The sequence below is a fragment of the Erigeron canadensis genome, chromosome 6 (genome assembly GCF_010389155.1).
Source record: "Erigeron canadensis isolate Cc75 chromosome 6, C_canadensis_v1, whole genome shotgun sequence".
NCBI classification, from domain to species: domain Eukaryota; kingdom Viridiplantae; phylum Streptophyta; class Magnoliopsida; order Asterales; family Asteraceae; genus Erigeron; species Erigeron canadensis.
The window spans coordinates 9499310-9571398 of NC_057766.1; the positions used below are offsets into that span (position 1 = coordinate 9499310).

General features: G+C 34.8%; 4 protein-coding genes and 1 pseudogene across 4 annotated transcripts; 3 read left to right on the top strand and 2 right to left on the bottom strand.

Moving 5' to 3' along the window:
• The first annotated feature begins 1142 nt into the window (after positions 1-1142).
• On the top strand, positions 1143-4294 carry LOC122604278 (beta-amyrin 28-monooxygenase-like). The gene is made up of 3 exons (XM_043777166.1): positions 1143-2094; positions 3493-3680; positions 3986-4294. Exons 1-3 carry the CDS (start codon positions 1143-1145, stop codon positions 4292-4294), a joined length of 1449 nt encoding a protein of 482 aa, XP_043633101.1.
• Positions 4295-12559: 8265 nt separating this feature from the next.
• Positions 12560-23422, top strand: LOC122604279 (annotated as a pseudogene).
• Positions 23423-43187: 19765 nt separating this feature from the next.
• Positions 43188-44129, top strand: LOC122604280. Its single transcript, XM_043777167.1, has 3 exons — positions 43188-43280; positions 43347-43581; positions 43657-44129. The coding sequence occupies exons 1-3, from the start codon at positions 43188-43190 to the stop codon at positions 44127-44129; spliced, it is 801 nt and encodes a 266-aa protein (XP_043633102.1).
• A 12990-nt stretch (positions 44130-57119) lies between these two features.
• LOC122604282 lies at positions 57120-58813 on the bottom strand. The gene is made up of 2 exons (XM_043777168.1): positions 58349-58813; positions 57120-58163 (listed from the first exon to the last, which is right to left on the bottom strand). Exons 1-2 carry the CDS (start codon positions 58811-58813, stop codon positions 57120-57122), a joined length of 1509 nt encoding a protein of 502 aa, XP_043633103.1.
• Positions 58814-65148: 6335 nt separating this feature from the next.
• LOC122605743 (NDR1/HIN1-like protein 13) lies at positions 65149-66191 on the bottom strand. Its single transcript, XM_043778699.1, has one exon. It carries the CDS (start codon positions 66033-66035, stop codon positions 65244-65246), a length of 792 nt encoding a protein of 263 aa, XP_043634634.1. The 5' UTR covers positions 66036-66191; the 3' UTR covers positions 65149-65243.
• Between the last annotated feature and the right edge of the window lie 5898 nt (positions 66192-72089).

Genomic DNA, 72089 nt, shown 5'->3' on the forward strand with positions numbered 1-72089 from the left:
GTTTTAAAAAGTTGGATTAAGTTTATTGATTAAAAAAAAAGTTGAATACTTTAAATTTAAAAAGTAACACACTTTACGTTCAGTTCAATCGCTGCTCACGGAATTGATACATATAGCTCGCCCTTATAGCTTATGGGGCACTTCACTCGCTCAACACTCGTTCAAAACATCCATTCTTTCTTCACTCGCTAGGGAAAGATAAAGGATAGATGACTGATAACTTTTTGTGCAATTTATCCTAAAATAACTATAATATCTTTTTTACGTGAATAACTTTCAATTTCGCCGTCACTACCAATCGCTGCCACCGGCGGCCACTACCACTTATTCATCACCATTATCTGTTACCGCCACTACATCACTTTGGTATTCTTCTAGCGAATATATACACATTAGCATACAAATGTCTCCATATTTTAGATTCAAACTTTATATGTTGAAGAGTTTATCATATTAAAATGCAAAACCATATAAAATTAGGAACAACATTTAATTTATTTTTACTGTTGCCCGACTCGATCGCCACTTCAAGATTAATTAAAGGACTTAACTATCGATCAAAAGTTAAACTAGATGACTCAAAAGCAAAAAAATCATTACAAAAGATAAGCTAAGTGGTTACAAATTAAACTTACAGTGTGTTGCTTTTGAAGTTTGAAATTCTCTCAAATAGTCAAAGTCGAAGCTAAACATAAATATGCAACATTGATGTCAAAAAACACGAGCTTAATTAGAAGGTAAATTATATACATTTAGAACTTAAAATAATTATAACATTATTTTTACGATCAAGTTTATAATGACCTCGATCATATGATGTCTTTGGAAGATATCGACGATGCTTTAGCAACGATATGTATATATATAATTAATGATAGAAAAAAAAGAAACACATAAATTAAGCTAAAATAGTAGTAGATAATACATAGTACTATATATTAATTAGCATCTTAAAACTTTTAAACTTCATATTATAAGTAACACTAGTTCATCATCATTATTTGTATGTGGTGTCAAAACCATATAAAATTTGAACAACATGCAATTTACAGCGCTGATAAAATTTATATTAGAGGCTCTATATATATATACTCTATACTTCAGGACTTTGCATTGTATCACAAACCACTCAAACAATAAATATGGATATGTTATATGCTTATCTCTTCTCCCTCTTGTTTGTTGCAGTGTCATTCACAATTCATATGATCTTCTTCATGTCTAAGCCACATGTAGTTTCAGTGAAGCTCCCACCGGGCAGAAAAGGTTGGCCGGTTGTTGGTGAGAGTATCGAGTTTCTAGCAACTGGCTGGAAAGGTCACCCTGAAAAGTTCATCTTTGATCGCATGGATAAATTCTCAAATCATGTCTTTAGGACCTCTCTCATGCTAGAAGATACTGCGGTTTTTTGTGGGTCAGCTGGGAACAAGTTCTTGTTTTCTAATGAGAACAAACTTGTCCAAGCATGGTGGCCAGCTTCTGTTGACAAGATCTTCCCTTCTTCAAACCAAACATCAAAGATAGAAGCGATCAAGATGCGGAAAATGCTTCCAAATTTCTTCAAGCCTGGGGCGTTGCAACGATACGTCCCAGAAATTGACAAGGTCACACAAAAACATTTTGAAACATTTTGGGAAGGCAAGGACCAAATTGTGACCTATGAGTGCACAAAAAATTTCACTTTTTGGCTTGCATGCAAAATCTTTGTTAGTATTGATGATCCCGAACGGGTCAGGTTTTTATGTGGCCCGTTCGAGAGCATTGGGAAAGGGATTCTGTCAATCCCTATAGACCTTCCTGGAACATCGTTCCGGAAAGGTATTAATTCAGCTAAATTCATTAGAAAAGAACTCATTGCAATCATACAACAAAGAAAGACAGATTTAGCAACTGGGAAGGCTTCACATACACAAGATATATTGTCACACATGCTAGTGTATAAGGATGAAGATGGGAAATCCATGGAGGAATACGATATCGCAGACAAGATACTCGGATTGTTGATTGGTGGCCATGACACTGCAAGTTCTGCTTGTGCCTTTGTTGTTAAGTATCTTGCTGAGTTGCCTGAGATTTATGAGGGAGTCTACAAAGGTACTATCTATACTATATTATAAAAGAAATAGCCCCTTTTATAATAGTCCCTTTTATTTATAGAAGTGTTGAAAATATGTAATATTTTCACTTAGCACCTTTAAAATATTTCAACATACACTACCCCATAACATTAATGATTAATTTACATTACCAATCCTTTATTTTTTAATATATTTTCATTAACCATTTCCATCAATTATCCACACCACTCGACACCGTCTCCACCACCAACACTCGGCCCCCCACTACAACGGCATTGTCACGACCACCGCCGCATTGCGCGGGTAACGTGCTAGTTATATTTAATCCACAAACTCTTCTATGAAAGATTTGAATGGTAAAAAATATTTTATGAAAAAGGAAAGAAAATTTAATTAGTACAGTATATGAGAGTATTTACGTGTTCATATAAAAATACTACGTAATTTGGATCTTTAAAGTTAGTTTTCAACTTAACTTTTATTAATTAGTAAAAAACATCTTGATTTTGGATAAAAATAATAAGTCATAAATTCAAAAATTACATTTGAATCTTAATTTTTGAATTCAATTCAAAGACTAATCACAACTTTTTATAGGGTAAATTCCAGAAAATAGAAATGTATTTCTTTTTGTTTCAGGGTAAGTAATGTATTCTATATGATGATTATTCAACCTTTTGAAAAAATTTCTGATATAAGTAATATGGTAATTGGTTATATGGACTTGATCGCTCAAGTGGTAACTTTCAAAATTTATACCACTTTTGATAATAAGCTTTTCTAAAACATATGGTTATAGGTGATAAATTTCAATTATTGGTAACATATATATTGTGTGTTTCTGGTGTCAACAATAAAATTAGTGAATGTTCAAATCAATAAATAAACGTACATAGAAAAAAGTATCCAAATGAAAGTACATTGCTATATTATGACTTTTACAGTTTACTCGATCATCTTTAATTGATCGAACTTGGAAAACTTTTTACAAAGATATTCGTACATAAAAAGGGTCAGACTAAGTTTCGAACTCACAAATGTAATACTGTCGAGAATTAAAATTCGTGATATAATTATGTATGTATTTTGGAGTAACAAGAATTTTTATTATATCGTTATCATTAATTAGAAGGCATAAGTTATTACTGTTTTAATTACTGTCTGTTTAATAAATTTTTATATAGTTCTTGTCAGAAGGTAACATGTTACGTACATGATATTAATGATAAACACGCTAGCTTATTCCATGTTATTCGTTTTTCTTCTATCATTATATATAGTTTATTGTCATGATTATTACTTTACAAGTTCAAGTTCAAGTTCGTAAGCTTTTTAAACAGAAGTTTAATTATCTATAAATCAACTATATATTTATTAAGAGATTAAGATTATGACAATTTTGAATTTTTGATAGAACAAACCGAAATTGCAAAACTAAAAAAACCGGGAGAATTGTTGAACTGGGAGGATTTGTCGAAGATGAAATATTCTTGGAACGTGGCATGTGAAGTTCTTAGATTAGCTCCACCGTTGCAAGGTGCATTTAGAGAGGCTAATACTGATTTTATGTACAATGGCTATGTAATTCCAAAGGGTTGGAAGGTAAATTGACAAATTCTACTCTTAATTAAGTAATTAAGATATATAGCTAATTTACATTTTGCAATTGGACAAGGGCTGTATCACATGGGGCGAAGAGGGTTTGAAATTTAGATTTTGTTTTCTACTTTTAAATTTTTCGTGAATTTTTTAAATTTTTTAGACGCCTTTAACATCTTACTTCCTTTTAAATTTATTATTCGTTAATTTTTTAATTTTGCTCCCTCTAAAATTTTTTTACTGATACCATCTATACTAATGGATAAGTTAACTATTATTGTACTCTGACATTAAATTTCCTTTTGTAGTTATATTGGAGTGCAAACTCAACTCATAAGAACGCTGAGTTTTTTCCCGAACCACAAACCTTTGATCCATTAAGATTTGATGGCAAAGGTCCAGCACCATACACATTCGTACCGTTTGGAGGAGGGCCTCGTATGTGCCCTGGAAAAGAGTATGCGCGGATCGAAATACTAATGTTCATGCATCATCTCGTAAGAAAGTTTAAGTGGGAGAAAGTAATTCCAGATGAGAAACTTGTTGTCAATCCAATGCCTAACCCGGCCAACGGGCTTCCAATTCGCTTATATCCTCATCAGGTCTCAAGCACATGATAATATATATATATATATATATATCTATACTATATTAATAAACACACTACCCCTCTTCTTTTTCAACTCTCTACCTTTAAAATACCCAAATTACCCTAAATTTCAACACAATCTTAACCCACACATTAAATCTACCCAATATATCCCTAATTTATTTTACACTCATATATAGCAAAACTATCTATCTCCTTATTAATTAATTTAAATATTTCTACCTAATATCTATATAATATTTTTAATAACATTATATACAAAAGATACATATTTTAACCATAAAATAACTACACTACCATTTACGTCAATTACTTTTAGAGTGATAACCACATCGTTACCACCACCGCCACTAGCACCACCTGTTGCCGCCACCGCTATCGCATTGCGCGGGTACTCATCTCATCTCGAATTTAAAGGTTCAACAGGTTATAAAGGGATAGTTGGATCGATACGGATATGTATTTTATGTGTAATTTTATTTCATATTATTGATCCCCCTCGCTGTATTTCTTTTTCTTTGACAATATAAATTTCAACAGTTTCTTATTTAGATTATTGGTTTAAATTCTACATGAAATGATCATTCATTTTCAATGTTACCGTATATATTTGGAAATCTCAAAAAATTTTAAATTACGAGAACCAACTTTAACTTTTGATTCTAAATTCACAAAATTATAAGTATTCAGATCCGTCAATTCTTAAATGTAAAAAATTATATGAATGTATTTAAAATGCTGCAATTTTTTTTAACTGAGGTCACTCGATATATTTTTAATGACTTTTAAAATGTTTGATGAGGTCATAATTTAAATTTGTAATTATAAGGATATATTTTCTGACTACACATACACACTCATTTAAGGGCATTGGACCATTCGTTTGTAGTACATTATGTATGTAAGTCCAAGATCATTTTCAAGGACGTACGCTTAGCAATAAAAAAGAATATGTAATTTATTATGAATAAATATTAAGTGAATGTCTATATATGATAACTAGATATTTAAATTGTATTAAGAGATTTGTTTATTGGAGAAGACTTTTTCTTTGTATTTATATAAATATATGTATTGGTGATATTAATAATAGAATTTTCTTGTGTTCTTTATTATACTATTTCTTTAATTTTACAACTCATGAGTCTTTCAAAAATTTAAAAAAAAAAAACGGCCGAACAAAGTTTTTGATGCATTCGGTCTTTTTGAAACATCTTATCAGTTTCATGATTTTCGCTTGATTAAACAAAGAATTTATTTATATATAACTAAAGGCATAAAGATAATTTTTCGATTCGAGTAATATTCGATTGTTCGGCCCATCAGTGAGAACACATTGATTGTTTTATATTCATTGTGGTTTTCATTCGCATAGTTATTTTTATACTTCGTATTTAAACTTTAATTTAATGATTGAAAATCATTCCTTTTTGCATAAAATTTTTTGTTTAAGTCTTGGAAAGTACAAATGAGAGATTGACTTGGGTATACTTATGTTCAAATCTGAGGAGGAAGGTTTACCCTTATTAATCGTCGTGCTTTCGGGCGGATTAGTAGTTCCCTCATCGGGTATTCAAAATAGGCATTTCTACTTTGAGGGAGCTCTCTAGCGCAAACTCGTTTAAGAAAACGTATGCTAGATCTCCCGCTATTAAATCGCGACACGAAACTTCCAACGAAATTCACCTTTAAAAAAAAAAGTTATTTTTATATTTTTGTATGTTCGTATTAATTAATGTTTGGCCAATTCGATTTTCTTTCTCTAATTATTTTTTAACAAATTTCATTAGTGTAAATAGACATGTCTTGGAAAATAGACATGTCTTGGAAGTGTGTAAGCTCATGTTTTATTTCAGTTGGAAATTGTGTGATTAAAGTAGACATTAGTTTTCCTAACATTAGGGGGAGAAGTTGTAATGGCCATACTCCTTTTAATTAAAAACGATTTTTTTTACTTCAGATGTAATCTCGCTGCCCTCGCCGAGATCAAAAGTCAGTGTGAAAACTTAAAGAACTCTTCAGACTTGATCTCGCTGAGGGGCATAACTGCCCTCGCCGAGATCAAAAGTCAGTGCTAAACCAAAACAACTGCAAAACCTAAATAAAATATCACTTTAACACTTCCGTTGCATCACAAAATCATATCATTTGACCTCCACAACTCAAATCAATTTACCAAACATTCAAAATGGACAAGTATTACACAACTTAACTTTCAAAAGCTTTGAATTCATCAAATGTACGTTTCATAACGAAACGGGTCATTAACCAAACCGAAAACCTAATTACTTCATCATGACATAATTATGAAATCCAATGACCCAAATTATGACCTATTTGTAGAAAATTACATATCAAACCATGTTTACCCAGAAGACTTGTATCAAGAGCCATGATAGTCAAAGGGATGATCAACCATATTTACCCAAGTCGCCAACCTTCAAAATCAATGATCTACAATCTTCAACCTTAGCTTCATCTGATCAATTCCTTTCCTTGCTACTACCACTACCTATAAAAAGGTCAAACAACTAAAATATAAGCAATGCTTAGTGAATGCATATACATATGATCATAATCAAGTTGCCAAATACTTCAAACATCATTTATAGCCTATCTTTTAATAGTCATTTCATTCATCACAATCATAAATATAAATCAACACAAACCACTTTTCTACATGGCCATGAGTTATGCTAGTAGGAGTTTACCCACCTACTAGTCTTTATCATACAGTTTCGCTAGTAGAAATTTACGCACCTACTAGCTCACATAATCAAATTGGCTAGTAGGAATTTACCCACATACTAGTCCTCATAATCAAAATCACATTATGCTAGTAGGACCTTACCCACCTACTAGCTTTCATTTATTAAATCAACATTTTGACTAGTAGGAATTTACCCACCTACTAGTCTTCATATTCAACAAACATATGGGTCATAGGAATTTACTCACCTATGACTTCTAATAACTAGAACATGATCATATGCATATAGACTCACCTTAAAGTTGGCTATTTGGCACTAAATGGCTATTAGGCTTAACAAGATGGTTTTCACCACCTACAAATAATGCAATATATATAATTATGAGTTCTATAAACTCACTTCTTTCACAAGCATCTAACTAATTTCACCATGAACTCTATCATTATGGTGTTTGGCTTCACAAAATCTTTCATCACAAATCTCATAGTCAATTTCATAATATAATTCTAGTCAAACGCCTAAAATACATTGTTTATTACTATGGAGTTTTACCATAAAAACTTCATTTTCATTAATCCCAAATTTTTCCTTTTTACTTTCCATTAGGGTTCATTTCAAAATCCCCAAAAAACAAAATTCCCAAATTCAATATTCAAGAACCCTAATTTTATAATTCAACCATTACGGATAATTCTTACCTCAAAGAAACAATAAAAGCAACTATAATTGAAAATCCTTCCTTTTCCCCTTATGAATTTCGGTCACTACCAAGCCAACACAAGCCCTCACTTTGCTTATTAATAACTTGAATTAGTTAGTTAAATTTAGGAGGATGAATTTCATATATCATTTTATGCAAATGGAAGATTGTGGAAGGATTAGAGGAAGACGGGTTTTTGAGAGAAAATAGCTAGTGAAATTGTGAATCAGCAACATCAAATGGCTGGACACTTCCCCCCTTTGCCACGTTTTCTTTTAATTTTAGTGGGTATTATACCCGCTAGTCACTAAGGTTCTAACTAAATTAAACCCTTATCTCAAAACAAAATACTAGGAAATTAATTAAATGTCAAAACTATGATAAAGATTAATTTTCTATTACCTTAAAATTTTGGGGTGTTACAGAATTTCCCAACATTAGGGAAAAATGGAAAGCATGTGAAATAAGTAGGAATGTATTATCAAAGATCCTCACATCGATGAATATTGAATTAAAGTTTGTGGAATAACTCATTTACTTGATTAGTAATTGTCTGCAATGTCAACTAACCAAAAAAGGCTAGCTGCTAATGCTCCTATTGGTAATTATGAGTCTACGCATATTTGAAAGTGGTAGAAAAGTCGATTCCAAATAAAAAGCCTTGAAAGAAAATGAGCATAAAATTAAGACGGTCAAACTAGACATGAAAGTTCTTGAGAAACCCTGGGTACCTGAAAATAATGAGATTTCAATGATTTGTGGACATGTCTAGAGACGTGTGGAATAAAAAATAAATAAAAACGACGACGAGATTGATTGAATATGATAGCGCTAAAAGTATGTAAAATGAGACCGTATTGATTATGTCGGGGTCCCACGAGATAACCAATTAGCCTTTAAGCAATTCGACACACAAACGTACATTTACGCTGTGATTGAAATGGGATGAGTTTTCGTATAAAATTCTATACTAGTTGATGATAAAACTATGTTAAAAACAACCCCTAATATGTATATTAAGTTAAGGTTATCAAATGAAAGTGTCATAAACTTGTTTTAGTTGATTTAAGAGTGTTTTTGTACAAAACTCGGAATTCGCTAAATAGCATTGACAAAAGTAACCTATTTTCTAAAAATTATAGTAAATGAACCGTTCATCGGATATTGACGAGGTCCCCTGAGATAACCAATTAGCCTTTAAGCAATTCGACTCACAAACGTACATTTACGCTGTTAGTGATTGAAATGGGATGAGTTTTGGTATAAAATTCTATACCAATTTGCATTAAAAAAAGAGGAGGTGAATACAGATAGATCAATATTAAATTCATTGGCGCGCCTATCTTTAGACTTTAATTAAGACGAGGGTTTAAAAGCCTGTGCTATGCACGCCGTGTTTGAAATATATTATATGCATGTATAATATTGTCGGTTTTTTAAATCCCTAATGAAACTTAATTGTGAGTCATTGATATAAAGGTATTGTTGCTGTATCCTGGCTCGGTTCTGTTCCCACCATATTTTTGCATGCATTTCTCCAAACTTGTCTCGGCTGTACATCAAATATGATAAACGATCATTTTAGTATAATATCTACGATATAGTAAACTACTAAAATGCAGAGGTTATCGCAAAATGCACGGCAGTGCACTATTTATCCGTTTTAAAAATAGATAAAAATACAATTTTTTTTGGTTAATCGTGTAATCAAAAGATTTGTTCTTGATTGATGCAATTCAGGAATTGAATCAAGTATGTGAAAAAGTGTGTTTTAGTGTGTGTATCGATGGAAAATAGGTATTAATGTAGAGAAAGATTTTATTGATATGAAAGCCTCACTTTACAAATGTGAAGGAATGAGTTATTTATACATGAAACTAATTAACATTAAAACCCCCTTCCACTAATGGAAAATTACAATCAACACCACTAAATTAATAAAGCCAACAATCTCCCCTTTGTGTTGAATTGTAAATTGTGCATCGTCTTCACTCTCTTAAACTTGGTGGGCCCTTTATGTTGAGGATCTTTGACGTTGAGTGACCTTGAACCTTTGAGTTGTTGGATCCTTAAACATTCTGTGTATACGAAGACTTGAGTTTCTTGTAACATGCGGAAGTTTGGTATAAATGCGGAAGCTTGGCTTGGCTTTGAGTGTGGATTTGGTATAAAAATGATTTGTCTTTTGCTCCCCCTCAAACACACAATTTTCTCAACAACAAACAATTAATCCAAAAATTGAATTTTCCTTTAAGCTCCCCCTCAAATTGTGCATAATCTACTGAGCAAACAATCAAACTGAGCATTGAGCTCTCCCTCTTTCTATATCTCACTAAATTAAGCTTTTCTCTGGCTTTTCTAACCTCTCAAATACTCAATTAAAATCCAGCTTTAACAAACGAACACACAAGAATAGATCATCTTCAACTTGACAACAAGTGCTCTTTCTTCCTGTCTTTCCTGTTTCATACTTACAATGAGCAGATTAAAGATTTACGAAAAGGATGAACAAAATGAAGAACAAGCAAGTTAAAGTAAGCAAAGACTACACTGAAGGTTCACGATCGAGAGAAGAATGTTTGTCCAGAAGAAACAAGTAAGTGATTCTGCAAAAGAATGGGTTTGAGATGGATTATGGTATTAAGTTAAATAAGGAAATGGGTTTTAGGAATTACAGTACTAAAACCGGTTTTCAAATCGAATAACAAATGTCGGTTTTCGAAATAAATAAGAAATACTAGCTTTAGAGTAAAAATTTTGGCAGAATCTCTTTTTGTGAAATGAAGAAGTAAAGAACTAATACCAGTTTTGGGGTAAATCAGGTATTTGATTTCACAGAACCAAAACCACACAACGTAAAGTCAAGAATGAGGTGAAAGCCGGTATTTAGTATGAAGGAGGAAAGCCGGTATACATATGGTAAACAGGAAAGCCGGTTTTTGTGTGTAAAAAGGAAAGCCGGTAAAGGAAAGTTTGAATACCGGTATTTGAACAGATATTCAAACGAAAGCAGCAACAGATGAAAGTTGGATGAAGAACATGGCAGCCGGAATCTCGCCGGAAAACTTAGAATTAAGATCTCGTCACCGATTCTTCGAATTAAGACTCAAAACCTACACCAGAATATCACTTGAGCATTGAGAAACACAAAAATGTTGACATTTTGGTAACAGTGAACACACACACATGCGTCGGCACACAAGTTGAAACAAAATTGGAAACTTAATTCACAACAAACATGAAAATTTACTCTGTAAACTTGAAATTGATTAATGATTCATGAAATTAAACACGAAAATAGGTAGGATGTGGCGCCATGGGCTCTGATACCAATTGTAATCAAAAGATTTGTTCTTGATTGATGCAATTTATGAATTAAATCAAGTGTGTGAAAAAGTGTGTTTTAGTGTGTGTATTGAGGGAAAATATGTATTAATGTAGAGAAAGATTTTATTGATATGAAAGCCTCACTTTACAAATGTGAAGGAAGGGGTTATTTATACATGAAACTAATTAACATTAAAACCCTCTTCCACTAATGGAAAATTACAATCAACACCACTAAATTAATAAAGCTAACAAATCGTAAATTTGAGGAAAATATGTGACAAAGGCTGGATGCATTTAACATCAAGTTTTAGCAGCTTGCAGCTAGTTTAATATGTATCCCCCCATTTGACCCGTTAATTTGTAGTTTGACCCGTTTGAGATAAAACAAAAACGATGTCAACTTATTCATAAGTGGTTTTCGCCAAGTCTGCTATATGTTTTAGACTTTAAGCTGCGTACCTGAATTGAACACGCCTAAGCCACGCCTATGCTCCCGTGTGTGACCAGGCAGTATTCACACTTGGCTCGTCCTGCTCAGTCCATTCATTTTCCAAATCGCATGCGTTGCTGAAATAAAGGTCTCCAGATTGATCAGCCTCTTGAGATGAACTACTTATTGAAGATGTTTCAGTTTTGGCAACACTAATGCTAGAGTGTTTAGGCTCTGAAGCAAGGTTGTGCTGGTCAGGAGAATCTGATGACGAATATCCCATTTTAGTTGGACGGTATAAGTTCCGAGGTGTGCGTTCTTTGCTAAGAAAAGTAGAAGATTATGCTACATTAAAAGGGTCGATTCATTCAAAAGGGTCAACTCAGTCATGTGTTATCTCTAGGTGGTCAATCGGGTTAACAAAGGGTGTTTGGCGTTTGGGTTCGCTAAACACAGGTGTGAGCAGTTTTCATTAAAACGTAAACGGCTCAAACTGGTCAAAAGTTGCCCGAAGTGTTTTTCTAGTGCACTTGCGTCATAGATATACATGCTTGAATCATAATTGACATACTATCTAATTATAAAAAAATTCAAAATTTTGACAACAAAGTGTTTGGGTCAACCCGGCCATCCTGTAGCATAATTACCTATGTTGATCAATGTTTTTTGCCCATTACTTGACGCACCTGATCCGTCATTTTGCCAATGCTACCTATGGTTACCATATAGTCTGCAAGAGTTGTATGAAAACTAATCTCATCTTCAGATCTTGGTTGAGATGGTAGTGGAACACCTTGCTTATTAAAGCACTGAACGTTGTACAACTCCATAATCTTTTCACAGTTTTCAGACCACCATCTTTGAGCTTGCCATTTATCAAACATCTTTCGACTAATAAGGCACACAAAGGTACCATTAAAATATACTCGTAATAGCATCATAATAGGTTGCATAGCCAGCTAATGTTCAACGATAACAAGTAACAGCTGGTATAAATGCCTTACGTCTAATGTTTGTGGTGTCAGCAAAGATATGAATTATATGTCACGTGATGCTCGACACTACAACAAACACATTACATATTTGAGTCTACACTACGCAATGGATAGAAACATTGGTAATACACAGTTACAGACCAAAAATGGTTAGACAATGCAATTATTTGGGGATCCTATCGAAAGGCTAACACTGCTACGCCTCAACGAAGCCAGATGCTTCCATCTAGCCACATCCCTTATCAATTTCAAAAAGTTACTAAAGCAGTAAAAGTCGATCATATTTAGCATATACCATAAAATAAGCATATAAACACTTGACAAGCAACCCCCGACATAATGCGTTATAAACCAAAACCAAACCGGGAACCAATTAAAAGGCATAATCTAAAACGATGAACATCTAATACTCATCAACGATAAGTCAATAACTTGATGACATATAGGGCATTGGTCAATCTTGATGGAGTATAATCACTCTATAAATACGTTTAAATAGCTATAACTCTTAATATACACACCCTTCATTTGATACTAACATGTAAACATCAATCAATTGCCAACTAATTTCTATTTTAACTGGTGGCCCGGCCCTATTCAACCTATACATTGTCAAAAAAAAATTAGCTTAATAAGGTGATTAAAAACTTAATGTGATTACCAAAAAGATTATGGTCCATGTAAAAAAGATTGGGCTCACAAAACATATGTATAGATGTCATTTTCTCTTACTTTGACTATTTTAAATTTTTTTTCCATACTTAAAATTAATAATCGTAGTAAAAAATAACACGCACATTTATCCAGATTGTAGTACCCGGGTTATTAAAATAAGGGGTCGTGAAGGTGCTCACATATGAACTACAACCTCAAGGCGATGTTACAGTTGATTTATTAAGCTAATGACGATGTATCATAACACAAAAGTTTCTAAAAAAGCTAGGAGATAAAGTGTTGGTACCATTTTGCTGATGATTTTGGCGTACTCTTTAGAGTTGCATAGTCAACATGGTAATGCCTGAACCTTATTGTGTACTCAAATAGCCACACCAAGTTGTCAAGCAATGACTAAGTAATGTAACCTCGAAGATATGCTCCTGCGCCTTTCCTGGTCGAATTGATATGCGAAGTAAATACATCATAAAGAAGATTTCCAAGTAAAGTTTTCATGCCAGTTTATTGAAGTTATATACACATTTTGTACAGTTTTAGTCCTTCTAGTTTCCAACTGTACAAAATGTGTATATAACTTCAATAGAGTTTGGTTGATACCATGCAAAATTCAGTAACAATAAAAACAAAAAATGAAAGAAAATATATAATTGAATCATTTTCAACAAAAGTTAAATGCTCGGCTAGCAGATTTATATTGAAAAGGTTTTATGAAGGTTGATATTTGTCTTGGGATACTATCGACATATCAAAGTTGTTATATATTAACAAAAATCATAAACGACTTAAATATATTTTTTTTTTCTTTTTTATGAAAATGATATTTTGTTTTCATTTCCTTTAAACAGTAAAAAAAAATCTATTGAAATAAAAGCTCATAAGACATTCATAAGAAAAAAAACTTGTAAAGACATAGAAGCTTTTAATTCGCTCATCTAAACCTAAACTCGATTTTTCTAATGGTATGACTATATAACTTAACCACTTGGTGATCAAGTGGTCAGTTGAGCCTCTTTTTAGAAAAATTAGCGAATGTTAGTTTACTTGGTGACCCGAGATCGATTATTCATTCAACGTGGTTTTTGGGTATTTACTTTTTGTGTATATGCATACTTGTTATCACTTTTATTTTGTACGAGTATGCAGTCTTCAAATTTCAACATATTGAGTCAGTGTAAAAGATCAATAGATCACATCATTCATTTATATATCAGTGACATGCACTAGCTATCTTTATATGCTACACAACAAGTCAACAACACAAGTAAAAAAAAAACCCATCAAATTAAATCGAAACTATGAACATTGTAAGTAGTGTCGGTCTTAACACATGCAATGTTCAGCAACGACCCCAAGCCACCCTGCAAATATAAAGAGTTCACATTTTGTTCCATTTTATAGCCATACTAGCCATCTTGTATTATAGATTTTCAAACTTACTCTTTGGCAATTTTCCAACTCTTCCATGGTCTCTAATGACCGCGGCTTAGTTCATTTTCTCAGTCATTTGGTTTTTCGGACAAGCCTTTAGATGGCGTCCGGTTATACGAAAAGTTTATTACACTGAAAACCTCCCAAAAGACCCTAATAAATTTCCGAAACTTGATGTGTTCATATGTACAGCTGATCCATCAAAGGAACCAACATTGGAGGTTATGAACACGGTTCTTTCGGTTATGGGACTTGATTATCCTATGGATAAGTTGAGTGTGTATTTGTCTGATGATGGTGGAGCTTCTTCAACCTTGTATGCTATGAAGGAAGCTTGTTCATTTGCTAAAATTTGGATACCTTTTTGCCGAAGATATGGGATCAAAAGTGTCTCACCCGAATGGTTTTTCTGTCCAATTGGTCATCATCATCAAGTCCTAATTAGCAGTAGTGATGAATTCCAAAAAGAAGAACAAAAGATGAAGGTAATAATTGATCGCCAAAACTTGTGTTTTTGTTTGCTTTGTAATTTTGTATCGAAATTCCAAATATTAGTTTTTCAAAAGATAATTAACTCATTAACTGGCCAAACTACTGTCAACGTCAAATCTCAAATTATTACTAATACATAACAAAATGGTATTTAAAATGCATATATTCACATGAGACCATATATACCAAAACAAAACCGAAACTTAAAAAGTTATACTTGTCCTGATATTATTCAACCTTGACAAAATATTATAAGAAAAAAAATAGTTGGAATGGCACTCAAGCTCATGACACAAATTTGGAAGTACTCGATCTCATGACACACAAATTTAAATAATCAAATACTACCACCGATTAGTACGAGAAATAAAAATTAATCGTATTTTAACAGTAAATAAAGACTTTCTTGCACCCCATAGTTATCTGACTCTTTATCTTTGACTTGATTTGAAACCAGATTTTTTATCTCGTGACTGAAAACATGACTGAAAACATGAGTTGGATTGACTTGTCCAACAAAACACGAATCATGTTACAACTCTGGAACAACGTCGAGTCATCATCCGACTAGCCTCGTTTATATTTTGTTTTGACTCGACTCGTATAAGTTGAATCATACAACGGTACAAGTTTGACAATTATGCTTGTACCTCTTTATTCCCGATTTAGTTTTTTTTTTGTTTTTTTCCTGATTATAGCTTGCAAGAAGTTTTAAGTGATATCCAGACTCAATGTAAGGTAATGCAAACTCACAGTCCAGAGTCAACTCAATCATTAGAGGGTGATATTTTACGACCCATTTTCTGATAATGACCCAAAATACTAGAAATGACTATGGAGCACCGACCATTTTTTATTATTACCAATTATTAATTTATTATCGTTACCGTTGCCATCAATGGGTTCTATTATAATTGAGATCAAAAAAGCTTAGGAAAATGCTAAATATAGCCCTACGTGCATAAAAAAACTTGTTCCTTCCATATAAAAGTCCGTTCCCTGATTTTCATGATAAATGTACAAACAATCTATACAACTTAAACACAACCCTAAAAGCTGTATTTAGCAAACCCCAAAACATTATAACAATTATAGTTTTTAGCTTGGTAGCTATTTTAATCATTTAATATAAAGATTTAAAAATTTCTCATTACCGATACCTTTGTTAAGAATAATCCTACCTAGCTTTATGTTCAAAGGAACGAACATAAAGCAAGAAGGTGAATATAGTTCATTAGTTTTTAGCTGTGTCTTATGCTGTATCTTGTTGCCTGGATAAAGCTTGATGGAAAGGCATTACATATTTACCTTTTTCATTAATTACGTGTGGTGATATACATTTTGAGTTTTCTAGCAAGTGATGAATTTGAAATCATTTGGTTATGATTGATGCGGAAATTAATTTTAAGAACTTTGGTGGTGGTTTCATGGTCTAATTCGAAGAAACAAGTGAGATATCGACATTTTATATTCTGTTCAGCAGCTTTGAGCATCGAATGCAATTCTGACAGAGACTTATTCCAACCTTGCATGTTATAGTTCATGACAAAGTTATCATACGACTTTGGTAGTGAAGCCAAAATGGTGTTCACAGCCAAAAGAGTCGGCATAGGAGTTCCAAGCTTTTCCAGCCTGTCAATGTAGCTTTTCATCTTCAAAGCATGAGAGCTCACTGACTGACCCTCCTCCATTTTGCATGTGTGAAGAAGCTTGTGAGTTTCATACAACTCTTGATTTTCCTGTTTCTGAAACATATTTTCCAGCTCAGTGATCATATCATATGCTGTGCGATCTTCCATTTCCTTCTGGAGTTCGGGAGTCATACTCGCAAGCATTATTAAAGCTATCTTCTCTTGCTCATCAAACAATTTTGAATAAGCATCTTGCTGAGCAATAGTATCTGTCTCGGCAGGAGGATCGGGCAAGGGTTCATCAATGGTTTTCACCTTCCCTTCATACTTGAGGACAATCCTCAAATTGCGATACCAGTCTAGAAAGTTAGTACCATTAAGTTTCTCCTTCTCCAGCAAATAACGGAGTGAATTTTGGTTTACGTTTTGATTGTTTGCCATCTACATTAAAAGTAAGGTTTATTTTAGTATTTTCGATATGAGAACTTTAATAAATTAACTACCCAAGTTTTAATATTATAAAACGATTAATTTATTAAAGTCTAAGATCCACATAGGGATTCCACAACTACATCTGTTGATCAGCTAGTAGTTATAGAGTCTATTGGTAGGTAGCGAGTACCAATTGCATTACAAGTGCAACTCTTAGATCTTTATGGGACCTCGAGATATGTGTAGTTCAACAAACTACTATTATCTACTGGCATGTTTATCCCATCCTTGCCTCGGATTCAGGTCTTACCGTGAACTCGATTAAGTCGTCCAATTTGTAAACTGTAGAAATTTAGCCTAGTCTCACTCAAAACTAAAAATCTACCTCGTGGCTACAATTTGATTAGGTCTTACCGTAACCAAAAAATAACGAGGAGTGTTCACAAGCTCATTGGATGGCATGACTTAAGTTTGAGGGGTATATTTTTTAAAAATTTGTGTTCATGAATATTTAATATGCCAACAATTCGTTTCACTATGTTAAAACTCATTTTAACCGTTTATTATATAGTTTCAAAAGAAAACTATTTGAAGTTTAACTTTTAAAATCATCAATTTTAAACTTTAAACTCATTTTATGTTTTTATTTAATGTTTCCATCAAAAACATTTTAGCATATTTTAATCAACAATTATATAAATAAAAAATATCCATGCATCAAACACTTATAGCTTAGTCCAAAGGAAAACTCCCACTTAATCCAAGAACTAAGTGAGATTTCGTGTAATAGCCCATTGTTTTTAACTTGATTCCAAGTCTATCTTTTAAGCCAAATTAAAAACCCTTTTTGTAAAATTTAATAACTACATTACTAAAAGTTATATATATGGCTTGTCCATCATTACAATGCATGAGTATAATGATAGATAAATTCAAATAAGCCATAATTAATAAATTCAAAATTTATAGAGGTGATTTATTTTTCGATCTTATTTGTGCGCCATGAGGTTAAATCTAAATCAATCAAGTTGATTCTAAAACCAAAAGGTTTTATTAAATACTAATATGCCACAAAGCTAGATCAAAAATAAAATCACATGACAACTAAAAGGTGTAAAAGTGGCTCTGATACCACTGTTGGAAAGATTAGCCCTCATGTGTACTTTAAAATTTATATATACGCAGCGGAAGACTAAAAATACATTAATGTATTTTTTATAAAACATGCACACGATTAACATTTCCTTCGGGATCCAATTACACCATGATAGTTGTCATAATAGATAGACTAGAAATTATACCTTTCAAGTAGGTAAATCTTGTGTGACAAAAACAATATTCAATAGTATGAATATCTCTACAGTTGATCCACACGAACACCTCAAACAATACCCGAAAGCTGCTAGACCTTAATCACCAAAGTTAAATATAAAATTACCAAAACATTTTTGGTTCCTTTTCTAGCCGTGAAACTAAGGAAGTTTTTCCTTTAGAATTTCATTATACAAGTATGAGACTAAAGAAAATATGTGTGTTTCAAAACTGATTTCTCTTGCTCCTTTTATAGGAGAGCTCGACCAAGCAAGTGGGGAGAACAAAATCCATAGCAAATCCAAAATAGATATCTTATCCATATTGAAATCTTAGGCTGATTTGTATGGCCCACTAAACAATCAGATACATTGAATCTTAGTTATCAAATCATTTTATTTATAAATTAATTTTGGTGATTATATATATATATACAATATACATATATCTGGGTATCTAAGTGTTCATTGTGTGTGACCCCGTAGGCTCGTATATAAGTGGTTGTATAATTTTGTGTTATGGCCTACACATTAATTCAACAGAAATTATTCATCTGGAGGTAGCATATGAAAATTTTAAAGAACTTGTCGAGAAAAGAACCAAAGGAGATTCTGCTGTAAACAATCGTCCATCACAAAAATTAATGTAACGAATATCGTGGAATATATGACTGCAGATTGTGCATGATAGTTCTGATCAAATGAATAAAGGAAATGAAGAACAGGATAAACTACTGTTTCTTGTTTACATGTCTCGTGAAACAAGACTGATGTGACTTAATATATACATATTTCCCACATGGTTTTTAGGTCGTTTTATGCACGTTTGTTGGTCATTTGCATGTATATTCGATGCTTTATGGTATGCGTGAGTAGTTTCAGGTACATGACATGTAAAACGGATGAAAATGGCTAAAAACGACTTTAGAAAGGATGAAATGATGTTCGTGGAAGTTACGGGTGAAGGACGTATGGAAAAAGGGTGTTAAAATGAAGAATTGATGAGTTTCAGAGCTTAACTCCCGTTAAACAAATCTTAACTGACGTTAAAAGGAATTTGGAGTTACACCTGCTCGCTAACTGGCGTTAGAACAACACTTAACTGCCATTAGTCACTAAAGGACTGATGGTGCAACAAAATTCTAATGGGTGTTAGAAAAAAGGACCAAAAGTGCACAGATTTGCTAGTTGACCCATGTAACGGCCGTTACACCTCCCTAACGGTCGTTAGTCGCTGCTTTTATATATATATATATCATCTTTAATTGTTTATGGACGGGAATTATTCACTTTTTAGCACTTCAAAACCCTAGAAACGCGAAGAACAAATTGGAAAGCTCTTGTAGGTCGATTTCTATCATCTATTTGTTCAAGAATATCAAATTCTATTCAAGGATTCATTATTTCTTTCCGAATTCATCAATACTATCGATACAATATGATTTCTTTTAATATTATTTGTGTTTCCTTGGTTATTATGAGTGGCTAAATCTTATTTGCACCCGCTTGGGTAGTGAACATGTCATAGGGTCGTTGTGAATGTTATTTGCAAACGATGAACAAGGTTTTTACGTTTAATCGAAGATCCATATTTATTTGAGTTTAAATATTGTTTTCCTCTTTTATGTTTATTGATTGATAATCGTAATTAGAAGTTCAGAAGAAATCTATGACATTGTCAATTGGTTTATGAAAAGGTTGATCGGTCTATAATTAGCCTAAAGTCGTTGGAGTTCGGAAGAAACTAACGATAAAGATTTTAAACAATTAAATTCATTTTGAATGTGTAAACACTTATGATAGAGGAATCTGATTAGGTGAATAAGCAGTTCGGAAGAAAGCTTTTATAGGTTAAATCGTAAAAATCAACTCAGGATCTTATGGCTTAATTGTTTTGAATAGAAATTAAACGCGGAAGCGATAACTATATTTGGAGTAATTAAAGTGTCAAGTATAACGGAAGTTCGTCTTGTCTATCTTTTGAGTCGTTCAACAAATGCAAGTAATGTTTAGACCCGATGATTGGCATGTGAGTTGATCCAAGTGGGTGTTCTTTTAAATTATTGTTCGAAATTCAACAACAAATATTCTCTTGCGATTAATCCTACGGGATTACTGACTTTTCTTACTAACTTTTGCAACGTGGCAATTCGGTCACAAATCTCCCTTTTAATCTGAATCACTTTATTGTAACATTTGCTTAATAAGTCCTTGTGTTCGACCTCGATTTACCAAGTCAACTATATTGCATACAAACGGGTTCACTGCCTGCAAGTGTGTAGTAGTCAGTAGCTAAGTATTTCGTGTTTATAAATTTAAGACTAGAAAATACACATCAAATAACATCTCGTCCTCATCATTTCAAGGCTGTAACTCTTAACGCACCTGTATTTTATTTTATTTTATTTATTTTTGAATGGAAAATGTCACTTGTTGGTGTTATATATCCCGACTTAGTAATTAAATATTTGAACCCAAAAACCTCCAATTTCACACATTTTATTTTTCTATAGAGTGACTTTCATTTGTGATCATACATTTAACATAGGCATTTTTGATACAGTACTTTCCAGTTTTATTTTACCTTACATTTAGTTTTCCACATTTTGCCTGTTTGCATTGCAGCTTCGGGTTTCAGGAATCCTGAGTGACGCTCAATACATTCTCGTATTGGACTGTGATATGTTTTGCAATGACCCTTTGTCTGCTAAACAAGCTAATGTGCTTTCGTCTTGATGCTAAACTCTCAAACTCACTTTCATTCGTTCAATTCCCACAAGTCTTTTATAATGTTAGCCAAAGGTAAACAACGTTAACGACACAAACACATGATAAACTTATCAGCATCTTTTAAGATGATGATTTTTTACTTGGATAACAGACAAAATATCAAGGTATGGATGGGTTAAGTGGCTCAGGCTGTCTTGGCACATGTTATTACTTGAAGAAAAAGACCTTATACCCTTCTCCTAATCAACAAGGTGACTGTTAATTACTTAAGTTAAATCTTAATTGTCTCTAATGTTTTGACATTAAGCATTGGCCCGTGTTTCTCATTATGTGTTTCAAATGACCATCTTGTGCATCCACATAAGGCTTTTGGTGTGTCCAGCTTGTTCATCACTTCTCTTGAGCCAACCAACAATGATGGGAGCAGTCAAGAAATTCGAATCACATCTTCGATATTAGAGGAGGCAAAAAAGCTAGCCTCGTGCTCCTACGAACAGAACACAAAATGGGGCAGAGAGGTACATTTCGTTTCATATGAAAATTCGATAAATAGTAATGTACTTTGACTTATGCTTGGCTAAGGATCAGGTCTTTATTAGGGCTCAAAATGAGTTTGGGATTCATAAACATACCATAATAAAATTACAATATAACTAAACGAAACTTTAAAACAGAAAGAAGAAGAAACAGAAATCTAGTGAGACCTGTATTCGACACAGTTTCCTTAAAAAACAGACTTTTCCTGTCTGATTGTTGAATGTGGAATATTGACAATGATTTCAAATGGTTTAATATTCAAAAATTATTGATGATACAAATGCTTCAAGTTAGTGTTATGTTCTATTTATTAGCTTATTATAGAGTCTTGATTATGAGGAAATTTTTTTCTTAATAATGACAGATTGGTTATTTCTATGAGTCGTTACTTGAGAGCACTTTCACTGGGTATATGTTGCACACTCGAGGATGGAGGTCTGCATATCTTTACCCAAACAGGCCATGTTTCTTAGGTTGCACCTCGATTGATATGAAGGACACGATGGTTAAGATGATTAAATGGGCGTCTGGGTTACTTCAAGTTTCCTGCTCAAAATTCAATCCTCTCGTGTATGGGTTACCAAGGATGGGACTTCTTCAAACCATGTGTTATGCATACTTCCTGCATATCACAATTATATAAAAAAAAAAGTGAGTATGGGGCTGTTATGCACCCAACTTGGGTGAAAAACTCCTCACATACCAATATTTTAATATTTTAAATAAATGCTTGGCCCCCCATGATTTTTATGGTTTAAAAAAAGGTATGTGAGGGGTTTTTCACCCACCTTAGGTGCCTAACAGCCTCATATTCCCTTCCCCCTTATATCAATTGCTGTGATGTTATATGGCATAGTGTCGCCATTTTGGCTTCTCATGGGGGTCCCTTTGTTTCCCACGGTATATACTCAAAATCTAGCAGAAAATTTTAGTCATTAAACTTATTTATTTAAAATGTCACGGTTGAGCACCAGCCTTACATGTTGTAAGTCTCGAGTTCGAGACATGGGAAAGACGTTTGAAGGAATATCACTATAAAGTCCTCCAGTGAAGCAAGTCTAAGTCCTGCAGAAGGGGTGGGGTTTTATCTCCGTGCCTTCGGGCGGTTTAGTTGGTAGTTTCTTCTCTTACTAGGTATTGAAGGTAAGGGGCCTCTCTAGCGTAATCCCGGTTAAAACAACGTAAAGCTACATCCCTTGTTGCGAGCAGATATCCACACCTTTCGTAAAAAAAAAAAAAGTCACTAAATAAGAATTTTTCATAAAAAAAGATGTCACTAAATTTGTCAGGTTTCAGATCCATGGTTTAAAGTATTTGCAATGGTGTATGTATCATCACTTTTGCAGCACTTATATGAAGCACTATCAATGGTGGCACAATAATGTCCTGGTGGTACGAACAACGGATGTATTTCATAACATCAAGTACTGCATTCCTGTTGGGTTGCTTGGATGCCGCCATGATGGTGCTTGGTTTTGGAAAACCTACCTTCCGATTATCCAACAAGGTTGTCGATAAGAAAAAACTCGGAAACTACGAGAAAGGGAAATTTGACTCAGGCGGTGCGGATATGCTCATGATACCTTTGACATGTATGGTTTTGTTGAACGTGGTATGTTTTCTAGTCGGAGTAAAGCGAGTTATTAGCCAAGGCAACCTTGGAGGATTATTTGTGCAGTCTTAATGTCGTCATTAGGTTTAGTGTTTAGTTATCCAATACTCAAGGGATTGGTAGCGAACAAATAGTTAGTTGGAAGATATGTATTGAAATAAGTTCTACAATCAATTATGTGTTATGACTTATGATTATTGTTTTTTAGGTATGTGAAATTCAATATTTGGAGAACAAAGTCTTGAATATGCTCCTCTTTTTCTTTTCTTTTATACTCCACTATTTATAATTGAAAGGTGGACATCTAAAAATGGTTTGAACTTGAATTATTGACCGACTTCATGTATTTCATGTTAAAATTTCTATTTAGTGATAGCTGAGTTAGTAATAGTGTAGGTGTATTAACGGGCCATAGCCCAAGTTCTACTAGTTGAAAGATTTGTGATCCATGGTTTCCAAATTTTCCTCCAAGAGTTGGTGACGAAGTCGAGGAACCCATTGATCATTGATGGAAGCTATATTCACATGCTTGATCATTTGGGTGGGGATTTCCTTAATCAAGTTAGAAAGACATTAATCTTAGATTAAAGTCAAAGGTCAAGAATTATAAAATTAAAATTGATCTTAGATTAAAGTCAAAGGTCAAGAATTATAAAATTAAAGTGAAGTTTTAATTTTCTTTATTTTGATATCAATTTTGTTAATTTTTAACAAAAATTATGATGGATGCACAAAATATTAAATAATAACATAGGATGCACAATAATGCATCTGGGATTAGAAAAAGAAAAGAAAAGATGGATACACAAATATGCCGACATGGCGATATGCCGTTGAATTCAATAGGAGCAGATTCATTAGTTTTTTTTTTAAATATAATGGATGCATCACCACCAAAAACTCATACAAAATAACTTCAAAGATATATTGAAGAGCTAAATAAAACAAATTCAAAATAAATGCAGAAAAAAAAAATTGTGCATCCATGTTAAAAATCTTATAAACTTTTGATAGGACATAAAATCAGATGCATTGTATACATTTCATAAAAAATAAAATGAAAAAATAAGGGAGCGTTTGGTTGCGGAAAACTTTTCCATTTTTGTTTTTCAAGAAAACATGAAAAACAGAAAACGCGTTCTAATGATAGTTTTCTAAGAATATTTTTCAAGAAAACAAAAAACAGTGTTTTCTACTTTTTCTTAGAAAACTTGAAAACATCTTTCTCTTGTTTTCCACTTTCTATTTAATTCTTTCTTTAACATGTTTTCTAGTTTTCTAATTAGAACGCGTTTTCAAAATTTTTATTTGTGTTCTAGAAAATAAAAACCCTTTTCATTTTCTAAAATATTAAAAATAAAAAATTACAAAACATTTTCTACAACGAAACACGTCCTAAGCATCCACAATATCTTGGATGATAAATTTATCAAAAGCAAATTGTTAAGTGCATCCATTCATCGGTCAAGAAATATGTGGCGATAAAATCACCGCTTCCATCTTAGCCATTTTCCGGCCAAAATTCTTGCCGTTCTTATTGTTTGCAGTGGTCGAGTATACAATCGACGTGTTGTTTTAGAAAATAGAAAAACTAAAAGAAGAAACAATATTCAAGAATTTTGCTATAGATTAAAGAAAAAAAAAATGAAAAATAGGAATATAGGATGGTGAAATTAAAGTTGAAGGGTAATGAGATGATTTCGATTTGCAGGCAATAAATTGTCTTGAAATTTTGCCAAGTTACAAAGAAAATATAGTTGTAGGGAAAGAAAATATAGAATGCTTTTTGCTTTTTGAAAGGGATGCTACCGCCTGCTAGACGATATTGATATGTTAAAGATTTATTGGTAGGGTAGGGTTATTTTTAGTTTCAAAGTATGCCCTCTTGCCTTTTATTTTAATAAAAAAGGTCATCAATTTTCCTAACCATTAGATTAAAGACATAAACGGTTGAGATCAGTTCCCCCTTGTTCTTATTTTTAAAATATTTGTATATGAAAGTTTTCCCATATATGGGCGGTTAGGTAGCTAAGCTTAGGTACGAAATACTTACATGTTATTTTTTTAATTCATAAAAATTAAGGGATCTTATGATTTAATTAAAATTCAATCCATAAAAATCAGGGATCCTATGATTTAATTAAAATTCAACAAATATTAAAAAGTTAGTAAGTGAGGGATTTCACACCTAAGCTTAAGTATAACCTTATATTCAATTTTCCTGATCTATACATCGTACGACTAGTAAATATAATAAAAGCATAAACTAACTTATTTTACTTTAATTAGATTAATAATATAATGAACCTAAAAAGGCGGAGGGTTGAATCAAGAGGAAAAAGACAAAAAGGGCAAAAAAGTGAAGAGTGCAAATAACTTGATCAACGTTCCTCGCTGGTTGATCCAAACGAGGTTTCCGACTTTATCAAGTTTTGTTGTTTGTTTTCTTCGATTTAATTAATTATTCCTATTTTATGTTTTTCTTTGCCGCCGTTAATGTCTAGTTGTGATGAAAGTTAGTATATTGGGCTTGTTTTTTGGGGCCTTAGTATTGGGGGCTTTAAGCCTTTTGCCCAGTCCAATTAACTGTTAGGGGCTCTGGTTATACTTTGTTTTGCTTAATCGGGGTTAAAAAAGTTTGTATTTTTAGGCGGTTTCATGTACAAAAGCACCTGTTAATCTAAACTACCTCCTTTTTCTTTAGGATCTAAAGATCTTTCTATATGAACAATATAAACACGCAATCAGCATTTTTATGTTTTAAAAAGAATGCTACCAAGAGTTTTATACTTGGGGATTCTTCATTAGCATTAAGACTCAGCTCGATATTGCCAGTTTTGCGCAATTAATCCATTTATTCTCTGAGCTTGTTCTTGATCTTTCATTGCTTGTGCCAAAGATTTAAAAAAGGTAACAGATTAATTAACATAACCTTCAAAAGTAGCCGTGTTAGATGATTCCGATATCATGAAAATTTTGTGCTACGTAGTATTAATTTTAATGGTGTTGGATATGTACCACAGTTCAAGTACGTACAATGGATTAACAAGAAAATGTCAACTCTTGACGAAGACAACATCATCGATGGTCGATGGATGCATTGTATTGTATACGGCGTTATAAAATTACATGATTGTAAAAGTTAAATCACCATCATTGACTTGTTAATTGTTCAAACCATGAAATATAATACAAAGACAGATTTATTTACTTTTTGTTTCATCGTATGGTAAATAAAATAGGACGAGTAGTATTAATTCAATGTGACATATTAAGGTGCAAGAAAGTTTGAGTAACAATAGTTGAAAACCAAGTGCGGACATTTTGGTGTTATGTCACTTATGTCTTATATTTTATACTATTGCTCAGTCCCGTCAATTGGACGGGTAGTCTCAGGAAATATAAATCTTATAATAATTGTGAAACAAAATGTGTATGACCAATATCACAACTTAATTAATACGAAAGCTAAAGAAGAAACATATGAAAATTAACTCCATATAAATATTAATTCAAGTTTACCCTTTTCTTTTTTTCAACTTTAGTTAAACAAAGAAAGAAATAAAAAGAGTAGAGTATATAATTTGAAAAATACATATCAATTCATCAACAAAGACCATCTTGAACGTTTTGATATTTTCGGGTTGTTCCACTCTAAAACAGTCCATACATTCACAACACGGAGTCGTAGATGACAGTTAACATGTGTTGGTTTAAGATTTTCAAGATGAACTAATATGGTCTTATTTTTTGTTGTTGAAGAAGAAGTCATAATAAACCTATAATGGACAACAAACTAAATTAAAAGAGATAATAATAACAAATAACGTAAGAATTCAATGTTAAATAAGAATAATAATGATTAAATATGAACAAAATATATAAATACAAGAACATTTTTGGTAGTCGATCGTACCTTTTTTTTTGATGTGGGTTTTTTCTTGAGGTTGAGAATATGTGAGGGTTTTTACTAGTGTTCAGGCCCGTCCAATGGACGGGTAGTCTCAACTTGGAAATTTGCTAGCTGAATAGCCACTCCATCGGTCCAAATACTCCTAAAATTTTCCGTCCATTCACCATTGACCGAGCCATGTATGATAGTGCCCTACAAATAACAAAAAAAAAACATGGAAAAACTGGTAAGTTCTATTAGTGTGTTTCTATGTATTTAATCCAATTTAAAAAAATAAACCCCAAACAAATTAACCATAAGAATTGAATAAACATCTTTGCATACAGATCCAGGAAAATTATTCAGGATAAAAAAGGAACCCAACCAAGGACATTTCAAACGTTGATCAAATGACTTTATTGGCTAATGCAAGAAAGATAGGGAAACAAATTGTTGATTAAAAAATGATTTGAGCCAAAAACCTTACAAAGCAATCTCCTGTTGTGTTAAATCCTAAACATAACGTGGATCAAAAGGTTTTATATAAAGGTATTATTTAAAATTGATAACATGCTTTTCATAAGATCCGAAGTATATCTGTCATACACAAACTAAAATGATGAATTGTTCCACCATGTTAAATAATCATACTAAAACATTCAACACCATCGCAATATGTAGCATTTTTCCCCGATATAATAACATTGGCTAAAAAATTACACCATTAATGAACTAGTTTAAAAACAGATTCAAAAAAATAATAGTCGATATGTTAAAATAATCATAATCTTACTCATAGCAAAATTTGACTTTTTATCTAAAAGCTTATAAAAAGATATAATCTTAAATCTTAAGTATACACCATTAATGAGATACTTTCAAGACGATATCAAAATAATCAAAGTCAATATATTAAAGTAATCAGAAACCTACTCATAGCAAATTTAGACTTTATATGTAAAAGGTTATATAAAGATATAGTCGTAAATCTTAAGAGTTAATATAGGTTACAAATACAAATTTTAATATATAATATTTAGATTAATCAAGTCATATATCACAACTTAATCAATATGAAAGCTAAAGAAGAAACATACGAAAATTAATTCCATATAAATATTTATTCTAGTTTACCCCCCCCCCCCCTTTTTTATAACTTTTGTTAAATAAAAAATTTACAGTTTCTTATATTCTAAAAGTGTAAACTATATAGTTTGAAAAATACATACCAATTCATCAACAAAGACCATCTCGAACATTTTGATTTTCTTCGGGTCGTTCCACCCTGAAAGAGTCCATACATGAACAACACAGAGTCATAAATGATGGTTAACATGAGTTGGCTTATGATCTTCCAGATGAACTAATATGGTAATTTTTTATCTTGTTAAAAAAACCACAATGAACCTCAAATTAAATTAAAAAAATAACTATAACAATAATATAAGAATTCAATGTTAAAAAAATAATAATAATGATTAATTGTGTGCAAAATATATAAAAAGAAAAACTTTTTGTAGTTGATCGTAGCTTTTTTGTTGTTGTCGTACGTGAGTTATGTTATAGATTACCAATAAAACCGAAAAGTATAAATTCATTATTTTTAAATTGGGTGAAATTGTAAATTGGTGATGGAAAACCAAAAAGTGAAAATTAGTTATTTTTAAGTGTAAATTGGTGATGGAAAATCAAAAAGTGTAAGTTAATTATTTTTAAATTGGATTAAAGTGTAAATTGGTGATAGGAAACCAAAAAGTGTAAATTAATTGTTTTATATTGGGGTTAAAGTGTAAATTGGTGATGAAAAACCAAAAAGTGTAAATTAATTTAGATTAATATTAAAAAATTAGAAGATTAATAAGGATAGAGGATTAGGCTAAAAGAGGGGAATTAGGATGCCTTTCAGTTATATTATAGATAATAATAATAAAGATTTTTTTATAAGATTTTTTTATTAAAGGTCGACCATGTTTTATCAAATAAATATTAAAAAAAATTGAGAATTAATAAGGATGGATTATTAGGGTAAAGGAGATGGATTAGGGGTACCAAATGTAATCCCAACTGATGACATACCCTTCCAGCGATACGCAGACCCTGACATAATAATGCTGAGATACGAAGGATTGTCCACCACGAAGGCCTCCGCAGATAGATTAAAAGGGATAAGAATTACCTCCCTAAATAATCGGGATTTGTCCTTATCATGAAAGACCAGTAATTAAGGAAGTTATGCTCCCAGCCTTTTATCAAGAAAACCCTAGGGCTCGACTTTTTCTCCAAGTCAAGCATTACATATAAAAAGGGACAAGATATTCTAGGGACGCTCTCTTTTAATAATATGTATCAGTTGAAATACTTCTGAAATATTCAAATAAAGAACCCCCGTGGGGAATATCGCATTACAAACAAGTCTAAAAAGGGACAATAATCTCCAAAAATTGAAGACCATATAGTCTTACAAGTATCAGGCTACGAGCCTCAAAAGTCCCTCGAGGGACAATCCATTAATTAACATAGAGAGTCGCAACCTCAAAAAGGGAACAAACTAACAGGGACGCCTGGACAGCTAACCCAGCATATGCAATATGTACAATGTATGGATACAAAGGAAGATAAAGTCTACCACATAAAAAGTTCCATACAGATAATAATATCAAATTAATCAAAACGAGGCTTTACGACCAAAAAGTCATAAGCCCCGGAGTGGCGAAGATGGTAATGTCATAAATATAGTTGCTGTGATAACTCGCTAGTTTCAAGATAGCTTGGTCAAACACTTCCTTCGCCTCCAGATACTTAGAAGAATGCTCGGAATGAGTAGCAGACAAGACTCCTTTCTTCTTGGACGCATTCACCACAGCATCAATCAAACCCACTACCCGCGGACCCGTTGCAAGATTCTCACATAAATGAGGGATCACTTTTTCACAAATGCCTTTACCTCCACCCGCAGACACATATTATCTAGATCTTTCTGCAAAAGTTCATCATGAAGTCTCTCCAAATCAGTACGAAGAGCCTTAGCCTCCACATCTTGCTTCGTCAAGCGTTTCTCCAAGTCAGCAATCCTGCCAAATAAATTACTCACCACCAGTTGGGATTCCTTTAACATATCTTGAGAATACTCATATTCCCGACATAAACCGCGAACCAGAAAATTTTTTCGCTCACTCATCTCTTCAGAGACCAACTCTTCCCCCACAAATTTACGAGAAATATTACCGGAAAAAGAAACAGATGACATACCAACAAAACTCTTCCCCCTCTTTGCGATAACATTGTCAGGGGGAACATCTGAAGATCCAACATCCGTCCCCTTCCTCTTGGACGACATGACTTCGAAATCTGCAGTAATATGAACAGGAAACAAAAATAATAAAGAAGGAACAGTAGATGACGGCAGTATATTAAAAGGAAAGAAGCAGAAGACTTACAAAAAGGGGGATAACAAAGATTTTTAATAAATGACGGTCGCATGCCTTTTATAGCAATAAATGAAACAAAAACCCTAACCGTCGATTACGTGTCTTAGGATACGCGTACTGACAAGCACAAACTTTTTGGATTCCATTTATCAAGTCACCCCCCTCCCCCATGAGTTCGTAAATTAGCAAGAATAGTCCAAGACAATACTTATTTGGCAAAAAGCATCCCCTTGGACTGGGGGGCTTGATGACATACCTCTTTAGCGGTACGCAGACCCTGACATAATAATGTTGAGATACGAAGTATCGTCCGTCACGAAGGCCTCCACAGATAGATTAAAAGGGATAAGAATTACCTCCCTAAATAATCGAGATTTGTCCTTATCATGAAAGACCAGTAATTAAGGAAGTTATGCTCCCAGCCTTTTATCAAGGAAACCCTAGGGCTCGACTTTTTCTCCAAGTCAAACATCGCATATAAAAAGGGACAGGATATTCAAGGGACGCTCTCGGCCTCTCCAAAAAATATACACATAAAACACACCTCTGTCAAAAACACATGGCAACACTCTCTAAACACGATCGATAAAGAATAAACACAATAGCGCGATCTCAATCGGCTAACAATCAAATCATAATTGATTGGCGTAAAGAGATCATAACTCTACCTTCGGGGAATCGCCAACAAACAACCAAAAACACCCATCATCTCCTTTTCTAAACTTAATCTCGGTTTGGTATACAATCACCAACCTCCTCTCTTAATTATATTATAGATATAGATTTTGAACGATAAAGATTCATAAAACAGCATAACACTTTTTTGTTTGAGGAATAAATCAACCGTTCTCAATATCGTCTTTCATGTGGTTCGAATAGAGTAAGATGTAGATAGTCAAATTTTTGATTTATGTATTTACAAGTTTAGAGATTTTCCAACTAATCCAATTACTTTTTTTTTAAAGGTGAATTTCGATTAAAACTTCGTGTCGCGATTCGACAACGAGAGGTCTGACATACGTTGTTTTAACCAGGTCCACGCTAGAGAGCTCTGTCGGAGTAGAATTGTCTATTTCAAATGCCCAATGGGGTCCAATTAATTAGTTAATCATGTTTGTTTATTTATTTTTTTTGATAAATGGCTGTGTGAAGTCTCTCACTTGATGGTTTAACCCACAAGTGTAGAATACGACAAGTCAAGTATGCACTAGATTGGACTAGTATTACAATTAATATAAATGCAAGAATATATATAATGTAATACGTAACTTAAGCAATATAAAGATAAGCAAGTAAAATAAATGGTGAGACACAATGTAATTTTCAAGTGTATTTTATTTATTGATGTTAAATAAAAACCAAGGTTGTTGCGGAACTAAGATATTACAAAGTAAGTATCTAAACAACCTTATGAATTACAAGTGATCTAATATTTGCTAAATAAACTCTTTTGATCGAAATACTTAAAGTTGTGAAGTATAGCTGTTTAGATCGAGAGTATTTGAGCAAAGACACCAAATTGCAAAAGTGTGTTTGGACGAGGGAAGTGACTTGGTATTTGTAGGCAAAAAGAATAAGTATAATATTCTTTTTGCCGTACAAATATGGTTACATGCATTTAAGGAATATTATTATTTATTCCTTAAAAGCATTGGTTAAAGTATAAAGTCAATTAGATGTGACTTGTGATACTTTAACCAACCACCTTTACACGCGTGTAAGAACTTTTAACAAAGGACAAATGAATTGTCCGGATAAAGGCGTGCAAAGGCAAATAAGTCAATTCCTCGTAATCAGTGTTCAGACTTGTAAGGTCTAGAACACAGAAGTGATCTTTAGTCATGAGATCTGGTAAAATTGCCAGTGAGCACCGCCATTTGTCAGTCTTTTTTCTTCAGACTTTAGTCTTCGACTTCAGTGAGAATGTTCTTTATTGAAATGATCTTGACTGAGGTGAAGTCCAGTGAACTAATCTGGTGGAATCCAGATTCCTGTACAAGTAAACGGTTCACTGGCTTTCTCATAATTTCTGGACAAATCTTCAGAGGGCTCCAGTCTTCTTGTCTGGAGCGAGTCCAGTAAATCTGGACTTAACAGGCTGTCACCCCTGGTAATTTTATAAATCATCTAAAATCAGGCAACATAGCAGGGTGCTAGTCGACTTTACAAAACGTCCATGCATCAAGATGCAAAACAATAACCAATAAACTACCACTTCCCTAGGACAATATATATAAAAAAAAACAGAAAGACAATTTAAATGGACTTGATAAGTAACACTGGAAGATCCCATGCAGCAAGAAATCTTTTCACATTGGTTGTTCTCTTGTACTTAAAAGTAAGCATCTTGAGTCTCATAGTAGATAAAATCTCTTCAGCAAGGACTTCGACCGAACTCTCCATCTTCATAAATTAACGCTTGTTTCTTTCTTGCCAAATGAAATAAACAGTTACCGCAAGAATTAACTTGTTAATTACATTTTGTATTGATCTCTTCTTTGCTCTTGGCTTTAAATTAGCAATAATCAAAGACCATGAAGATTGTCGAGATTGTAAACCTGCTTTTTGCACCACTCGTTTCCATACCTGCGCAGAATAAGAACAATCGAAAAACAAGTGCACATGTGAGCTCGACTGGGCTTTGCAAAATGGGCATAGTATATCGATATCCAGGTTTACATTCCATTGTAGCAACATATCTTGAGTCTTGAGTCGTTGCTTAAAAACCAGCCATAGAATAAAAGCATGCTTCGGGATACAATGATTGCACCAAACAAGGTCGCACCAATCAACTTTGGTATGCCTTGGCCGGATATCATCCCAAAGAACACCAATCGAGAAAACAATTTAATCATCATTCCTGTCCTTCCAATGGATTGTATCAACATCATTTGTTAGAGTGGGAACATTTGGAAGGCCAGGTACTAGCTGAATCCAACCAGATGGCCAATTCCAATCATTGTTCATTATTAGATCAGCAACCTTGGAATGAATATTGAATCCAGCAGCCGTAATCTGCCTAGAAGTGATTTTACCATACAACGGACTATCCTCACACCAATTGGCATGCTAAGCAAATGTATTAAGCCCATTTCCAATAGAAAACCATAAATATTGTTGAATCATAGGCCTTAACTGTAACATTTTCCTCCAACTCCAAGCTAAATTTCCACAATAAAGAAGATTTCAAAAGCTTGCATTTTGTAATTTATTTGTATGCACCCATTGAACCTAAAGCGATTCTTTTCTTGATAATAATTTCCATATATGAACAGAAAACAAAGCGACATTAAAGGGTTGGAGCTTACGGATTCCAAGTCTTCCTTCTTATTTTGGGAGACAAACATCATCCCAAGCTACCTTGTGATACGAAAATGCCCTGAGTTGCCCTGAACTCAGTTCAGACAGAGTCAGCTTGGACTCAACTCAGGCCATGATGATGATTCACTCGATGGCACACTTTGGGAAGATGATTGGTGATCCTATCTGCCCCCTAGGATTCACCTTACTTAAAAGGGAAGACTGAAATGTGGGGGGGAAGTTTGAAGATCAGCTCGCAAATTCGTCCAATCTGGGTTTAGCTTGGAAGAAAAGTCAGCTTGGAATTGAATCAACCTTGGATTTTCAAACACTTATCTAATTTGATGCTTTTAATAACCAGGTCAAGTCATGTGATTAGCACGTATGTGTGGCTGTTCTAGATGAATCTAAATAAGGATAAGAATTCAATTGTGTATTTTTTGTCTTATTTTGGTGACACCTGATTGTAGGAGAAAAAGAATACATGTGGGAACCAGAGAGAGAACCTTCCACTACCGTACAACTGCAGATTGTGTTCTCTATTCCTATTGGTTGTTTTATAACAACCTTGTACTAGTTGTCTAGGGCAGAATATTCCCTGTCTCATGTAGTTCCTCTATAAATAGAGACTGCCTTTTATTGTAAAAGGAGGGTGTGTTTATGAAAGTTTGATAGAGCTGAATTTTATTCATTTTAAAAATCTTCTTTACCTTTATGGATCTTTGATCTTGGTGGTTTGAAGTGTTCCCTTTATCAATAATCTTGGTGGCTTTGCCTTTATAGATTATTGTGGTGAGATCTTAAAACTCTTCATTACTTTTATCTTTATTTGTGGTGGCTCAGCCTTTATCAAATATAGTGGTGGTTTTGGAGTGTTTCTGGTATTTGATTCTGGTGGTTCAGTCCTTTACGAGTCAAGTATTAGATTCTTATCTATCCTTGTTTATTTGTTCTTATTTCAGTTTATTTCCACTGTTTCATTGTTGCTGTACTATTTGTTCTTATAGTCAGCTTGGATGTGTTTGTCATAAAATCCAAAAAAATCCTACAAAAATAGTTTTAATTTCCGCTGTGCGTGTGTTTTGTGAGTTGACTCAGTCTGACTCTGAGTATCTTTTTGTCCTTGGGGTTGTGTTGTTTGAAGGTTGTTCTGAGTTTCCTTTGTAAAAGTATGGCTTTTAGAAGAAATGTGACTTTGGAAGAAGCTCATAATCTTAGAAGGGATAGACAGATCGAAGCTCTCCAAGAACAGCTTGGAAGGGTTGTTAATCTGTTAGAAGATGGTGGTGTGAGGTTAAATAGAGAAGATATTGCTGTTAGTGAAAGGGGTTCTGGTTCCCAAGACCTTAGTCTTGGATCTGATAGTACTCCTAGATCTTCTAGCGAGTCTGATGCTTCCAGTCAGCGTAGGAGGAGGCATAAGGTTGATGTTAAAGATATTAAGGTAGACCCACCAGATTTTGTTGGTTCTTCTAACCTAGATGATTACTTTGAATGGGTTGAAATTATGGACAGAATTATGGAAATTAAGGGGTGTGATGATAGAAAAGGTTTCAAGGTTGCTGTTATGAAGCTGAGTAAGTATGCATCAGCTTGGTATGAAAACATGAAGGGTGAAAGAGTATAAGGGTACAAGCAAAGTCAAGACCTGGTCAAAGCTGAAGGAGGTTATGCGGAAGAGGTTTGTTCCCCAAGCTTATAAGCAAGAGCTGTATATTCACATGAACAGCTTGAAACAAGGAAGTAAGGAGGTTGTGGAGTATATAAGGGAGTTTGAACAACTTTGTTGAGTCCCAATGCTATTGTAAATTTGGTGATGACAAATCTGATATATAAACACTTAGTAATCTTTTGGTTCTTGTAATCTGATCTGGGTCAGACTAAGTTGACACAGCTTGCGATCTGTAACTGACCCAGATCATGCTTCATACTTTGTAATTGTTTAATCTTATGGAAACAAGTGTTGTTCAAGCTGCATCAAATTGTCATAACATTTAATTCAAGTCAAAGAGGAGGATTGAAGATAGAAGACCAAGCTGGTAATGGAAGTTAGCTTGGGATTAGCAGTTTGCTTGAAAACACTTAGACATATTTGCTCTTGACAAACAAGCAATCTGTGTCTGACAATCAAGTGAAGAATGACAACCTAGATTTGTTGATAAGGACAAATGACGTGACTAGGAAGGTTCCTAAAATCTAGGTTGGTGACAGATATACATATGTGTGTCCATATTTTTATTGGAAGATCAAAATATCGTGCTGCAGGTTTTGGGGATCACAAGTACGATGAAGGCACGATCAAATATTCATTTGATCGTCCAACAGAAGAAGAATACGTGGCTTAATTAGATACCAAGAGAAGAATGGTTTTCGCCTATGAAAGCCACATTTCTTGTATGCATACGTGTGGCATTTCCTTAGAATCATTCTTTGTATAAGTTTTCTCTATTCTTACACACAGCTTAGCCTGTGAGAAGTCAGCTTGGACTGCTTCTCTTGAGCAAGAACTTCTTGATTGTTGTTTGTCATTTCAGGGGTTGTTTAGATATTGTAGGTTATCTTGTTTCCGCAACAACCCTGTAATTCTTTGTATAGATTATATCTTGATAAAGGATTACATTTGAAAACCACAATCTGTGTTCAAGAATGATTGTTTACTGCTTTACTGTTTTATTGATTCTAGGTACTTCAAATTTATATTTTGCAATTTGAGTCTTTAAAACTTTATTTCAAAAGTTAGTTAAGAATTAAGGAAAAGTTGTATCAACCCCCCTCTACAACTAATTGTGTTCATTATACTTTGGTATATTGATACACTTCTGGGACATAATAAACTTAAGATCAGAACAGGGGTGAAGGAAGCTGAAGAACATACTATTGCAAGATTCATGGGTGGTCAGAATTCCTTAATTGTTGAGAAGATGGAGTTGCAGCCTGTGTGGACGTTTGAAGGTGTGTGCAAGCTGGCCATTCAGCTTGAAAGGCAAATAAAGAAGAGGTCAGCCTACAAGTCAATTCCTAAACCTATTGTACCTGCCAAGAATCCTATCTTTAAAGAAGTTAGCTCTAGAAATGAGAAAGTTGGAGAAGGGTCCAAGGAGCCTAAGAAGAGATGTTTCAAGTGTCATGGGTATGGACATTTCCAAGCGGAGTGTCCCAATCTAAGGGCTCTCACACTGAAAGAAGTTGAAGAACTGGAGGCTGAAACTGAGTATGAAGATAATACGAAGATCTTCGAGAACTAATATTGGACCGGGAATAAAAAAGGGAAAAAAAGTAAAGTCTAAGCGCATATGGCACGAAAAGGAAATCCGATTTCGGTAAGAGTGTACTTATGATGAAGATCCTAGTGAAGAAGAGTTTGTTGAAGCTGATGTTGGTGACATGTTGGTAATTAGAAGAGCAATGCTGCTAATGAAGCTCCTGATGATAAAGCTCAAAGGGAAAACATTTTCCATTCAAGGTGCACTATCAAAGGAAAAGTGTGCAGTCTGATTATTGATGAAGTTGTGCCAATGTTGCATCTACCTATATGGTGGACAAGCTGGGTCTTTCAACTACCAAGCACCCATACCCATACAAACTACAATGGCTGAGCCCAGGCAATGAGGTAAAAGTTAATCGCCAAGTAGTTATTCCTTTTTCTATTGGTGTTGTTTATCAAGATGAAGTTACTTGTGATGTTGTGCCTATGGAAGCTTCTCATTTACTATTTGGTAGGCCTTGGTTATATGATAAGTATGTGTACCACAATGGTCACTTAAATACTTACTTTGTCTATTAATGGGAAGAAAGTCACACTAATTTCTTTAAAACCCAATGAGATTATTAAGACTGAATCAAGTACTAAGGCTGATAGATCTTTATTTATGAGTCAAGCTGATGCTGAAAAGGAATTAGACAGTGGTACTTTTATTTTGTTGTTACTTATGCTTGAAAATGGTGAAGATAAGGAGTGTGAAGAAGTCCCTAGTATAGTTAGACCTTTACCTGCTAAATTTGCTGATGTATTTCCAGAGGAATTACCTCCTGGTTTGCCACCTATTAGAGGGATTGAGCATCAGATTGACCTGATCCCAGGGTCAATTTTTCCTAATAAAGCTGCTTATAGATGCTTCCCTAATGAAGCTAATGAGTTACAAAAACAAGTAGATGAGCCGATTGCTAAAGGCTATGTTCGAGCTAGAATGAGTCCTTGTTCTGTTCCAGCTTTATTGGTGCCAAAGAAAGATGGTTCTATGCGTATGTGTGTTGATAGCAGAGCCATCAATAACATAACTATCAAGTATAGATATCCCATTCCTGGATTGGATGATATGCTTGATGAGTTGCATGGGTCTAGTGTGTTTTCAAAGATAGATTTGAGAAGTGGCTACCATCAGATCAGAACGAAGGAAAGAAATGAGTGGAAAACAGCCTTTAAGATTAAAGGTGGGCTGTTTGAATGGCTTGTCATGCCATTTGGGGTATCTAATGCACCCAACACTTTCATGAGATTAATGAATGAAGTGTTGAGGCCTCTTATTGGTAAGTTTGTGGTTGTGTACTTTGATGATATCCTGGTTTATTCTCAGTCTGAGAAGGAACACCTGGAACATTTGAAAGTTGTGTTTGAGCTGTTTAGAAGACACCAACTCTGTGGCAAGTTAGAGAAATGTAATTTTATGGTTAGTAGTGTTGTGTTTTTAGGCTATGTGGTTTCTAAGGAGGGCATTTCTATGGATCCATCCAAGATTGAAGCAATCAGATCCTGGCCCATTCCTTTTTCTATTACTGAAGTCAGAAGTTTTCATGGCTTAGCCTCATTTTATAGAAGGTTCATTAGAGATTTCTCTATAGTTGTAGCTCCTATAACTAACTGTCTAAAGAAAGGGGTGTTCAGTTGGCCTAAGTCAGCTCAGGCTGCTTTTGAATCTTTAAAGGAGAAGCTAAGTTCAGCTCCTATCCTTTCTTTGCCTAATTTTGATTCACTCTTTGAGCTTGAATGTGATGCTAGTGGTGTTAGCATTGGAGCTGTGTTGATACAAGATAGAAAACCAGTTTCCTACTTTAGTGAGAAGCTGAATGGATCTAAGCTGAATTATAGTACTTATGGTAAGGAGTTCTATGCCATTATTCGAGTTGTTGATCATTGGTCTCACTACTTAAAACCAAAGTAGTTTGCTTTGTATTCTGATCATGAAGCTCTCAAGTACATTAATGGGCAACACAAGCTGAATCAAAGACATGCTAAATGGGTTGAGTTTCTGCAAACGTATTCTTTTGCCTCCAAGCATAAGACTGGTTTTTCTAATGTTGTTGCTGATGCTCTTTCAAGAAGACATTCTATGCTATCTATTTTGGAGTTCGGCTATATTATTTGTTCATCTCCAAATGAAGCTAAAGGGCCTTATGTTATTCAAGATGGATTTCTGTTCAAGAATGGTAAGTTGTGTATCCCAAAAGGCTCTATCAGAGATTTGTTGATTAGAGAAGCACATGGGGGAGGTTTGGCTGGTCATTTTGGCATTACTAAAACTATGGAAATTCTGGGTGAACATTTTCATTGGCCTTCTATGGTAAAAGACGTGCAAGATATAGTCAAGAGATGCTCTACTTGTCAGCAAGCTAAGTCTACTTTTCACAAGGGTTTGTATACCCCTCTTCCAGTTCCTAATCAGCCTTGGGAAGATCTGAGTATGGATTTTATTGTTGCTCTACCTAGGACTCAACGTGGCAAAGATTCTATAATGGTGGTAGTTGATAGATTCTCAAAGATGGCTCATTTCATTCCTTGCCACACAACTAATGATGCCACCAAAGTAGCAGCTTTATTCTTTCAAGAGATAGTTCGACTTCATGTAATTCCAAAAACTATTGTCTCAGATCGAGATGTAAAGTTTTTAAGTTATTTTTGGAAGACATTGTGGAAGCTGATGGGTACTAAGCTGTTATTTAGCACTTCTCACTATCCCCAAACTGATGGTCAGACTGAAGTAACAAACAGAACCATTGGGATGCTGTTGAGAACACTAGTGAAGAAGACTTTGAAGGATTGGGATCTGAAGCTTCCTCAAGCTGAGTTTGCTTTCAATCGAGCTCCTAATTATGCCACTGGAAAATCTCCTTTTGAAATCTGTTATGATGTGAATCACTAACACCCATAGACATGATTCCTTTTTACATTGAGCCAAAATTTTGTGTTGAAGCTGAAAGCAAGGCTAAGGAGATAAAGAAACTCCATGAACAAGTCAAAGCCAGAATTAAGAGGGTAAATGCTGATTACAAGGCCAAGGCAAACAAGAATAGAAGACAGCCTACTTTTGCACTAGGAGATCTGGCCTGGATCCACCTCAAAAAGGAAAAATTACCTTCAAAGAGAAAGAGTAAGGTTCTGTTTGTTTTTGATTAATACATCTGCAAAGCATCTTATGTCTGCGGGCGCGCAGATGTTAGGGCTGAAGACGGTTTGTTTTTTAAAAGAAATAAGATCTTAAAAGTGTTTTTATAACCTTAAAAAAAAAGCATTATTCCACCTTCTTATATCATCTGCAAAACAAAACCTAAAAACAAAACAAAATCTAAATACATTACAGCCGCTCTTCCCCATCAACCAGACTCCCTCCATCTCATCTCCTCCACACACCACTGTTCGCCAGCCACCCTTCACCGGCCAACTTACTCGCCGATCATCTCCTTCATCGGAACCCTAGGTATGTCTTCTATCTATATTTTTTCCTCCTTTCTTTGCTATAATTATATATTGTTTTTCTTTATGTTTGTTTTTTCTTTCTTTGATAAATATACTTATTTTTTAGTGATTATTGTCATTTATATTTCTTTTTTTTCTCTTCTTATCTGATTGTTGTTGGTGCACCCTCAAAAGGGCTTTTTTTTTTGCTTTCTTCGATCTCAATGCATATTCTGTTTGTTTAATTTTTTGTTCATTCATATCTTGTTTTGTTTAAGTTCTTGTTCGTTAACTAGTAATAAGATACTAAAAATACTCTGCAAACAACAACCCATCAGTTATATTTTCTGTTTGTTATTTAGTTTAGATGGAAACTTGTGATGGTCGACAACAGTGGACGGACGAGGCTATCAAATGCGTATTAGAAACATGTATTGAAGAAATGGAGAGAATAGGTAAACGTGGACAAAGTTTGTGTAGAGAGTCTTGGGGTAGGCTAGGAAAGAAACTTAAGGAACAATTTGGCATGGATTTGACTCAAAAGCAAATTAGAAATGCTTTTGATACCATGAAATCAAAATATGTAGGATGGTGCTATTTGAGAAACAAGACTGGAAATCTCTACAACCCTCAAACAAATATGTTCACCTTAACGCCTCAAGAATGGGAAGAATTTAAGAAGGTATGTGTTTTATAGAATTTCAATATCATGTCATATATTGATAATAGTAAAGATAATAGAAAGATATTTATTGAAGTCCCTATTAATTTGGCACAGGGTCACCCAAGGGCAATGTCATTGAGAACACGACCATTGCCTCATCTTGACCTTTTCATAGCCGTGTTTGAAGGGCTTAGTGCTAATGGTGGTAATCAATGGACATCTACCCAAACATCCGGGGTTTCATCATCCTCACATGTCCAAACACTTCAAATAGAAGATGGTAGCTATCATAATCTGGAAGATGATGATGAAGATGGAGACTCTCATGAACAAACTGCTCAAAATGGTGATGAACTTCCAACCAATAATGAGGGGCCTAGTGTTAGGCCCAAGAAAAAAGCTAAAACCTCTAATACCTCTAATGATAATGAAGTTAGGCCCAAGAAAAAGTCTAAAAGCTCTAAAACCTCCAATGATAATGAAGTTACCTTAGATGACTTGGCTAGTGATATGCACAATGCACTTAAGCATATGGTGAAAAGCATGGAAGGACCATCAACCGAAGAATGTTATGAGAAGTTAAAATTAGTTAGGTTAGATCCTATAGACCCCTTGTTTTTGGCAGCATTTAACATTTTTGGTCAGTCCACACAAATGAGACAAGCATGGATGACATTGCCGTCGGACCCCGAGGTGTTGAAAGGGTGGATTAAGATGACAGGGACCACATTGGGGATGTTCAAGTAGGGAGGGATATAGGTATTTGTGTTATGTGTTTGGTGTGATTCGTGTTATGTGATTCGTATTTTGAACCATTATGTGTTTTGTGTTTTAAACAATTATGTAATTTGAACTATTATGTGTTTTGTATTAGTTGAACCCTTATATATTAGTTTGAAGTTTGAACCATTATGTGATTAGTAAAGTAGCTCTGGTTTGAGCAGTTTTTCTGGACAGCAAATGGACTGTTTTTTGAGTTGTTTTTAGGTTGTTTTCGACAGCAAAGATGCCGTATTCTGAGCAGTTTTTCTGGACAGCGAATGAGCTGTTTTCTGAGTTGTTTTTAGGTTATTTTGGAAAGCAAAGATGCTGTTTTCTGTGCAGTTTTTGTAGACAACGAATGGGCTGTTTTCTGAGCTGTTTTTAGGTTATTTTGAACAGCAAAGATGCTGCTTTCTGTGCAGTTTTTCTGGACAGCGAATGGGCTGTTTTCTGAGCTGTTTTTAGGTTATTTTGGACAGCAAAGATGCTGTGTTCTGTGCAGTTTTTCTGGACAACGAATGGGCTGTTTTCTGAGCTGTTTTTAGGTTATTTTGGACAGCAAAGATACTGTTTTCTGTGCAGTTTTTCTGGACAGTGAATAGGCTGTTTTCTGAGCTATTTTTAGGTTGTTATGGACAGCAAAAATGCTGTAATCTGAGCAGATTATTTAGCAGCAAAACAACTGATTTTTTGTGCAGTTTTTGGGTCGTTTCAGACATCAAAAATGTTGTTTTTTGAGCTGTTTATTTAGCAGCAAAAAGGCTAGTTTTTGACAGCTTTTTTGCATGTTTTCAACAGGTTTATCATGGATTATAATCAAAAGTTGTTGCTCCTCATCATGATGTTCTTATATCTCCGATACTTTTGGCCGAGACATCGTAAAAGAAAAAGAGATAATACTTCGGTTATGTCCGGACACCATTTTACTTTAGAGTGCTACAAGGGAATGATACACAATGCATTGAACTCCTACGTATGTCACGTGATTCCTTTGTTCGACTTTGCACACATTTTAGAGCAAAAGGTTGGTTAAAAGATAGTAAACATATATCCCTCGAAGAAAAAATGGCTATGTTTTTGATGATGCTTGGTCACAATCAACGTTTTTCGGTCGTTAAGCGCAGATTTCAACATTCGAAGCAAACAATTCATGAAAATATTGTCAAGAATGATGGAGTTTGCTAAAGAGGTTATAGTACCAACATCTTTTAATCCTAATCCAAATATTCCAGGGAATCACAAGAGATTACGACGAGTTTCTAAGGTACATTATACAAATACTTTTGTGATTTCTTTCTACGTAAATTATAAACTATTAAGTGATATGTAGGGAGCTGTTGGTGCACTTGATGGAACCTTAATACATGCTATTGTCCCTATTGAAAAACAACATTTGTATAGAGGGAGAGGAAAGGGCGAGTGTTATCAAAATGTTTTGGCAATATGTGATTTCAACATGGTATTTACTTTTCTCATAGCTGGTTGGGAAGGAGTGGCACACGATTCTAGAATATTGTCTGAATCTTTATCAAATTCTAATGCACCGTTTCCACTTCCTCCTCCAGGTATATAGTTATGATCTGAACTTTAGTTATTATATTATATAAATTGAAGATTGATGGTCGTATTATTCTTTTTAGATAAATATTATCTATGTGATGTTGCCTATGCACACACTCGAGGATTTATGGCACCATATCGAAATGTGAGGTATTGGCTTGGAGATTTTCGCCGAAGGCGTGCATTGACCGATAAAGAAAGATTCAACCATGCACATGCAAAACTTAGAAATGTTATTGAACGTGCTTATGGTGTATTAAAAAAACGTTTTCCAATATTAAAGAACATGGCCCCCTTTTCGTTGGTTACACAACGAAATGTCACGATTGCATGTTTTGCGCTTCACAATTTTTTAAGGAAAGAGTGTTCAAGTGATGAGCTTTTTGATGAATATGATCGCCCAAATGTAAGCCTTCAAAATAGAGAAGAAGAAGATGGTGGTGAAGATGGAGAAGACGAGGTAGCACGACATGGAAGTTCAGCAGATCGTGAATTCATGAGTCAACTTCGAGATCAATTAGCCCAAGAATTAATGCAAAATAATGTACTTTAAGTGTATTTTGCTTCTTTTTTTTGGTAGTTGTTATTTTGTGCTTTTATTGTATTTTTTATATAACTTGAATGTTAAATGACTTCTAGTCTTCTATCTAGTTATTTAAGTTTGATAGTTATATATTTTCGGTTTATGCAGACAGTAACCAGTTTATAAAACAAACAGTATTATATTTTCAGCTTACAGATCTTCAGACCACATCTTCAGTTGCAGACATGAAATCAAATTGCAGACAGTTTTTGTCTTCAAAAACAAACAGAACCTAAGTTGATGCCTAGAGCTGAAGGTCCTTTCAAGGTGTTGGAAAGATGTGGAGAAAGTGCTTACAAAGTGGAGCTGCCTGGAGATACCTCAGTCTCACGTACATTTAATGTTGGTGATCTGATGCCATACCTGGAAGATGATTATCTTGAGGACTTGAGGACAAGTCCAAATTTAGAGGGGGAGGATGATATGAAAGTGCCCCTAAGTTGCCCTGAACTCAGTTCAGACAAAGTCAGCTTGGACTCAGCTCAGGCCATGATGATTCCCTCGATGGCACACTTTGGGAAGATGATTGGTGATCCTATCTAAAAGGGAAGACTGAAATGTCGGGGGAAGTTTGAAGATCAACTCGCAAATTCGTCCAATCTGGTTCAGCTTGGAAGAAGAGTCAACTTGGGATGACCAGTCTAGGTCAGCTTGGGCAGAGTCAGCTTGGAACTGAATCAGCCTTGTATTTTCAAACACTTATCTAATTTGATGCTTTCAATAACCAGGTCAAGTCATGTGATTAGCACGTGTGTGTGTCTGTTCTAGATGAATCTGAATAAGCATAAGAATTCAGTTGTGTATTTTTTGTCTTGTTTTGGTGACACCTGATCGTGGAAGAAGAAGAATACATGTGGGGACCAGAGAGAGAACCTTCCACTACCCTACAGCTGCAGATTGTGTTCTCTATTCCTATTGGTTGTTTTATAACGACCTTGTACTAGTTGTCTAGGGTAGAATATTCCTTGTCTCTTGTATTTCCTCTATAAATAGAGGTTGCCTTTTATTGTGAAAGGAGGGTGTGTTTATGAAAGTTTGATAGAGCCGAATTCTATTCATTTTAAAAAATCTTCTTTACCTTTATGGATCTTTAATCTTGGTGTTTTGAAGTGGTCCCTTTATCAGTAATCTTAGTGGCTTTGCCTTTATAGATTATTGTGGTAAGATCTTAAAAATCTTCATTACTTTTATCTGTATTTGTGGTGGCTCAGCCTTTATCAAATATAGTGGTGGTTTTGGAGTGTTTCTGGTATTTGATTCTGGTGGTTCAGTCCTTTACGAGTCAAGTATTAGATTCTTATCTATCCTTGTTTATTTGTTCTTGTTTCAGTTTATTTCCATTGTTTCATTGTTGCTGTACTACTGTTCTTATAGTCAGCTTGGGTGTGTTTGTCATAAAATCCAGAAAAACCCTACAAAAATAGTTTATATTTTCGTTGTGCTTGTGTTTTGTGAGTTGACTCAGTCTGACTCTGAGTATTTCAGCTCAATTTCACATCACCTTGGCTTTTCCTTTTTGCATATCACCATGACACCACAAGAAACCACGCGTGATTCGTTCGATGTCTAGGATAGTACTCTGGGGTAGAATAAAAATAGAAGACCAATAAACATGAATAGCAAAAAGTACCAAATTAATTAGTTGAAGACGCCCCGCAAAAGAAAGGAACTTGTTGCGCCAGTCATGAACTCTCCACTGAACCTTCTCAATTAATTCTTTGCAATCACGGTTTACCAATCTAGAAGAAACTAGTGGTACACCGAGATACTTCACAGGTAATCGTCCTTCATCAAATGGTAGTATATGAAGAATTGTTGTTTTAACCGAGCTTATCACATTACAAAAGTAAGCTGTACTTTTCGGCAAACTAGGGGAAAGACCAGAAGCTGCTTTGAATTCTTCCAAAGATGACATGATGAAAGGAAAATGAATCTGAATAGGATACATTACGTTGCAAGATGAGTGTCAAGATCTCCATAACAAGAGTAAATAAGTATGGTGACAAGGGGTCACCCTGTCTGAGGCCTCATTTACCTTTGAAGTATCCATGGATATTGCCATTGATGCTAATCGAATAAGTGACAAACAAAACACACACCATTATCCAATCAACCATTTGAGCAGGGAAGCCAAATGCCACTAAAATACATCTTAGAAAACCTCAATCAACAGTATCATAAGCTTTATGGATATCGACTTTTAAAGCACATCTAGGAGGGCCTTTATTCAGATGATAGTTATGCATTAAATTTTGTGTCAGAAGGATATTGTCAGAAATTCTTCTACCAGGAATAAATGTTGACTGATTGATGCTCACAATATCAAATAAACAACTCTTAATCCTATTTGCAATGATCTTACTAATGCATTTAAATAAGATATTGCATAAAGAAATAGGTCGGAAGTCAGTTACCGCAGAAGGATCTAAAACCTTTGGAATAAGAGCAACAACAGTATGGTTTAGTTCCGGTAATAACTTCCCGCAAAGGAGCTAAAAATCTCTAACTGCGTTTGTAACTTCAGCACCAATAATATCCCGTGCTCCTTTAAAGAATGCTGCTGTAAACTCATCAGGGCCGGTGGATTTGTCGTCACCCATAGAAAACATAGCATTCTTAACTTCATCATTAGTAATCATACGGATCATGCTAGTAGCCTGTTCTTGAGTGACAAACTTTGGTATTAATCCATCCAGATTTAACAAACTAACATTGTTAGAGGTACCAAGGAACTTGGTATAATGAGTAACAAAAGCATCATACACTTCAACACCATCAACAAACTTTCCATCAGAATCATAAATATAATTGATATGATTGCGGGTTGTTCTACTTTCCACAACTTTATGAAAATAAGTTGAGTTAGAATCACCTACCCATAACCATTCAACCTTTGCTTTCTGTTTAAGGAACCTTTCTTCTTCAAGTAGTGCTTCATTGAAAGCTTGGAGATGAGTAGCTTCCTCTTCACGCAAAACGGGGTTATGAGGATCATTATCAATCTTACTTTGAACAATTTCCAGTTCTGATCGGAGCTTTATCAAATTCGAATGGATGTTTCCTTTGTCCACAAGGAGTTTGCGTAAAGGCTTTTTCAACGATTTCAGCTTTTGGACTACTCGAAAGATTTTAACACCAACAACTTGGTTATCCCAGTGTTGTCGAACCACCTCCTTAAACCTGTTATCATGAATGAGTAGATTAGCAAATTTAAAAGGCTTTGGCTTAAACTTTGGTTTTATAGGCAGTTTGACAAGTGCTGGGGTGTGATCAAAATTGAGATAAGGCTTGAAAATAGTTGTCGCCCCAACAAACTCTTTTAAGAACTCTAAATTAGCCATGATACAATCAAGTTTCCTTAGCAAGCCATCCCGGCCTTTTGGCTTTTGGTTCCAAGTAAACTGCAAACCGATTCTATTGACATCAGTAAGTTCCAAAGGTTCAACACGATCACAAAACTCACGCATGGATATAACAATAATCGATGAGTCTGAAGCTTTATCATGTGAGCTAAGAGTAGCATTAAAATCGCCAAAAACACACCAATATTTTCCTGCAGCAAAACCTTTATGACAACATAAATTATTCCAAAGTTCTCGCCTGTCAATATAGTGATTATTAGCATATACAAATGATCCCAGGAACATCTTCTTTTCATTCTTCAGATATAACTGTGTATGAATGACTTGATCAGATTGCGAAAGAACCATAACATCAAATACACGAGGATCCCATCCGATAATCATCCTAGCTCCTTTATTACACAAATTAATGTTCGAAGTCCAATTCCAATTAAAGAATACCTTAGAACACACTCTATCCAGATTGTCATGAGATAAATGAGATTCAAGAATGACACATAGCGAAAGAGAATTATCAGAAATAAGATGCCGAACCTCTTTTTGTTTCGGGGTCTGGTTCAATCCCCGAATATTCCAACATGCCAAACTAACCATTGGAATTCATATTACCGGGAGTGCTTGCCCCCTCATTTACAATAGAATCAACCAAGGTTTGTGCTGTCTCATCAAAAAGAACTTCATCATCATCTGAATTCGTAACATAGGTATCATTTTTTGCACCATCTTCATTATCTAGATCTGCTAATGCATCATATGGATTAGAGATTTTGATTGTATGTCCCGTTGAAGTTGAAGCCGAAGGTCGTTGTGCTTCTTTCGTCTCCTTTTTTGGTTTCCCATTGTCCTCTTTCCCAGCTTCACTATTGTTAGAGTTGCTCGCAACTGTTTTCTGCTTATAAACCCACTTTTGTTTGTTCTTGTTGACTCGAAATCCCTCAGCCTGTTTGGTCTTTTGCTGCTCTATTTTCCCTTTTGGCCTCCTTCTCATAACTTCAATAAAACTGTCATCAATGTGCTGTTCTTTTATAGGTTTTACCAGATGTGGGCAACTCTTTTTATCATGTCCAAATACTTTGCAATGTAAACAATGTGGTGGCTTTCATTCATACTCCACAGTAATTGTTTTCTTAGTTACTCCTTCCCCATGAAGATTTGGAATCGCAATCACTATCTCGTCACGAAGTTTAGTACTTACATCAACTTCATGTAACGCCCTTGCATAGCTATGTCGACCCCATGATGAGAAGCACATTTGACTTGTATATGAATCCAACATCAACGACTTGCCAATTTTAGATGCAATCATGCTAAGCCCATCCTCCGTAAAAGAAACTAAAGGGACATCATACAGATTCACCCATACAGGAACCGGATTGATCTCCTGTTTAGTCAGACAGGTATCCGGAGTCTATATATTCAATATTATTGGGTTAGATCTAATCATCCACGGTCCTTTCTCCAATACTTGCTCCATACCCTGTTTAGAACTAAACTGAAAAAAGAAAAACCCTGTATTATTCATCATAAGACGTTTCAATCCAAATTTAGCCGAAGTATTCTTTACATAGTTTTCAACAACAGGAAACGCAAGACGCTTGCCAAGAAAATAACCATATAGTGAATTAGAAACTCAACTTGTAACCATTTTAACAGATTCAATGGGTATAGTCACATCAATGCCTTCCACCTCAGAATTCATAGGAATATAACGAAAGTTAGCTTTCTTACCAGCCATAGCATTAGTCGTATCACTACTTACTCCATTTCCTTTGAGTTTGTCAGCATAAGACACATTCGTGTTCATAGAAGGAGCAGGAATTGAATTGTTATCATCTCCCTTCGTTGAGGTCTTCAAATCAACTTTTGGCATATCATCGTTCAGTTTATCAACATTCTCATCTGAATTAATCCCCATATGTGAAGAATCATTAGGAGAATCAACAAACCCCAAGTTAAGGTTATCATCCATTTTCTTCAAGATCCTAATCGGAGTCTTTAGGATGCACATAAACCTTGCTTGTCCTCAAGCAAGTATGCACATAAACCAACCTCAAAAACTCAAACAAAACAAAATTTTATAAGACAATCTATAGTTAAATGGGAAGTTTCCAACCAAGCGGTGTTGAATACCAAAAGCAAACGCACTTAAAAACTAATGAGCAAAGTTTAAGACGAAATCAGAAAATTCTACTAATCTAGAGCAAAACCATCTTTCGGTTATAGTTAGAATCCTCCCTATGCTTGTGTTCACCTCTTTAACATTTCTATCATTCCAATTGACCTTAAGCTCGTTCTTAATAAGCTTATAATCCACTAGCAAGCTTCACAATTTCTATCGGTAACATAAGCAATATTCCACAATGATTATCGGTATATTTGTCCACTTAAACACTCATGCCCTTGATTTTCCATAAGGTTTTCATTACAGTATACTTGTGAGTCCCTTGACAAAACATACTCCTACGGTCTAGAATTACAACTCTATCCACACATTAGGTGATCATACGAAAGTACACTTTAAGTGTCCGGCCAGCGGTTCGCTACGGATACGCGAGTATCGTTAAGAGACATACACTAGAACTCAAGGTTGGGTTGCATATCCAAAGGTCATGCTCTAAATACTAACACATACGAGAACAAAAAGTTCTATAATTTTACACCCGTGAGTTTCTATGAGATCCGTGTAGCGAATTTTCGGACACTTATCCCAAGTTGGAAGCTTTAGGTGAGCTAGGTAAAACGAGGTTACCCAAGGACCTACTTGTTCGAATCTCAAAGCCCACATTAGCATTAGACTATTGAAAAATATTTTGCGCGTGTTGCCGCATGTAACACCCGTTTGATGTTGAAGCACCCCAGACACCTCGATATGAAGACCCAACATAATGACTAGAGCCACAACCTATAACATAAGAATTAAGGACTGGACATCCAGTGTGCAAACCATAAGTTAAATCAAATTACCACAAGCATATTAAATACATTTCAAGCAATTTGTGCACACAAGTTGCAAAATACAAATGGAAAACCTCAAACGGTGCCTACCAATACATCATCTAGTGAAGCTATTTTTCGCATTTGATTTATCATTAAGGTACAATTAGCAAGCAACCTAGATTATATTGAAGTTCAGAACAAATCTATGACCCCTTGGAACGATGAAATGCCACAAGCACTAGGAAAGGAAAGCTAAAGGTAAACAATCTCAAGTTCTATCTTAGATTAGCAAAATCTTAGGTTAATTTCATTTTTCGCCTTTGCACAAAACCTATAGCCTCAAAAATTTTAAAATTAAACCAAAATGCTAATAAAGGAAGGAAACTTCAAAAAAATATTCATTTTTCCAATTTACCATCCCCCTCTCTACACTTAAGTTATAAATTGTACTTAATGGACGAAAAACTAAGGCGAAAAATTGGAAAACGGGAAAAATGCAAAATGTAGAAAGGAAAAAAATGAAAAACCTCCGGGTGAAACCATGAATTTTCCATAGCAAGGTTGAATGCCAAAATTAAGTGGGTAGCATGTCCGCTTGTTTGTTCCATAAATTCCAAAAGCAATCTCGAAACAAATCAACTTGCTAACTTGAAACAATCACCTAATGACACCAATAACAAAAAGAAATACCAAATAGCCAACTACATAGTTCGTAATAAAAGAAAGTACAAGAAACAACCAAACAAATGTCTCATTGCCAACACAGCGGAATTACAACCAAATTGAAAGAAACAAAGTTCAAATGTCTAGTAGGTTCAAGAAAATAGAAAGAAAAGAGAAAGAATCAATTCTCATCCATGGGCTGAGAACTAGGGACACCGTCACCAGCATCGGGATCAGCAGGCTCACCAAAAATACCCCTGTAAAAATCAAAAGCAGGCCCCGAGTAGTGCTCACCAGTCGTGTACCTATATGTCTCAAATTGGGGCATATCCTGAGCGTCCCCACTAGTACTTACCGTGCTCGAACTCGGGCCCGCCCAACCGGGCTGCTGCTGCTGACCTGGATGAGGACAGATGAAACCATAAGTAGTACGGGCCAGAAGAAAAATAGGAGGAGGACTGAATGACTGAGTAGGCGGCGGTGGTGGTGGTGGAGTCTCTGGTCGGATCATATGGATGATGAAAGGTGACCAGTACTCGTTCTGGTAACTCAAGCGAGTCACCTGGCTCCACATCATCCTCGTACCATCAACTAGCATATCTTGAGTATCTCGGATCTGCCTCTGCTCTGCCAATATCTGATCAATCTTAGACCCCCAATCTGCAAAATCATAAGATGGAATAGGGTTAGGAAGTGGCTGCTGCAACTGGGGAGGTGAGTCTACCCTCTGTCTCTGTGCAGGCAGCTCCTACTCTCCATCTGAGTGTAAATCCCTCAGGTTAGTGGTCCTTATCACTTTTGCCTTCTTCATCTCCTTAACGTCCAGAAGAGTGGTCTCCATTCTAAGCGTAACGTCCGATCGACCCTCGGGGGTATCACAACCAAGCCTCTCCACCATCTTGTCACAAAATGACCACATATATACCTATGCTCCTTACACCTATACATGTGTCTAGCCAAAATATATGGAGCACAACAGAACCAACCAGAACTGGGGAGCTCCTCAAACTGTCTAAGCAACCATCAATCATTAAGAGTGACCTTATCGGTAGCATTCCCGCTATGGACGAATGAGTAGGTGATTATCTTATGTAGAATCTTCAATCTCTTGGACCTAATGTCCGACACCTTACTCACCTCAGAATAAAACTTCTTTTTCCCAGAAATACTAAACCAATAAGAGTCAAATGGCATGTCATCATCAAAGCAAGAGGTATGAAATGTACTCCTGTCTACAAACGGATATACCGAGCCATCCTCAGTTTCCCCAATCTCGAACATCCCACATAGATATCCAAACTCAACAACGGTACAGTGGTGCTGCTACCCCCCAACTGAAAATGGATCACCCGATCCTTAAAAATTCATCAATGGGTAGCTCCTGTACTTGAAGAGTAGAAAAAAACTCCTGGCACCACTCTTTAACAACTGCCTTTCTCAATTCAAAAATTCTCTTCCACATCGGTATCCGCACCATCTCATCCCTTTTTTCAGACCAAAACTCAGTTAACATTCTTTGTTCAAAGTAATCCATGAGACCCGCCTCCCTAATCATTTGCCAATCTATGGTCCTAGGGGAGACCAACTCATAGTTTTGAATCTCACACAACCTATTCAGGTAAGCTTGATGTTCCCCTTTTGAAGTATTTGGGAACTTAAGCCAAGGGTGGGTAGGTGTTCTCAATGTCTTAATTATGCTGTTGTGTCTCTCAGAAGGGGCATAGTAGCTTTCATCCACGTAATCGAACTAATAACCTTGTGGCCAAACGTTGCCCTCATACCTTTGCGAAACCTGTTTCCTGCAAAAACAAACAAAAACATACTAAATAAGTAAAAGGAAGGCACTAGGAAGCGATAACGAAAGGCGGAGATAAAGAATCGACAAAAACAAGCACACAGAACAAAACTCGCGCCACTAGTCACTTCAATTTTTTTTTCCTTTTTTTGGATTTTCTGGTGGGAATTAACTCTAAAGAACAATGTATTAACAAACTTGAATTAAAAGAAACTAAGGATGACTTGAAATTAAAAAACCCCAATTTGTAGTCACATGAACCCTAATTTGGGTTTTCTAAATTAACACAAAGTTAGTTAATTCAAAGTGAATTAAACAACAATTTAAACAGTATTATACATTATACTAACAATAATTAAAAGAAAATTAAAGAAATACATAGAACCCTAATTAATTGAAATAAAAATTAAAAAAGAAAAAGGTGAGAATACATACCCCTCTTGACATGATTATGATGATATGGAGAAGAAGGAATGAAGATTTTGAAGAGTGGAAGAAGAAAAGAAATCACACTCTTAAGTGTGTGTGTATGTGTGTGAGCCGTCGTGTGTGTATGTAAGATTTTGGAGGAAGAAGTTTGAGAGGGAAAAGGGAAAGTAAAAGAAAATGAATTGACCCTTGTCGTTTTTTAATTTAATCCCTTTTTATTTTTTTATTTTAGATTTTAATGAAAAAGGACAAGAAAACTTACCTGGCTGGACGACTCACGTCGCGAGAGAGGCGGCTCACGCCGCTAGGTAATCGTCTCGCGCCGCTAGCTCTTCAAGCCAAAACTTCTGACCACGTACCCTCCAAAATAGCGTCGCAAGGAAAGCAGCTCGTGCCGCTAGGTTCCTGTTTCGTTCCAGTCATGCCGCTAGGTTCTGAAGCTAAAAGTTTAGACCTCGGACTCCCTAAACTCGCGCCACTAGCTACAACACTAGCGCCACGAGTTTTCGTTTTGGACCCAGTAGCACCACGAGAACAAACCTCGCACCACGAGATGTTCAAACAAAGGTTTATGTCCTTATTTCTCAAATTTAGCGCCACGAGAAGCACACCTCGCGCCACGAGATGCTGTTACTTGTCAGATTTTTGAACCTTTTGACACATGTTACACATACCGGTTCTCCCGAACTCGATTCTCGCCTATAATTCTCAACGAAAACATAAAAATAGAACAAAACTACATAAAGAAAATAAATAAAAACTATAAAACTCATGGGTTGCCTCCCGAGAAGCGCTTTATTTATTAACGAGTCATTAGCTTAACTTGATCAAACCTCATTCTTTAAACGAAAAGTGGGAGCTCCTCGATCAAGGCTCCCTCCCCAACTTCTTCTTCATGGTACAACTTCAATCGATGTCCATTCACAATGAACGAGCTTCCATTCTCTCGGTACAATTCAACATATCCCGAAGGATATACATGCTTGATAACAAACGGCCCATTCCACCTAGATGTAAGCTTCGGTTGGTGGATTTTGAACTTAGAGAGAAATAACAATACCTTATCCCCCTCCTTAAAGTCTTTTCTCTTGAGCTTCTTGTCGTGCCACACTTTTGTTCTGTCTTTGTACAACAACGAATTGTCATAGGCAACGTGTCTAAGCTCATGAAGTCGCAACATTCTCATTTCTCCGGCTTCCATCAAATCCATGTTGCATTGCTTTAAAGCCCAATACGCCTTATGCTCCATCTCTACCGGCAAATGGCAAGTCTTGCCATAAAGAAGTCGATATGGTGTAGTGCCGATAGGAGTCTTGAAAGCGGTTCGAAATGCCCATAGGGCATCATCTAACTTCTTTGACCATGATTTAGGGTTTCCATCAACGGTCTTCTCTAGAACTCTCTTCAAAGCACAATTGGTGTTCTCAACTTGCCCATTAGTTTGTGGGTGATGTGAAGTTGAGAACCTATGTGTGACCCCATATCTCTTCAAACCCTTCTCCAATTGATGATTTGCAAAGTGAGTGCCCCGGTTACTAATCAAAGCTCTTGGCATACCAAATAGGCTAAACATAGCCTTCAAGAAGTCAATAACAGCTTTTCCATCATTGGTTGGCAAAGCTTTTGCCTCGGCCCATTTTGAGACATAATCAACCGCAACCAAAATACAGAGACATTTGTTGGATGGCAGAAATGGACCCATGAAGTGAATTCCCCACACATCAAAGACTTCACAAACTTGAATCGATTGTTGGGGCATTTCATCTCTTTTTGTGATAGTTCCTTGCCTTTGACATGCATCACATGTCTCAACTAGTGTTTGAGCCTCCTTGAAAATTGTAGGCCAATAGAAACCCGCATCAAAAACTTTCTTTCCCGTCACCGATGGCCCATAATGCCCACCGGTAGGACCATAGCGACATTCATCTAGAATTCTTCGAGTCTCACCACTCTAAGCACATCTTCTTATTATACCGCCGCACACACCTTGAACAAACAAGGTTCCTCCCAAAAATAATGTTTGATTTCAGAGAAGAATTTCTTCCTTTGTTGAGAGGACCATCCCTTGGGCAAAATTCCGGCACACAAATAGTTAGCAATATCGGCGTACCAAGGTGCCTCTTCTTCCTCCACCTGCATCAAAAATTCATCGGGAAAAGAATCATTAATCTCATGCTCCTTCAACTCCTCAAGGTGAGGGTTTTCGAGCCTACTCAAGTGGTCGGCGGCAACATTTTCAGCCCCACTTTTATCTTTGATCTCAATATCAAATTCTTGCAAAAGTAGGACCCAACAAAGTAAACGGGATTTAGCATCTTGCTTTGAGAACAAATACTTCAAGGCCAAATGATCGGTGAACACAATGGTCTTATTCAACACCAAGTAAGGTCTAAACTTGTCAAAAGCATAAACCACCGCCAACAATTCCTTCTCGGTTACGGTGTAATTTTGTTGGGCGGGGTTAAGGGTTTTGCTAGCAAAATAGATTGGACGAAAATGTTTCTCATCCTTTTGGCCAAGAACCGCCCCCAAAGCATAATCACTAGCATCACACATAAGTTCTAAGGGTAAAGACCAATTAGGTGAAGTCATTATCGAACCATTTGTCAATTTGACTTTCAAAAGAGAAAAAGCATTAAGACACTCATCATTAAACTCAAAAGGAACGTCTTTTTCCATCAATCTAGTCATAGGCCTTGTGATTTTAGAAAAATCTTTGATGAACTGCCGGTAAAACCCAGTATGACCTAGAAAACTTCTTACCGACTTCACATTGGTGGGTGGAGGTAATTTAGTCATGACATCAATTTTGGCCTTGTCAACCTCAAGTCCCTCTCTTGACACTTTGTGACCCAAAACAATACCTTCTTTGACCATAAAATGGCATTTTTCCCAATTAAGCACCAAATGTGCTTTTTCACATCTTGAAAGCATTTTATCCAAATTAGCCAAACAACTTTCAAAAGAATCCCCAAATACCGAAAAATCATCCATGAAACCTCCATGAAAGTTTCAATCATATCTTGAAAAATAGCCAACATTCATCTTTGAAAAGTACCCGGTGCATTACATAGCCCAAAAGGCATGCGGCTATAAGCATAGGTTCCAAAAGGACAAATAAAAGTTGTTTTCTCTTGATCATAAGCATAGGTTCCAAAAGGACAAATAAAAGTTGTTTTCTCTTGATCATTAGGATCAATGTGTATTTGGAAGTACCCGGAAAAACCATCTAGAAAACAAAAGAATTCATTACCCGCCAATCTTTCAACCATTTGGTCCATGAAGGGTAAAGGAAAATGGTCCTTTTTGGTGGCCTCATTCAACTTACGGTAATCAATACAAACTCTCCAACCGGTGACCGTTCTAGTTGGGACCAATTCATTCTTCTCATTTGTGACAACGGTCATCCCTCCCTTATTTGGTACACAATGTACCGGGCTAACCCATGGACTATCCGATATTGAAAAAATAATACCCGCATCAAGTATTGACAATCTCTTTTTTCACAACATCTTTCATGTTAGGATTAAGCCTTCTTTGCCTTTGAATTACCGGTTTCACATTTTTAAACTAAATTGATTTTGTGTTTGCAAAAATTGGGGCTTATCCCGGGTATATCGGATGTCTTCCATGCAAAGGCCTTTTTATGGGCCTTAAGAATGGACATGAGTCTATCTTTCTCCTCACCCGAAAGTGATGAGGAGATAACGACGGGAAGAAGAGATGTACCTTCCAAGAATGCATACTCCAAGTGATCGGGCAATGGCTTGAGTTCTAAATCCGTTGGAGGATTATCAATGGAGTGGGTAGCTTACTACTTGGAATTACCTCAATTTCTTCAAATTCTTCATCCTCCAATGGAGTGTCATCCACGCTTAGTGCCAAAATCTCTTCAATCTCTTCAACTTGCTCACTAGTGACATCTCCTTCTCCAATGCTTGCCATTCTATCATTACTTTCTTCATCATCAACACCTACAAGCTCCAACCTTTCCAATTCAACTGCATCATCTATAACATCAATTCTAAAACAAGTGTCATCGGATGAATAAGAATGTTGTGTAGCTTTATCAATTTTAAAAACAATTCGATCTTCCCCGATACCCAAGGAAATTTTCTTGTCCTTTACCCGAATGATAGCATGCGCGGTATATAAGAATGGTCGGCCCAAAATGAGTGGCGCCTTGGTGTCCTCCTCCATTTCCAAAATAACAAAATCAGTCGGAAAGACAAATTGGCTTACTTGCACTAGCAAGTTTTCGGCCACCCCAAATGGGTATTGAAAAGAATGATCCGCAAGGCGGATGCTCATTTTAGTGGGCTTCAATTTCCCCAAAGAAAGCTTCCTAAAAATTAAATATGGCATCAAGTTTATGCTTTCCCCAATGTCGGCCAACGCCTTATAAGACAATTTCTTAAAAAAAGTACAAAGGATAAGGAAACTACCTGGATCCGAAAGCTTAGGTGGAAGCTTGTTTCGGATGACCGCCGAACATTCTTCATTAAGGAAAGTTGCCTTTGCTTCATCAAGTTTCTTCTTGTCCATCACTAGTTCTTTGATAAACTTGGCATAATTAGGCATGCCCGAAATGAGATCAACTAGTGGAACATTGATGGTAACCGTCTTGATCATGTCAAAGAACTTGTTGTATTGTTCTTGAATCTTTTCCTTCTTCAAGCGTTGAGGAAAAGGAATCTTGGGCTTGTATGCCTTCACTTCGGGTTCCTTGATTGGTGTGGCTTTAGGAACCGAAGTAGTCACTACTGGTGGTGACTCCATCTCAACCTCTTCATCAAATTCTTCATCAAAGTGCCCAACCTGTGGAGAAACATTAGAAACAAAAGATTTATCACTAGGAGGAGATACTACCTTTCCGGACCGTGTGGTTATGGCATTTACGGTCTCATTTCTATGTTGTGGTCCTTTGTCCTTGTCATCACCGTTTCTGCATGATTCTCCTTGACCTTGGTTCGGGTTTTGTTGGGTATTACTTGGAAGAGTACCCGGTTGCCTTTGTTGTTGCTCTTTCTATCGATTCTCTTTTCCAAGTTGGAGATCAAGGCTTGGTTGTTGCGGTTTCTCACATCTATCTTATCATGCAACCCTCCAATCTTGTCATTCAAAACCTTTGAGTAATTTTCCATGGAAGCATTTCGTTTCTCTTGAGCTTCATCCCTCTTTTCTTGCTTGTTAAGAAACTTGGCCATCATGGCCATGAGAGGTGATCCTTCATCTTGATTTTCTTCTTTTCTTGGAAGTGATGGTGGCGGTTGTTGTTGAGGCGCGCCATGATTATCATCCTTTTGCCACCTATTTTGAAAATTGCCACCACGGTTGTCAGCATAAAAATTAGAAGAGTTAGAAGAACTACCTTGGTGTCGGCCTTGATAATTGCCACCACGTTGGAAGAGAGGTTGATATTGGCCTTGACGTTGGTTTTGAACAATATTCACATCTTCATTAACCATTGAGTCACACTCATCACTTATCAGCATGGTGTGGTCCTCCACAATGAACACACCCTCTGGCCATAATCTTCACATCTCGCTCTAATCCCCCAAAATTATTCTCCACCATGGAGAACCTTTCATCCATTGAGTTTGAAAGTTTCCGAATTTCAGCAACTACCTCGGATGTTTCACCTTCATCTACTCGAGCTACCACTCTTCGTGTCCTCCTATCTCTACTTGGAGACCTAGAGACTTGAGCCTTTGCCATATCTTCAAACATTTTCCAAAGCTCACTTGAGGTCTTGTAACCAGTACTACCTCCACAAGTCATTACCATTTTCTCATAATTCTCCCTCTTCATCCTATCTAAGAATATCCCCACAATTTTGGTATCACTCACCCCATGCCCGGGACATTCCAACAAAAGATCTTTCATCCTTAACCATGCTTTAACAATGGACTCATCCTCATCTTGCCTAAAGGAACGAATAACAAGTCTAAGTTCTCTTTCCCGATTAGCCGGAAAGAATCTCTCAATCAAGGCTTCTCTAACCGCCCCCCATGTAATCAAACTATCCGGGGCTAAACCTTTCAACCATTTATGAGCCTCTCCCGTGAGAAACATGGGAAAAAGCTTCATCTTGACATTATCTCCTTGATTTTCCCCATAACTGAATAGAGTGCAAATCATTTCAAATTTGTCAAGATGCTCATGAGGATCCCTTTTGTGTCTTCCATCAAAGCACAAGTCCTTAACCATTTGCAAATGATTGCCCTTTATCGTGAAAGTGTCAATGTCGGGAGTTCGGATGGCCAATTGGCGAGAAGTTGGTATTGTTCGAGGAAGGTCCTCGATTTTTGTGTGAAAAAGATCGGGTGGATTTTGTTGTCCGGCCATGTTGATGTCCGGTTTTGGTGATTCGGGTGGAGTAGGTGTTTTATCAGAAATTGGTTCTTCTTTTTCGGAATGGTAACCCCACTCGTTACTTCCCGACTCGTAATAAGTTTCGTTAAGTATGAGAGGAGTTGATCTAGGAGTGGTGTTTGTGTAAAATGGTGCGGATGATGACTGTTGGGAAGTATGTGATTTGTTGCGTTTTTTGAGTTTTTCACAAACACCTTAATAGCACCTGAGGTACAATAAAAGCAAACTAAAAGTAAAATAAAGCTAGTAACTTCTCCGTGCAAAGCACGAACAAGGATCGATTCACAGAATCTCAACCAAAAGTATGTTAAATCAATCCCCGGCAGCGGCACCAAAAACTTGATGTGTGAAATTGAGTTTAATAATTTATAACAAAGTCTACCGCTTACTGACTACCACACACTTACGAGCAGTGTACCCGTTCGTATGTAATATAGTTAATTGGTAAGACCAGGATCGAACACAAGGACCAAAAATTGTACTAAAGGTTGTTAAAGTGTAAATCAAGAGAAAGTTTGGTTTGTGACTGAGTTGTCACTTTGCGTTTTGAAAAGTTAGTTTGCCGAAATTAAAGCAAGTTAGTAATTCCAAAGAATTAATCGAAAATGGTTTTAGTGTAAACAATAATTAAAAAGCCATCTATGTCAAATCCGCTACACAAGAAGTCTAGGTTGCATATGGTTTAAGCTCAAAATTCATACATGTTGGTGATAATAATCGTGATAAGACAACAACACAAACGGGTGCACTACGTTTGTAAAATCGACTAAATCACCTAATCAACCCAATTTCTTGCAACAAGTGGTACCACCAACCCTATTACAATTCCTTGAACTAAATAGTTTGTTTGATTATGTAAATAACAATTTTATCGTTGTAAAAGAAACGTGGTACCACCAACCGTTAAATCCAATTAACAAAGTAATTTCTATTAGACTTGTATTCTTTACTATCATACCATGACCTAGCAATAGTTATTCACAGACAAACAACTAAAATAACACTTGCATTCAACTAGTACCACTAACGAAGAACACAAATATCACCAATAACACAAGTTTAAGTAGAAGAAATCACTTCATTAAGATCTTGACAAAATGTTAAGTAAAACCAACTTGAATTCAAAATATTATGCAACCATGACTAATTGTTTCACTTCATCTCCATAGATGTATAAAGATTTAGCTACTCATAGTGAAAAGAGCTAAAGAATCATATAAAAGGAAGACATAATGTACCAAATATTCGAGGTTACAATTGAGCTACAATGAGTAACAAGAGCCAAAATTAGTCTTCAAGTCTTCAAGTATGTTGGAGTGATGAAAAACCCTTGAAAACCCTTCAAAAACGGCTGGAAACAAAATATGTGTGCTCAAGTGTCCAAGATTAGGGTTAGGGTGGAGTGGTGGATGGTATTTATACCCCAAGAGAGAGAAAATAGTGATGTCAGATCGATCTCGCGCCGCTAAGACCTCGGGTCGCACCGCTAGAGGTGTTTTTGAGCAACTCTGATTGACGAACACTGAAACTCGCGCCGCTAGCCACCATACTCGCGCCGCTACTGGACTTTGTTCAGTGGCTCGCGCCGCTAGCCAGACAGCTAGCGCTGCTAGGTCTTCTAGGATCAGCCATTTTAGCTTCGTTCTTCACCAATACGCATCTGTTAGTGCATATAGACTACTCCTAAGTCGTTTTCTACCATTTGTAAGCGATAAACTTGCTTTAGAGCTGAAATCACTAGCAAATACCATAAAGCACCACAAAACATGTATAAACGGCTATCAAACGTGTCTAAAACGTCCAAATTGTATGAGGGAAACATGTATAAATTGAGACATATCAATCACATCAATGCCTTCCACCTCAGAATTCATAGGAATATAACGAAATTTAGCTTTCTTACCAGCCATAGCATTAGTCGTATCACTACTTACTCCCTTTCCTTTGAGTTTGTCAGCATAAGACACATTCGTGTTCATAGAAGGAGCAGGAACTGAATTGTTATCATCTCCCTTCGTTGAGGTCTTCAAATCAACTTTTGGCATATCATCGTTCAGTTTATTAACATTCTCATCCGGATTACTCCCCATATGTGAAGAATCATTAGGAGAATCAACAGACCCCAAGTTAAGGTTATCATCCGTTTTCTTCAAGATCCTAATTGGAGGCTTTAGGTTTTCATGCATAATTTTAAATTTATTTAGACTAGTACGTAAAGCAGTGAAATCGAATTCAGAATCATACACAGCTCTCTTTATTCAATAACAACATTACCAAAAAAAGACAAGATCACGAGAAGATTCGTCAAGAAGAATAAGAAACCCTTGTTTATTTATTTTTTGAATAAATAATATATGTAATTGTCTAATTGATGCATTTGAGTTGACCTAAAATTCGAAGCAACATAAATAAGCTAAAAGGGTAAATCAAAAAATCTTAATTATACCGTTCATTTTCATTTTAATCTAAACAACATCCTTTTTCTTTTTCTCTTTTTTCATTATTTTATTTTCCTGATGTTGGTGTTACCCATCCAATCTCACAACGAAGCCTGCACGCAGCTTACCTCAGACCCGATAAATATGGAAATGATATATCTATATATATATATATATATGTTGGAATAAACATGATTCAGTTTGAGTGATAAAACATCTCAGATCGTCCTGTGGAATCTGTAAGAGCATAAAGCATAATTGCTATTGATTTTGGGTTCCCATAACAAGGTGATTGAGCAATAATGGGATGAGTAATTCGGTTGTAACTTGATGCATGAATTTTGAGAGGAGAGACACATGAAAATTAGGGTATTATGTGTGTAGGGATTAACCTTAACTTAGGGTTAATGACTCTCTATATATAAGGAGAGTATTTACACTTTAAACCCCTTTGGTGTTTAATGTGTGCTCCATTAGTCCTCTTAGTTACGTTCACCTAATGGAAAACCCTATACTACGTCTCTAAGAGTAAATAAACCCATTATATATTTACTAGACATAGGGATTTCATTTATCGTCAATTATCATATCAGGAATGATAGATGATCAGTGACGGTCACACTAACGTGGTTTCAACAATATATTCCTCCAATAAAGTTGGTTCCTAGGAAAGTATAAACACGTTACTCTTCTAAATAGGTAATAAATATATAATAAGTGGGAAAATCATACTTAGAGGACACGACACACACACCCTAAAAAAGAGGACACAACATACGAAATTACATCATTACAACATACTCACAAATTTTGTACAAAAGGGAGAGAATCGCCAGTACACAACCTAAAACCCCTCATCCTAACCCGATTTGGTGTACAAACCTTTCAATAAACCAAAGAACACATCATAGCAATAGCACTAATTAGTTCACATAACTTTTCATTCCTTACTCCCTGTTCTTATGAAATTATGAAGAGTAAATCACTTAACTCAATAGTTAGATAAACGTGTGACCAAAACTTGGATCTTCGACGTTTGTTTTTATGTTGTGGGTCTTTCTTCGCTAGGATAAACATTCTAAACTTATAAATAGGAATAAAGATAGATGATAGTAACATATAATAAGTAATGTCTGATTATTGAAGAAATTTATTTTCTCGTAAACTAACATAAAGCTATATGAATATTTTTAAAGCACAAATTACTCACAAATGACGGAAGATCGAACATATATATATATATATAGGAAAAAGTTCAAATGAGAACCATTTGAATTGGAAAGACCATGAGAACCTTTTAATCATAACTTGGTATTCATATGTGAATAGTCTATGTGAACAAATACATGCACATATGAACATGTCAAGTTATAACTAATATTACCTATGTTCATATATGAATGGTTTTCAAATGAACCTATGTGAACGAATATGTTCAGATATACCTATCACATATGAACATCAAATTATAATATAGCGGTTCTCATGGTTCTTTCAATTTAAATGGTTCTTAACTGAACCTTACCCTATATATATATATATATATATATATATTATCTTGATCAGTTCACGCTATTTAGCCACTCGCAGAATGGATCTCTAATTTAAAGATCTCGATAAAAAATTCCCGGAGAGAGAAACTCACCCAAAAATTTTCACACACCGTTGAAATTTAAATTTTATCTTAAATATATATCTATGGTAGTGCTCGAAATTAATATTACTCATGTCTTTTAAAAAATATGTAAGTGAATGAGAAACAACTAGTAGAGTATGCAATAACTTAGCTTAAAATATGTGACGAAGATAAGTCATTCAAATGAAAGACTGAGATTCAAAAAGACCTGAGGTCGAATCTTGGGGAAGTAAGGTGTGCTTTCGGGCGATTTAATATGGAGTTTTTCTCTTATAAGATATTAGGTGATGGTACTTTGTAGCGTGAACCCGATTAAAACAACATAGTCTAAACCCCTCGTGATATTCGATCCGCACATATCAAAATGTACGCCAGTTTAAAATACGCTAAACCAATAAATATCATGTTACTAATTTTAAACATATTGATTCAAGAATATTGTACGTTGAGATAAATTATTCTAATATATTAGCAAAAATAAAAATATTGACAGAAGTTGTGGAAGAAAAAGTATCTCGGTGTCGTGGAAGGCCGGGTGGTATTGTAAATGAAATCTTGAATAGTCGATGTAACATTGTAACATCATCCGTTGCCGGAGTCCTTTGCCTGTCTACATTTTATATGAATTGAAGTAGTAAACAAAAGAAAATTTCATGTATACATACAGAGAGATTAAATACCAATTAAAAATTACATTTAATATTTTAAATGATTTCTTGTGCAATGATATTTTCTATTTAAAGACCAAATAAAAAATGAATATTAATATATAGTTTTGTTAATACATTAGATGAAACTGCTCAGTGGCGTCTTCCGTGAATTTTGAGTCCTAATATTTCGACGGTGTATGAGAGAGGTTAAAAATTATTAAATATATAGTTTTGTTAATATATTATTTTCTTAGTTAAATTCAATATATATTTTGATACTGTAAAATTCAATGGAGATTACACGAATATATTTGTGGTTATTCTTTATTTTTTTCTGTTAAAAATTGTAATTAGAACGAAAAATTGAATAGTAGCTTTTATATTAGATGCTTCAAAAAGTAATAAAAAGTTAAATGTATATATGGATCATAGTGTACCCTCTAAAGTGCAAAGCTTTTCATACAAAAAAGTTCTTACATACTTTTACATCATTTTTTATGAAAAAAAGTTTTCAAACATATCACTACAGATGCCTTATACTAAAATGGGTCTTAGCGTTTACCAATCGTGCACAAATTTTTTCATTAACTTTTATACATATAAAAATTAATGAAAGAAAAATAAATATTTGAATCGTCCTAATTCAAACTAAGAGCATATCTACTAATGCAAAAAATGAAAAAAAAATTATAAGAAATGAAAAATAAAAGAATATTTGTGTGCAATTATAGATAATATATTTTTTCATCTCTCTTTACAATCAAAAAATTTACCAAAACTAACTCGAATTTTTCACTTTTTACCATAGCTTCACTCTATAACCACATCTTTTAGAAATAATCTTTGACTTCTGTGATAAACGGTCAACGGAAACGTCACACTTAACAGTAACCGTTATGTCCCATGTCTTAAAACCACCAACTTTAACTTTAATCGGCGCTTTCACGTTAACTTTTAACGGCACATTCCTTCCCTTTTCTTGTTTCACCAACCGCGAGTGAACATCACGCGCCAATACAATCTCGGAACCTTTCAAGACGGATTGAATGACGGTCACATTATTAGTCTTTTGATGAAACGCCGTTAACTTCCCGTTACATAAATTAACATCGCCGTAATACACATTAATGGAACTTCCTTTATTTAAATAGAACACCGTTATCTTATCGTTAGGATTTTCGTATCGAATTCCGACAGTCATTCGCGGCGATAACGGCGTCGATGACGTCAGATTTACGCCGGTGATGGAGATGTTATCGATCGAATACTTTAGCTTTTCCGGCCGGTAAACGAAGTACACAACGGCAGCGGCGATGGCGAGAAGGAGAAGAACGATAAACGCAGCGGCGATAGTGTAACAAAAGCACCGGCAGCAGCAGCTCCGGCGAGGTTTTCTGTTAGCCAGTTTTTGGATTTTCTTACTGTTTTCCGGTGGTGGAATGCGGTAGATCTGATCTTTAGGAATCTGGATGACGTAGGTGCCTTGCGGTAGAAGCGGCTTGTGGTCGGAAGACGGCGGTGGTGGTTTGACGGCGGCGGGAGGTGGTGGAATGTGATCGGAATCAGTACGTGGATGAACAGCATCAGTCATTGTGTTTGTTGAGAATTGAAATGGAAATAGATATACAGAGAATGAAGAATGTATAGATACAGAAAATGAATTTTATTATATATATATACAGAGAGTGAGAGATACAAAAGTATATAGAATACAATTTATATATATTTATGTATATATAAGGTGAGGGGTGAGAAGGGTGGTGGGGAGGCATGAAATATACAGGGAGGGATTAGCTGTGTTTAAATGGGAGATGGAGAACGCGTGCACAGCAAATGGCAGGTGGTAAAATAGGGTCGGTGAAAATCTTTTTTGTTTTTAAAAACAGAGTTGTGGGTTTAGTTAAAAAAACCTTTTTTTTTTTCTATTTTTATTTTTTAAGAAAACATATAAAACATAAAATACGTTTAAATTGTAATTTTTTAGAAAAGTTTTCCTACAAAATGAAAATTCATTTTTCCAACTTTTTAGAAAACTGTTTTTTTCAGTTTTTGTTTTCACTTTTTTATTTTCTAAACCTTTTATAAACCTAAAATTAGAAAACAAGTGAATTTGAACATGTTTTCTAGTTTTCTAAAATGAAAACTCCATCTTTTATTTTGAACGCATTTTCAAAATTTTCAAGGTTTTTTAGAAATGAAAAACCTTTTCATTTTCTAGAAAACTAAAAATGAAAAACTTAAAAACATTTTTCTCCAACTAAACGCGCCCTAAAGTTTCACTTTTTTATAACATGATCTATTTTTTTTTTTAGATATTTTCTTTTATACTATCTAACAAATAATAAAAAAAAAATAACCTTATTTTTTAAAGTGTTAAAAGTTAATGTAATACGGAGTAATTTCTAACATTTTTTTACCTACACCACTTTTTCAACATTAATAATTAAATTATACCACTAATTTTAACACTTTACATCATTTACTTATACATTAAATATTAACATCACTCGACGTCGTCTCTACCACAAAGAGTCGCCCACCACCACACTGTCGCCGCCAAAATCACCGACGCATGCGCGAATCACACCGATACCGTGCTAGTTACTTTTAAATTAATAATACATACGTTTCACCTTTTCTCATAATTCATGATTTTTACTTTTTTACTTTTAAAAACCGACATCACTAAAAACTATATAACATGAATAAAATTTATGCTTGTTAATAACTGTCTATAAAATTATCATTAACAAATCCTTAAAACAAAAATAAAATTTTATTTATTTATTTAATCAATATAACTTTAAGTTTCTGGGTCTCGTAAAAGTTTAGGTCACAATTGTTTGTGTCAACGTGAGTTTAACCAAACATGGTAATAACTTTTGTTTATTGAAAATTTAAATGAAGTTCATAATTTAATCTCTAAGATAATTGATATTTGAGATAATTTAAAAATATTGCAAAATTTCTTTGGGAAAAAAACAAGGAGATGGACAACGCGTGCATAGCAAGTGGCAGATTGTAAAGGGAGTAACGCGTTTGGTTTTTTTGTGTTTGGCTGTTTCTTAATTTAGTGGAATCACGGCTAACAATCTAACTAAATTTAAAGAGTTCTAATTGAATAAGTTATATGGTTGAATTTTTCTAAGGATCTTATGTATAAATGCTTAAATAATGTATGGAACACAATCTTTGAAGACTTATTATTATTATTATTATTATTATTATTATTATTATTATTATTATTATTATTATTATTATTATTATTATTTTTATTATTATTATTATTATTATTATTATTAGAGAAAAGTGAGTATGGCACCATTATTATTATGGTTTAAAAAAAGGTATGTGAGGGGTTTTTCACCCAACTTAAGTGTCTAACAGCCTCATATTCCCTTTCCCCTTATTATTATTATTATTATTATTATTATTATTATTTACTTATTTTTTTAATAAAAACATCACTTTATTAGAAATTCACATAAATTACAAGAAATTAGTAGGCCGAGATTATTATTATTATTATTATTATTATTATTATTATTATTATTATTATTATTATTATTATTATTATTTTGTTATATTATGACTCTTGATATGTGCCCTTTGGGCGAGTCCCAACCTGACTCACATATCCATTTATTTTTCGAATGGTTTTTTTCATCACAAATATGGCGACAGCTTGGCTCTAAACTTGATCTTGCATTTAATTCAACAAGATGGGAATGTCATTCTGGGCGACTTTCTTCCGATTGCAAAGGCAAAATCATTTAAAGCCATCACGATGAAGTTGATTTTTGCAGCCTTAGTGTATTTTATATGGCAAGAGCGTAATTCGAGAATCTTTAAAACTCAGAAAATGAATACAGATCGTGTAGCTAAGGAGATTATAGGAACAGTGAGACTCAAGCTTCTTAATAATTACTTTTCGATATAAGAAGAATAGCGAGATGGAAGTTGCATTTTACAATTGGAGATAACATTCTTATTTTGGCTCTAGATGTCTATGTAGTTCTTGCATAGTGTCTAGATGTTTTTTGCCTGGTTGTGGCATGCTATGCCTTTGGTTGTTTGGTTTAGATGGTAGCACAAATGTAATTGTTGTGTAAAGTTGATATGGTACTTCTATCATATCGCCTGAACTCTATTGTTTTGGTGTAATACAAGCTAATTAGGGGTATCTTCTACCCTATATAATAAAAAATAAAAAACCCTTGATCATATGATTATATACCATTTTAATATGAATAACGGTCTAATGACTTGTGAAATTGTTACACATGTAATATAAAATGTAAATACGGTAAACAAAAAATTACATAAAAATATTAGTGTCGTCTCTAAGAATTTATGGACTTTGGTTGAGGGGAAAAAATGGCCAAAGGATAGGTGCAACAATTATCTATTTATATAAATAAAATAAAATTGTGATGACATAATATTTTTTTAAAGTTGTCTTGTATGGTTTTCCCACAGATTCTTTTAATTTAATTATGACATATTATTACATTTTATTAATTTAAATTTTGAAATATCATTCCTTTTTTAAATATATGTCATTAATATAGATTTTTATTAAATTAAATGTTCATATTATTATGTAAGATTTTAATTGTAACATCCCAAAACTTTTTGACGTTGACCGTTAACTTACCGTTAGCGACCGTTAGTTACTATGTGTATTATATGTGCTTACATGAATTAAATGATTTATGTGAGGTATGTGTTAAAGTGATTTAAAATAATGAAATTAAAGTTGATAATGATTAATAAAGTAAATTAATGTTTCCGATAAGATATAAGAGTTGTTAAGTGTTCCCGGTTACGTTAAATGAGTCGTTAAGGGCCGAAACGAGTTTTAATAAAGTGCGAGGGCCTAGATGTAAAGTTTTTAAAGTTTCCCTAGTATATATATGACCTCTTGGTCGACCTAAAGGCTGGAAAAAAACATATCAAAACCCTAAAAAAGTATTTCACACAAAACCTAGGTTAAATCTTCAAGATCTAGTTGATTTCGGGTGATTCGGAAGGGTTTTTGCTAGCTTTTCAATCCATTAATCATCCCTACAGGTATAACATCATCTATTTAATGTTAATTAAGTTTTAAATTAGGTTTTGTTCCTGTAGATTCGGCCATGAGGGTTGGGGTTGCTTAAAGATGATGTTTTCGAGTAAAATCGACGTTTCCATGAATAGAATCGATAATTGAGTTGGCAGACAACATCAAGTTGCAAACTTTAATAATGATTTATGTTTTTCAGATGTATTAGAGTGAATTCCAGGTGGTTAATTGGAAACCAACTTGATGTATTGAGTTGTCGATCAAAACGTTTTCGGTTTTGCGTCATTTGGGTGTTTTAAAGTATAAATCATTGATGCAATTGATTAATGATCTAATTAGTTTATTAAATTCATCAATTGTACACTAAAACGTGTCAATTTTATGTTTACAAGTCATAGGATTAACCTTGGGGTCATATGGAATCGTTTAAGAGTGAAAAACAAGGGTTTTTGTTGTTAGCGACTAAATTTGCGACGCATGCACATGATCAACGACACATATTTTGATCAGAAACATGTCAGTTTGATAAGTCATAATTAGATATATATTAAATGGTCTAAAAATAATTATATAGATTAGTTTTTTATTGAATAGACCTACTTTAATATATGTTTCGTGAATTTCAGGTTTGAACTAAAAAGGATAAAAGATGGTTTAAAATGTTAAGTCAAGTTACGATATTAGTGAGCTGTGAGGAGTAGACAAAAAGAAAATCAAATGGACTTTTATGTTGTTGTTTGGGCCGTACAACACTCCAGCAGCCCAGCACCTTAACCTCTTGTTAATTTGGGAATGTACATCACAAGAAGAAAAAGCCCATCTCGAATGGTTTTTGTTATTTCGGTTTGAGAAAAATCCCCACGTGAGCTACAAGGAACCAAAGTATATATATACATCTTGTTATGAATTGGGAGGGCAGCCTTATTATTTAGTTTTTTAGTCGACTCACAATTAATTCGAAAGGAGAGGAGACCATCATAAAATTAATAATATTCGGCAGCTCTCATTATTATTCGACATATTTTTTGGCGGCTCCATATTGTTTCAGACGAATAGAAGGACGACGAGCAACATCACCAACATCGAACGATGCAACGGATATTTTTTTATATCAACCGTTAGTGATTTGAAGACGATGTCTGGCTGAGGTTTTTGTAATCTCTCCCAATGAACAATTGTTAGTTAATTTTATTTGATGAATTTTACTTTCAGTTTAGTAAAAATTGTTCTTTTTAGATTATAATTTGTATGACTGATTGAGTATTTATTCACTTTTATTTGATTTGGATTTTCGTAAGACAACTTATTGCGAGTTAATGATTTGTGCCGAGTCCACCTAATTTAGGGATTAAGACAGGTCATATAATTAACATAGGTTGTGCCTAAAACTGTTCTTGTCAAGTAATAAAATTATGTCTATGTAATTTAGAATAAATACTCGTAAAGTTTATTAAGTAAATTAACGAAACTTTTGGATTCGGGAGGGATGCACTTTTTATTATTGTTTACAAGTTCTCTTTTTAATTTTGTCTTGTTTTATTAGTGAAGTCTAGTTAATTAATTTTATCTTTGCTTTAATTAATTAAAATTACTTTTATTATTGTCTTTAAAATCCATTAAAATTGTTAAAACTTGACTATAACCACAGACGCTACTCGTGGGAACGATACTCACTTACCCTATCTAGTATAAGGTATTTAGGTTTATTTTTGATTGATACTTCGACGTCAATCAAGCGACAGATTTGCGACGAAACGTTGAAACAATCATAACTTTCAAACCGTAACTCCGTTTTTGACAAATAAGCTATCCACGAAACCGTGGAAGAGTCTACTTTCTAATGGTGAAGTCTTTTAAACAGGAGTCAAATTGGAAAATACCAATAATCTTGAATAATGAATAATGGTCAAAGTTCTGTCAAGTTTTGTGAGCTCTAACGTATTGAGTGAATCTTTGTTGAATCAAATATTAATACGGGTCATGTTTTAAGTGCTTAAGATTAAGTTATGACCAGAAATAAGGTTGTATTTGTTGAGCTCATCAAATGGTCTTTTAATGGTTATACGTAGTCTGGAACACCTGCAAAGTTCGGTAACCTTTGTTATCATTTTGTTGTGCGCTTCGTTAAGGTAAGATAACATCTTTTACCACACGAGGGACAACAATACATAGTTTTCATAAGTTAACTTCCCCAAATAAATGTTTATATGCTTGTATGTATTCAGGAATGAATGGGATGTTACTATGGGGTATATTATGATTGCCATTGATGATGAATGGTAAGCTTAAGCATGCTATGATGAAATGAAATATGTATATGTTATGTTATGATGATATGATGGAATAAAGTATGTGATTAGATGAAATGTTTATGATGCAAATATAAGATTACATGATGTTAATGCGATAATATGTTATGTTAATATAAAGATATGATGCTATAATGCATTTTACGATATGATGACGCAATGCTATGATGTTATGATAATGAAATGATATGACGATATGTTGCTATCAAGTTAAGAAGATATGATGCTAATATGACATGACGATATTATGTTATATGATATCACGATATGA

Bases quoted from the DNA above. Each gene is read 5' to 3' on its own strand.
- LOC122604278 (XM_043777166.1), top strand. From the start codon at position 1,143: ATGGATATGTTATATGCTTATCTCTTCTCCCTCTTGTTTGTTGCAGTG. The intron at 2,095-3,492 runs GTACTATCTATA...AATTTTTGATAG, and splicing joins TTATGAGGGAGTCTACAAAG to AACAAACCGAAATTGCAAAA. The intron at 3,681-3,985 runs GTAAATTGACAA...TTCCTTTTGTAG, and splicing joins TAATTCCAAAGGGTTGGAAG to TTATATTGGAGTGCAAACTC.
- LOC122604280 (XM_043777167.1), top strand. From the start codon at position 43,188: ATGGAGTTTGCTAAAGAGGTTATAGTACCAACATCTTTTAATCCTAAT. The intron at 43,281-43,346 runs GTACATTATACA...AGTGATATGTAG, and splicing joins GATTACGACGAGTTTCTAAG to GGAGCTGTTGGTGCACTTGA. The intron at 43,582-43,656 runs GTATATAGTTAT...TATTCTTTTTAG, and splicing joins GTTTCCACTTCCTCCTCCAG to ATAAATATTATCTATGTGAT.
- LOC122604282 (XM_043777168.1), bottom strand. From the start codon at position 58,813: ATGGTTAATGAAGATGTGAATATTGTTCAAAACCAACGTCAAGGCCAA. The intron at 58,164-58,348 runs GTACTCTTCCAA...GTTTCTCCACAG, and splicing joins GCAACAACAAAGGCAACCGG to GTTGGGCACTTTGATGAAGA.
- LOC122605743 (XM_043778699.1), bottom strand. From the start codon at position 66,035: ATGACTGATGCTGTTCATCCACGTACTGATTCCGATCACATTCCACCA.